We start from the raw sequence: 71699 nt of genomic DNA, 5'->3' as shown, positions 1-71699 counted from the left end.
CTAATCTCTTGTTTTGGGTATTTTTTCCTGTTGTAAATCATGTTTTGTGAGAAGCCCAAGAGAGCCATACAAGTGGGGGAGGAAACCAATCAGTCAGCCTGTTGTTGCGCGTGTCTCTGAAGCCAGAGTCGCCCGTAGCAGCATTGTTCTTGTCTACCTCATAGTCTGCACCCCCTGGCCCGTCCTGTCAATTCAACACAGACCTGAGTGGGTGCTAATTTGGAGCTGGTATCAGACTTAATCCCTTGTAGACAACCCCCTTTAATCTGGCCCGCCAACCCCTCTCATGAGCCCATCTCAAGCCCCCCCCCCCCCCACACACACACACACACAAACACACCCCAGCCTCCACAATACCACTATAGGAATACTCGGTACTGCCCCTCCCCCACTACAGACACCCCCCACCCCCCTACTCTGGGCCTAATTGGGCCATGCACAAATGAACGTACTAATCCTGGAGCCCAGCAAATAAGAGGGCCAGATGAACACAGTAGTCCCTAGTCATACGCGCATTATAATCATCATTATCATCATCATCATCATCAGCGGTTTGTGCTTCATCAAAGCTTTAGCTGCATTTGGCTCCTGATAGAGTTAATGCATGTTGGTGTGTACTGGGCTGTAAGTGTTAATGCATGTTGGTGTGCTGTACTGGGCTGTAAGAGGTAATGCATGTTGGTGTGCTGTACTGGGCTGTAAGTGTTAATGTATGTTGGTGTGCTTTACTGGGCTGTAATAGGTAATGCATGTTGGTTTGCTGTACTGGGCTTTAAGAGGTAATGCATGTTGGTGTGCTGTACTGGGCTGTAAGTGTAAATGCATGTTGGTGTGCTGTACTGGGCTGTAAGAGGTAATGCATTGCATGTTGATGTGCTGTACTGGGCTGATAGAGGTGCAGTAGTTTACAGATACAATTATATTGCACTGAGCTGAATCTAGTCCGTGTTTTACCAAATCAATCCAGTACATAATTGTAATGATCATATACATTATGGTCACATTCTGAACCTACCCCCCCCCCCCCCCCCAAAAAAAACCCTCATATTGTACCTTTGATTTGTAATAAATGGCATAACCTATACACATAGGTGTAAGTGTTTTAGGTTGTGATGTTCAGGTGCATGGTTATCAGTTATGAAGTCAGTAAATGGGCACAGATATGGGCAGTAAATGCACAGCCATAGGGATGTCATACTCCACTAACACTGTGTGACTGGAGATGCAGAGAGCTGCTAGCTGCTCTCGGTTGTCAGTGTGGTGGTAATTTCGCTGTTCTGTGGCCATGTTCTGTGGTTGTGTGTGGTGTATATGTCTGAGAGAGCTTTTCTTTTTTAAGTCTCTGTAGATCCTTATGCTCATTAACACAGATACAGTTGCGGGACATTGGCCATCAATAAACAAAAATCAGCAGAAGTCTGTCACATCAACTACCATTTGTTGTGCCTGTTCCCATATGTAGATTTGGATTATATCACCAGAGCTCTTGCTTCCTGGTTCACTCCTAGGAGGACCTTCTACTGAGCAGCGCCACTCTGCCTCATCTCCGCATACACTAAGGATTTTCAGGGGAATAACCGACTACTGTGTGGTTAATAATTAACACCATGCACCTCCCCCCCCCCTACTTTACTCACTCACACACACACACACTTGTGTCTGTAGCTAAATCAGTGGAGTGAATTGTAACACCAAGGTCATGGATTTGATTCCCATGGGAAAGCATATGCAGATGATAAAATGCACGCCATCCTTGAAGTGTACATCACTTTGGACAAAGGCATCTGCTAAATGAACACAATGTAGTAACTCCACACTCCTCCACTTCAGAGCACTCAATGTTCAAACAAGACAAATTTGGCATCACATGTCCAACAGATTTTAAAACATTGCCACAACTGAGAGATATTGCCGCTTTCGAGGCCTTCTGGAATCAAATCTCTTCCTGAAACATGTATGACTTGACACCAGAGTATTATGCAAATTACATTTAACAGAGAAAATACGCCATTGTATTCCTTCTAAAATTTGTTTTTCTACATTTCATATGTATATTTAGTCCATCTAACACTGGCTTTCTCATTTGAGAAATAATATCAGTAGCACTCAAATTTTGTACCATATGTTTGTGAGTATGTCACACGATCAACTAACTTACCATGATAAGAGTTGTACTGAGATTTTAAAATTAAATAACACAGTTGCCCATGGCCACTTAGCAACTCTTTTCAAATAAACTTCTATGCAAACTTAAACATATTATTTTAATTTGACTTTTGGCGCCACCTACTGTTCTTTATGGGTGTGCCATTTTGAAAAAGGCAAATTTGTTATACAAAGTGCTTATAAAAAAGGGGGTTAAAGCCAGACATCCTCCACTTCTAATGTAGAGATTACCATACCTTCATAAGGGCTTTAGTGCTATATTTTTCAAACGTGAAAAGACCAAAAAAGATTAGGGTCACTTCATGCATGTCAAGCCACCTATCAAATCCTCCACTTCATCAAAGCCTCCTAACGTTGACACACATTCCATATTCTTCTATGATCTAGAAAATTACTCTCTCAAGCTTTTCATTAATAGGGACACATTTTCATTGGACAGTGTATTCTATATCACTGATTTAAAATAGTGGTTATGGACATTGTACAAAACACAGTTGCATTAAGATTTACTACAGGAATACATTTAAATGAAAACAAAAAAATGCCACAACACAACTACAACGTTCCCTACAGTCTGGTAGCTCAATAAGATCCTGTGCAATTTTCAACCTTTTCAACCACTTTTATTCAACCAATTCCATGTTAAAATGTACAAATGTGTGAAGCAAGGCACACATGATTGGTAGAAATAAAGGTTTACTCTTATCAGTGCTTGATTCATTTTACCCTCCTGTTCAGAGACATATTTACATCGGTGATCCCTTTAACACGTGGCCCTCTGAGTCATAACTTTAAAGGTTCATTTTCTTGATGAGGAGTAAAAAGAGGGAATTTACTAAAAATTATCAATTGAAAGGTGTACTGTTCTGATTGGAAATTGCACCAGGATGGAAGATTGTCAAATTTACTGTGCAGCCATGGCATTCAACAGAGTGCCCCCTAATTACCTTATAGTCCTGTTTTAAAACTTTATCAAACACCTGCTTTTGATTAACCTTTCCGTTGTCATTATAGTATTTTCTGGACTCACACTCCCAAAATCAGAGTCATTCAAGCAGGAGCCCTAACCAACATGACACAACCTTCTGCCATCATCGAAGAGTGTGTGTGTGTGTGTGTGTGTGTGTGTGTGAAAAGAACCAAGGGTACCCCAGGTTCCACGAGGACCCACAATATGTCCACACTCTTAAAAGTGCACCAAGTCTCTCAGTCCTCTCGGAGGTAGGCGTCTGGGATCTCCTCCTCCTCGTCTCCCTCCGGCAGGACTGCAGAGGGCTCAATCCTCGGACTGTCCTCCGCTTTGGACTCCAGGAGGTCTTTTTCTGCCTCCAGCAAAAGCTTGCGCACCTGCTCCACCTGAGACTGGGCCAAGTCCAGAGAAGTTTGGGCGGTCACAGAGGCCTGGTCTGCTCCTGAAGATGTATATCGTGACAACAGTTTCAGTTTTTTTTACCCATCAAATCATCCATAGGCAACACAAATTAACCAAATGTTTACCAAAAATTAACCAAGTAATGTTAACCAAACGTTTTCTAATGTAGTTTAAAAAAACATTCTTTGACAACCATACATAAAGACATATACATAAAGAGCTCCCTTGCTGATAAAACTTGCTAAAATGCTAACTGGTATCTTTTGGTGTCTGGTGTCGTTACATTCACAAAAGAACATCCAACTCTGAGGCAACTCTGATCTAGTTAAGGCCGTTGCTATTTCAGGATCAGCTCCTGTTCAACGCCCACTAAAGAGCATACTACTGAAGCACCTGCTAAACGACCCACCTGCGTTGTAAGCCGCCTCAGCCGCCATTCCCGACAGGTTTGTGGCGGTCATCCAGCTGGACTCGTAGCGTTTGCAGTCCTCCCTCCGACTGCTCACCTGGAGAGGGGGGAGAGCTGAAATTGAATCCACTAAACAACTGGTCTTCATATTTCACATGTGTTCATTTTGCCTCTTTCCTTCAATGTTTCTCAGATTTTATGCAGAGTGATAAAGTAATTCCATCTTATTGTTTCTGTAAAGATTCTGGAAAGCCTCGTCATCATTATTAGCATTATGATGATGACCATGATGATTATTATCTCCTCTGTTATTTCTGAAAGAATCTCTTGGCAATGCACACTGACTGTAAATAACTTAACTTTGATGGCTGATGTTCAGGCTGCTTATGATGATGGTTATAAAGACAATTATGATAAATATTGTTATTATTTTCTCTGTAATTGTGGTGAAAATCTCACACTGACTTTTGATGACCAATGCTGACAAGATGGCCTACCTCTTCACGCTTCTGCACAATCACCTGCCACACCGCCTCCTCGTCGGCAGAGTTGAGTTTTTTGGCTGAGGCCTCGTAGCGCCTCTGAAGAGCCACTAAAATGCGAACGGCCTAGAAAGCAACACAAGTATTCATCTGGATATATCATATATATGTGGATGAGCAAACCTACAGTTTTAGAGACAGACACCAGAGCCTCATCACATACTGTTGTGGCCAAAATTGTTTCTGCAATATAATAAAGTAATATTTCAGTTTGACTGTTCTCTCCATTGTACGTCACTTTGGACAAAAGAGTCTGCTAAATGACTGAATGTCTTAATTTTAAATTGAACTGATTTTTTGGGTATATTATTACAGACAGAAAATCCCACAGCAGTCCAAGCTTCAAAGGTAAGTGCGTTCGTCCACATATTAGGAAAGATGGAGCAAAAGGATTACTCTTCTGGTGTAAAGATTGACTTTTATAATCAATGAAGTTGCCTATTATAATTACTGAAATCTACAGTGATGTGGTTCTTTACCTTGGCATACTGCGTGAGAGAATCCACAAGCGCTAATGTTGTCTGCGAAAGGTAGGTGTTGGCACTGTCTGTAACCAGAGACGATGCCCTTTTTATCAAGGCTTCGTGAGAAATATCCACCTGCAACAAACATCACTAAGTATATCAAAATGAAAGGCATTAGCTAGACAGGTTTGGTAGCTAGTTATGTCTCCTTCAATCATAACACTTTCTGCGCAGGAGGTCATACCGATAAGACCGGGGCATACCTGAGCAACAGGAACAGCACAAATAGCGCCTGCCACACTCAGAGAAATCCAATTTCTCTTCATACTTGAAGCAAGTTTTGCCAGTCTTTGTCGTGCCAGTGGAACATTCACCAGGACACGAGCGTTGGCACACCGTGCAGATGCGTATCTAGATTACACAGAGTATACAATTAAGTATACTTTTGATAGCCACAGTTGTTAGATATGCCTCTAAAGCTAAAATGGTGTGTTCATGAGCAACAGGAATGTGGAAAAGGAAAGTGGGACATTTCTGAGAGCTCCAAGAAATAGGTTTGAAGTCACTCTGCATGGAAACGTTTGTTGTAAAAGATAAGAAATGTATCTTGCTCTGCGTACAATTCACCTTATTGTGTATTTAGGTTGAAGGCTACTCATTAGCGCAGGGGATTGTGATGATGTTAAACGCTACTGACCAGTTTACTTTTGTGTAACTGACGCTGCCCGTCTTGCTAGCTAGTTTAGGCCTACTTGACATTGCGTAACCGTCAAGACCTTTGCCTGATTGTTGTCATCATACAGGCACTGCATCAATAGATTATAATAACTCGATTATTAAATGTCTCTATGGTAATTGCTTCAAGAAATCAATTTGCATTAACATAATTTTAGATTTCGTTAAGATGACCACACCTCGTAAAAAAAGAACCCTCACAAAACTGGTGGGTCTCTTTATGTCAAGAGTTCAGTGGTGAAGAGGTCACCTGTCTCTGACGCCCAAGACTAATTTTTATGATTAAGAAAATATCAAACAAAGACGGTGTCTTTGACCGGTCATCAATTTTTTAAAGATGCTTCCTAATTTGTGGAACATTTCCGACCACGGTCTTGAATTGAACGTGTGACAAGTCGTAATTACGATTTCTGAACTTGGAAGTAGGATCTTACGACATGCACTTGAAGGCAGCAATAAGGTCTAGTATAGTAGTGTAATAATGACGAAATAACTCTATAGACACTAACAGACACTAACGTCTATTTAGCATGCCACACAAGTAAAACATAGTCTTGATAAAAATGTGTTTGTAAACATATTTTACCTTAAACTAGCAGTTAACAGTTTCCCGTACGTTGCCATGTTGTTTGTGTTCGCTTCTTCTGTGTGGAGGCAACAACAGTGTATACACTATCGCCTCCTGTAGGACTGGAGTGAAAACCATATAGAAAACCATACAGTAGGTGAGTATGCATTAGGGATGGGAAGATTCACCGGTTCGCACCGATGCATCGTCATAAAAGCTCACGATGCGATGGCCCGGATCAAAAATGGGTGCATCGGATACAATGTGGGATGAACCGCGATGCATCGTACCTAAAAAATTTGCATCGGTATAATCCGGTACAATTGTATATTTCTAGATTCCCCCTCTCTAACTGTTTCCTAAACGCGCTCTCATCTCCACTGCTGTCAGTGGCAGATTCTCGTGAAGTGTCGCGGCCAAGTATCGCGCGAGTTGAAGGAGTGTTCGGGAGAGTTACAATGGCTGATGAGGAGTTATACGTCCCTAAAGCTTGCAATAAATCCAAGGTTTGGCAAAACTTTGGCTTTGCAAAGAAAGATGGAAAATTGGATAGGACCCATGCAATATGCAAAATATGTCGTGCTGCCATAAAGTACACAGGCAGCACGACTAATTTAGGTACTCACCTGAAGAGGCGACATGGTGAGATGTCTGCCTCATCCTCCGATTCATCTATGGCTACAGTGGCTGCCTCAACAAGTACACCTGCGCAAAGTATTTCCAACTTTTTTCATGCCCCGCTGGCTTCCAACTCAGCTCGATCAAAGGCAATAACCGAAGCCATTGCCTTCTTTATTTGCAAAGATATTCAGCCTTACAGTGTGGTTGAAAACGAGGGCTTCCAATACCGCTTAAACATTCTGGAGCCGAGGTACCACATCCCGAATAGGAAGCTTTTCACAGATAAAGAAATCCCTCATCTGTACGAAAAAGTGAGGCATGAAATAGCTAAATCGTTGAGCAATGCCAAAAGAGTTGCTATTACAGTTGATGGTTGGACGTCTCGCGCCACTGACGCCTATGTCACCGTAACGGCACATTACATCAATGAAGAGTGGGTTTTACAAAACCACGTCCTTCAAACCAGACCGTTCAACGAGGCTCACACAGGGAATAATCTGGGACTTTTACTGAAGGACGTTTGTTGCACATGGAACATCGCAGACAAGAACCCAGCGTTGGTCACGGACAACGCTAAAAATATGTTACTGGCTGGAGTTCGTGCAGAGATAAACCCCCATGTGCGATGCATCGCGCACACGCTCAATCTGATTCTGGCCTCACAAAAATCCCTGAAGGTGGACAGGGTGTCAGAGCTTCTGGTGAAAGTGAGGAAGATTACAACTTTTTTTCACAGAAGCCCACAAGCAACTGAGGTTCTACGTGAAATGCAGGTCCAGTTACACATGCCAAATCACAAGCTCATCCATGATGTTTCCACAAGATGGAACAGTTCACTTGACATGTTGGAGCGTTTTTGGGAGCAGCAGCCTGCTGTGTTGAACACTCTTCTGTCAAGGAAGATAAAGAGGGGAGAAGGATTAGCCAGCCTGACAGAGGAAGACATGACACTGATCCCAGAGGTCATCAAATTGATGTCCCCTCTGAAAGTGGCAACAACACTTCTCAGTGAGGAAAAACACCTCACTATCTCAATGATCTCCCCAATACAGGCCAAACTTCAGAAGCATTTCCAGCCAGATGAGAGCGATCTGCTGGAAATTTCTGTGATGAAGGAGCGATTCCGACAGGATTTTGATGGTCGCTACACGTATCTCCAAGACCTCCTCTACTATGCTGCAGTGCTCGATCCACGGTTCAAAGACCTGGCTTTTTTGGAAGACGACGGCACCAAGGACATGGTATTCACGAAGCTAACAGCAGAGGTGGTGATGATGGAGGAAGAGGTAAGAATATACTCCATAAACCGTAGCTAAACTCTCTATTTGTTACTTGAATTTACCTGTGTCTTCTTTGAATTGGACAAAGAAATCTGCATAAGTGCAATGCATAAATGCATAAGTGTGTATGTGCATAAGTGTGTTCTGAATGTAACATTTTTTCACTATACCTGACAGTCACAACACAGTTTGCTTCATCCTAAACATGTGGATCAACTGCCTCACACACTAAATTTAACTAATTTGTCCTATTTTCAGGTTTTTCTTAAGGAATATGAGTTGATCCACATGATCAGGATGAAGCAAACTGCGCTGTGCTGTAACTATGTCCCCAGCTGTGCTAAACACTCTTTCAGAGGGTACACTCGTTGCTGGGATGCACAGGTAGCTCTTTGCCAAGGCTGAAAGCAGTGGAAGATCCACTTGTTTCTTCCACCACTGCAACACATCACCACTCAAAGCTAAAGAGTCCCTCTCTCTGTACTTTATGATTTCTGCCCTAGCCCTCTCCCTTGTGGTCTTCATTGGTGCTCTCGCAGTGAGGAAATCCCCAAACATCTGGTTCAAGGCTGTCTTCTTGGGGGGGACATCATCTATGGAATGGAACAGAAAAGCACAGTGAATTATCAGTTGTGTTAAAAAAATATGTAAAAATTATGATTTACAATACTTTCTTACTATATATATAGTATAAGATAGCATTGTATGTCATAATTTTGACATTTTTTTTAACACAACTGATAATCCACAGTGCTCTTTTGTTCCATTCCATATATATTATTTAAATAATACTTTATAACTATATATATATAATAAATGCATCTTAAAACATTATTTTATAACTTTTGGCACAGATCCTATCAGAACAAACCTCTCTCTTCCTCTGGGCTTCTGTCAACCTCTGCCTGGCCCTCAGTCAGTGTGCCACTGTCACCTGCCTGGCCCTCATTGAGTGTGCCACTGTCACTTGCCTGGCCCTCATTGAGTGTGCCACTGTCACTTGCCTGACAAAAATCAGTATAAAGGAGACTAGCTGCTAGATTTCTTTGTCCAATTCAAAGAAGACACAGGTAAATTCAAGTAACAAATAGAGAGTTTAGCTACGGTTTATGGAGTATATTCTTACCTCTTCCTCCATCATCACCACCTCTGCTGTTAGCTTCGTGAATACCATGTCCTTGGTGCCGTCGTCTTCCAAAAAAGCCAGGTCTTTGAACCGTGGATCGAGCACTGCAGCATAGTAGAGGAGGTCTTGGAGATACGTGTAGCGACCATCAAAATCCTGTCGGAATCGCTCCTTCATCACAGAAATTTCCAGCAGATCGCTCTCATCTGGCTGGAAATGCTTCTGAAGTTTGGCCTGTATTGGGGAGATCATTGAGATAGTGGGGTGTTTTTCCTCACTGAGAAGTGTTGTTGCCACTTTCAGAGGGGACATCAATTTGATGACCTCTGGGATCAGTGTCATGTCTTCCTCTGTCAGGCTGGCTAATCCTTCTCCCCTCTTTATCTTCCTTGACAGAAGAGTGTTCAACACAGCAGGCTGCTGCTCCCAAAAACGCTCCAACATGTCAAGTGAACTGTTCCATCTTGTGGAAACATCATGGATGAGCTTGTGATTTGGCATGTGTAACTGGACCTGCATTTCACGTAGAACCTCAGTTGCTTGTGGGCTTCTGTGAAAAAAAGTTGTAATCTTCCTCACTTTCACCAGAAGCTCTGACACCCTGTCCACCTTCAGGGATTTTTGTGAGGCCAGATTGAGCGTGTGCGCGATGCATCGCACATGGGGGTTTATCTCTGCACGAACTCCAGCCAGTAACATATTTTTAGCGTTGTCCGTGACCAACGCTGGGTTCTTGTCTGCGATGTTCCATGTGCAACAAACGTCCTTCAGTAAAAGTCCCAGATTATTCCCTGTGTGAGCCTCGTTGAACGGTCTGGTTTGAAGGACGTGGTTTTGTAAAACCCACTCTTCATTGATGTAATGTGCCGTTACGGTGACATAGGCGTCAGTGGCGCGAGACGTCCAACCATCAACTGTAATAGCAACTCTTTTGGCATTGCTCAACGATTTAGCTATTTCATGCCTCACTTTTTCGTACAGATGAGGGATTTCTTTATCTGTGAAAAGCTTCCTATTCGGGATGTGGTACCTCGGCTCCAGAATGTTTAAGAGGTATTGGAAGCCCTCGTTTTCAACCACACTGTAAGGCTGAATATCTTTGCAAATAAAGAAGGCAATGGCTTCGGTTATTGCCTTTGATCGAGCTGAGTTGGAAGCCAGCGGGGCATGAAAAAAGTTGGAAATACTTTGCGCAGGTGTACTTGTTGAGGCAGCCACTGTAGCCATAGATGAATCGGAGGATGAGGCAGACATCTCACCATGTCGCCTCTTCAGGTGAGTACCTAAATTAGTCGTGCTGCCTGTGTACTTTATGGCAGCACGACATATTTTGCATATTGCATGGGTCCTATCCAATTTTCCATCTTTCTTTGCAAAGCCAAAGTTTTGCCAAACCTTGGATTTATTGCAAGCTTTAGGGACGTATAACTCCTCATCAGCCATTGTAACTCTCCCGAACACTCCTTCAACTCGCGCGATACTTGGCCGCGACACTTCACGAGAATCTGCCACTGACAGCAGTGGAGATGAGAGCGCGTTTAGGAAACAGTTAGAGAGGGGGAATCTAGAAATATACAATTGTACCGGATTATACCGATGCAAATTTTTTAGGTACGATGCATCGCGGTTCATCCCACATTGTATCCGATGCACCCATTTTTGATCCGGGCCATCGCATCGTGAGCTTTTATGACGATGCATCGGTGCGAACCGGTGAATCTTCCCATCCCTAATACACATACACATTACACATACATGTTTTCTTTTGTCAGAAACCTTGTTCCTGATTTGTTGTCTGACAAACAAAAATGTTACATTCAGAACACACTTACACACATACACATAAATGTTTTCTTTTGTCAGAAACCTGGTTACTGATTTGTTATCTGACAAATAAATAAATCATTATGTATCATATTAAATTGCATAGAATTGTATTATTTAGCATCGCATCTTGTTGAATCGCATCTTGTTGAATCGCATCTTGTTGAATCGCATCGTGTCGAATCGTATCGTGTCGAATCGCACTGCATCGCAATAGGGGTGAATCGTATCGTATCGCATTAGTAGCTGCTTTTATGTATCTTGAATGTATCGGATCGTTGGCAGTGCATCGAGATGTGTATCGCATCGTCCTCCTGATGGAGATGCACATCCCTAGTATGCATGCATGATAGATGTACAAATTGGGCCGTGCATAGCATAGTAGGCTAGTGCAGTCGTTCTCAAAGTGTGGTCCGCGGACCACTGGTGGTCCGCCAGTGCCCCGTAATGGTCCGCCACGGCCAAAAGAAAATAGCCCCTTATACATGCGTCAATGTAAAGCTGTTACATTGCGCCTACCACGATAGAAACTCGCGAACGTGTTACAATTGCCTCATGTATAAGGGGTCTAGATGTAAACCGTTAGTTTTTCCGCCGATCGTCTGAGCCTTTCGAGAGAGGTGGTTTACCACGTTCATTCGTCTTAGAAAAGGGCGTGTCAAATCAGGCCGATGTGTCATGGGGGAGGCCGTGCGTGACTGGGGGGAGACGGTGACAGGAGGCTAGAAAGTTCACTCCATCATCTCTTTGAAATTCCTTATTCCATGAGTGGTAGGCTACAATGACTGGCTGTTTTAAAATATAACTAATAGCCTAACGAAGCAAAATAACCCAGGAAGTTTCATCTTCGAGACGTTAAGGCTTCTTCCAATACTGACAGCTGACTCATAGCTTGCAGGTTTGCGGGAGACGCGACATTTGAGGGATGTCACTTAATTTAAACCTTTTTTGCTTCCGTTAGTGTGTGTGTGTGTGTGTGTGTGTGTGTGTGTGTGTGTGTGTGTGTGTGTGCGTGTGTGTGTGATAGAGACAGAGAGGACTCAGTAAAACATCGGAAAACACCGTGTCTCGTAAGCCTTAAACTATCAATCACCCCCACAATGAAATATGCCATTACAGTCGCGACAAACTTCTTGGCATTGTGGTGCGCCCAAAACGCAAGCTATAAACGTAGCCATCCTAATGTAACCAAAATATACCTCTGCTGATATGCCTAACCTTCGTTCTATTTAGAATTTGTCTTAGCACTATGCAGGAATAAAATAGCATCTACAGTGTCAGGATTCAGGCGCTCTCGCCTGGCTTCTATAACGCGCCCTGCTGCACTGAAGGAGCGCTCACTCGCAGCACCTGTTGCTGGAACGCATATAATTCGTTTTGCAAGGTGCTGTAGTCGTGGGAACGACTGGCCTGGTTTCTCCCAAAAGGAAAGTAGATTTTCCTCTGCTGATCCCGCGTCTATATGGAAGTTTGTAGAGAGATTGCCGGGGAGTAAAATGCTCCCTTTCCGTTACGTCTGCTGCTGGCTAGTAATACAGACAGCCGGAAAGGTTAATAAACGGAATGAAATAGCTACACATTACACACGCTATGTTTTAATAAAAGCCACGTTACTCACATACTGGTTACCACTGTTTGTTACAGCACATAAATGTTTGTCGCTACATCCAAACTGCGTCACCGTTGTCCCTCCCTGCGCTCCAGCCGCACCATTTTGCTTGCAATGTGAATCATTTAATTTAAATATGCTTATTGGCATTTGTTGCACCTTAATCATTTTCTACAAACATGATATGCTATGTATGGTGTAGTAGACTGAGACTCTATTCACTACTGCACAAAAACTAGACACGTTTGAAAAACTAGACGTTTGCAATGAAGTAGGTTCACTTTCGCCAATATCTCCGTAAGGGAGATGGGTTATGTGCTCAAATTTCCTGGGATCAAAGAACACGTTAGTATTCATGTGCAAACTAAAAATCACGTCTCAGGATTGCTGCGCATGCAAGTTATTTCGGGTGTCTCAACTGTAACTAATACCACTGTCATATAATTATGAGTCCAGTCCAGTAAAAGACGGAGCAAACACAGTTTTCTACCGTTGTTGAAACACATCCACGCGTAGACTCGTTTTCTTTCCATCCGAGAGTGGTTATTCAAAGAAAATATTAAGAACTATATGCTGATAGAAAGAAGGGAACTTTAAGCCACTACACTGCGATGCGGATCCACGTTGATGTTGTTAGTAAACAAACCAGGTGGGAGCACATCTCCGTAGTCTTTGCGCATGCCCGAGGCAATGTAACCGCTTCACATTTTGCACACATAGGCCTACAGGTAACGACAAGAGCCGTTTCCCTTGAAAATCTTCACACCTACACGCTAATACGATACGATAAACTGATCTGAGAGGCACATGTATAAGGCCCTAATGATTGCGTCATTTCTAACATACAACTCAGAACGAAGATAACACAGCCAGTAGCCCAATCTAATAATCGTTGCCTAATCTATTAACAAGGTCATGGATTGGTGGTTTAAGACAGGGACTATGAAAAGAAAATTAAATGAGAAAGCCTCTGACACAGACAAGGAGAAGGTGCAACGACGAGATGGTTCAGCCTTATTGGGCATTACCCCTCCGCGGAGCTGCTTCAAACAGCGTTGTTTTCTCCCGCTGCGGAGGCAACAAAATGATAACTATATTCTGTGTTGTGTGACGTTGGATAATGACAGCTCTTAATTCCGAAATGATGTCTACTAGGATGCATGTATTAATTCCAGCCTTCTGTTGGAACTGAATTACTGCGGTCGGTAAACGAATCTTTGTGTTTTGTGATACATTGGCCTCTCCGAGTGTGTGATGGGATTGGGAGTATGAGGCTGTGAGCGAACTATAGTTTGCATAACCTAACATAACCAAGTCACGCATGGAGCAGGGTTCTAGATGCTTTGCCTTGCACATTGTCATATCTATAACCAGCCTACCGGTACGTAAAAAAAGGAGAGCCCACCGCGAAATTCAAGTGCCGCTAACAATTGTCTGGCGCCAGGTCTGTGTTTAGGCATGTTTTCCCGGGGTTTTCTATTTAGTTAGATGGTCCGCGAGTTTTTTTTTTATTGGCTAAGTGGTCCTTGGTCTGAAAAAGTTTGAGAAACACTGGGCTAGTGTACTGTCTAGTGCTAGTTGAAAGTTGTCAAGTATTGAAAAGCACAACATCTGGTACCAGTGAATGGACATTGAGATGGTAAAATCTTACAAGTACAAGGGTGTTCACCTGAATAATAAACTGGACTGGACTGACAATACAAATGCACTAGAAAAAAACAGAGCAAACTCTACCCGCTAACTGAAGGACACTCAGGTCTTTTTGACACTGTCAGGGGCACTTTTTGACCCTGTGATGGCATCAGCCATGTTCTATGGTTTGGTCTGCTGGGGCAGAAGGGTCCGTGTATCTTCTGGCCAACCGATTTTCGTTTTAAAACCAGGAAATGGAAAACGGACAACGAGCCGTCTCCCGTCTACCGTCTCGGAGTCGGAAAATGGGAAACGAGGAACGAACCTATTTCCCATTTCCCATTTATTTTCCAAACGGGGAACGGGTCGTTTTCTGTGGTTCGTGTGCGTGGTTATGAATGGAAATTCGGGTAAATAAAAACAGGGGCAATTTTCCATCACTGATTTTGCATTAATATGACCCGGAACTTGATGTCTTTTGTCAGTGTCTGTTAATCATGGCTACCGTTGATGAAGTTGTAAGCAACAAGTGTCCGAGAATAGTAGGCTACACCATCAGCGGACTGGCCCCGAGCTGCAAGACCCCTGTCTCCATCCTCCACAGGCACCAGGATGTGAAGATCATGTGTCCGAGGACAGTGCACCATCAGCTGACTGGCCCCGAGCTTCTAGGCCCTTGTTTTCATCCTCCACAGGCACCGGGATGTCAAAAATATGTGTCCGAGGACAGAGCACCATCCACGGACTCTCTACGAGCTTCCAGGCCCTTGTTTTCAACCTCCACAGGCACCGGGATGTTAGAAATATGTGTCCGCCAAAGATGCACCATCAACTGACTCTCTACGAGCGTCTAGGCCCTTGTCACAGAACCAGTCCCGGGTCATATTAATGCAAAATCAGTGATGGAAAATTGCCCCTGTTTTTATTTACCCGAATTTCCATTCATAACCACGCACACGAACCACAGAAAACGTTCGAAACGTTTTGAAATCGGAAATCGGAAATGGGAAATAGGTTCGTTCCTCGTTTCCCATTTTCCGACTCCGAGACGGGAGACGGGAGACGGCTCGTTATCCGTTTTCCATTTCCTGGTTTTAAAACGAAAATCGGTTGGCCAGAAGATACACGGACCCAGAAGCATCTCTCTACTGCTGACAGGTTGAGACTCAACAGACTGGTGAAGAAGGCCATCTCTGTCCTGGGATGCCCCCCTGACCAGTGGAGGTGGTGTTGGCAGGAAGGACAATGACGGCTAAGCAATCATCTCTGATGGAGAACATGTCCAGCCCCATACATGCCATTCTGACAGCACTGGGCAGATCCTTCAGTGTCAGGCTGCTTCACCGAGACTTTATAACACGGCTTCTAATAGACCAAAGACAAAGACTTACAATTCACTCATGTGGAGTTACACTGCATGGGGTTTAATAACTTTACTGTTTTACTTGACTTATTTATCTTTAATTATATATTGCTGTCTGTTTACTAATTGTTATATCAATGCAATATATGTTTGTTTGTTTTTTTTCTTTCTTGCTATTGTGCTATTCCCTCTTCTGCTGGGACACTGCACATTTCTCTGTTGTAGGATTACTGAAGGATTATTTGCCATCAATGCCATCAATTTACTTTGGTTTTGTACACTGAGACCTGGGCGGTTTCATGTGTGTGCTGTGGGTCTGTCCCCTGCTATGGGTGTGTTTGTGCTGTTGGTCTGTCCCCTGCTATGGGGTGGGTGTGCTGTAGGTCTGTGGGTCTGTCCCCTGCCATGGGGTGGGTATGCTGTGGGTATGCTGTGGGTCTGTCCCCTGCCATGGGGTGGGTGTGCTGTTGGTCCCCTGCCATGGGGTGGGTGTGCTGTAGGTCTGTGGGTCTGTCCCCTGCTATGGGGTGGGTGTGCTGTAGGTCTGTGGGTCTGTCCCCTGCCATGGGTTGGGTGTGCTGTTGGTCCCCTGCCATGGGGTGGGTGTGCTGTTGGTCCCCTGCCATGGGGTGGGTGTGCTGTAGGTCTGTGGGTCTGTCCCCTGCCATGGGGTGGGTGTGCTGTGGGTCTGTCCCTGCTATGGGGTGTTTGTGCTGTGGGTTTGTCCTCTGCTATGGTATGGGTGTGGGTGTGCTGTGGGTCTGTCCCCTGCTATGGTGTGTTTGAGGTGTTATTAATTACACCTGTCAACCAAAGGGAAATGGCAAAAAGGGGCCAATGTTGTCTCCATCCAAAAGGTGACTGTTTTAGTACCCTCCTGACATGCAAAAAGGAGCCTCCAGCAGCTTTTGCACAATTCAATTCAATTCAATTGTATTTACGTTGTCATACTCATAATTCTAGTCAAAAAAGGGTCTGATACTGCTCCGTTGGGCTGTGATTATGGGGCGTGTTTCAACCGAACCAGGAAAAACAATGCCTCTTCGCTCAATTGGATAGACCTACAACCAATCACTCAGTACGTTTACATGATGGCATTAATCCGAGTATGGCTTTAGTCAGAGTATGCTATCCATGGGGGGCAACTGCTATTATGGCAATGTACATGTACATGTACATGAAAAGTACATGGCAGTGAATAATTCGAATCATTGGCCTTGTTCAAATCAAATGTGGAATGTTTACAAGCGGGCACCTGCTACCGTTCATTATACAGTAAATAAGTTGTGAAATGAAACAAAAAACACATCACAGTTAAAGTTGTATTTGATTCACATCGATATGAATGGAAGACATGGCTAACAAGTGGTGGAAAAGTCATATGAAAATATTTGTTCGGTGAATTAGCGCGTTCTGTCCCAAACAGTCGCAGTCAACATCTTTCTAATGTCAACACATTGGTATACCACATAACTATCATCTGAAATATCACGTTATGTCGAAAAAAAACTTTGATCTAAACAGAATCTTCAGTATGGAAAGGGAATAGATTAGAGCAGTATCTTTTATCGCGTTTGACACATATGCCTTGATTGCTGTGTGCAGGTGAAGTTTCCCGGAAAATGGGATAGTATTCTTTCCATGAATTTGCGGCCATCTGAACGTCCTTATACGTGTTTAAGGAGGGGTTGTCAAGGTGCTCATATCTATTCGGGCCTCTTGTGTTATTTTTTTTTATATTCTTTTACCGAATCCCGTAGGAACGACGGCAAAAACATCTTTTCGATCGTCAAATGCCTTGAACGTGTTTCTCTGTTCCTATTTCAAAATTAATGCGATGTCGATGTCTTCTAAAACAGACTCCATGGCATTATCTACATATCTCAGCTCTCCAGCGGCAGCCATGTTTGTTGAAAACGAATTCAACCCAAGCGCTCTTTGGTGACGTGGTTGATTACGCTACTGTTGATCGTCTGTCCATCATCGTATAAAGCCCGCCCTGACAATTTGATTGGTACGAACAGCTCTGGTGCGGGCATAGGTCCGCACCAACGGAGCAATGCCAGACCGAACTTCCCGACCTCAAATGTTGTGGGCGGAGCTACGTTCGGCTGGCACCCAGGCTATATTTAAGCAATATAGTACGAGAGGGAGTGGGATAGGTAAGGGATAATCCCACGGGTGGTGTTTTCGGCCGTAGCCACCGAGTCTATATTGCTTTTATAAAACAATTCTACAGTCAACAAATTAATATTTCAACACGAAGTTATTGATTAAAAATGGTTTATTTCGCCATTGTTTCTCCGCAACAAAAAATAGTTCCATTGTCAACGTCTTGGTTTGGAATTTTGATTTAACGGTTATCATCAATGCGCTAAAGAATGTTTTCATTGCGGAGTGATTTATTATTAGCTGTGAAAAGTCCGAGTTGGTATGTTGACAGATAATCCAACTCATGGAACCTCTCTCGTCAGAAACAGCTAAATTAGGTGATAGAACCCAATTGTTTTATAAAGCGCAATAACAATACAATTGTCTCAAGGCACTTTACAGAGCCTGGACCCCATCAGTGCAAGCAAAATGGCAGCAGCACTTTCTGGCGGTCTCTCTCATGACAGACATGGCACTGGCTAGAAGTCCTATATCTAGGTTAATAAAGCTTGTTGCTAGTTAGCTATTTCATCTCAATAACAACATTTTAATGTATCAAATTAGTGCGGGTAGTTGTTCATGTTATGTGTTTTAAATTTGTTTTAATTAAACAAAGAAATTAATGAATAAATTCAATGTATAACCATAAACTGTGACCACATACTGTTCATACGCACACACAGGAACACATGCAAAGACTGTTTCTATTGTGCATTGCCATTACAATTTTCTAAAGTTATTACACAGATCTGATGCAACGTCATCAGGTCTGCTAGATATAAACAGGACAGACTGGTGACACCAGACACCAGATGACCTGAACCCAGGCGAGGACACCAGATCTACATTGTGCGGCATGTGGTTTACACGATTGCATTTGCACATAGTAATTATGTTTCTGGAATTCTGTCTGTTAACAATATATATTTCATCCACGTTATGATACATTTCGGTTTTCTCTTTATTAGGGCATTAAGGTTTTTCACAGTCACAGCTGTATGGTGTATTTCTGTGCCTGCTGCAATAACCTTATGTAATTTTGACTTAAGAAACCTCAGTCTTTTAAAACATGACATATTACATTTTGTTCAAGTTTTGTGTAATTGTGTAATTGATTAAGGATCAGTCAAAACACTGTTATGTGTATGTGTATTTTATCCTTCTGATTTAATTGATTTCCTCCAGAGATCTGGATTCATAATCAGTTATTCAGAAGCTCGCGGAAGCTGCTGTTTCTGTTCTGCCAGTAGCCACTGTCAAATTCTTGTTTCAGTAGATTATAAAGACCATGCAGAACAGGACAGGAATTACTAACTTCTCTTTTTCTTCTAATGAAGGGCTTCCAGTGAAAGCCTTTCTTTCTATGACTCCCTGTTTCTTTTTTCTGTATGTCAATGTAGTCATGCTGTTCACGCTGAGGGCTAAAGAAATATTCTGTGAAACTCCGCGCTACATCCTGTTCAGTCACTTACTCTTCTCAGACTCTCTACAGCTGTTCTCTAGCATTGTGTACTACATGTTTGCTGTGGCAAGGGTATACATGGTTAATTATGTCTGCGTTTTGATTTATCTCGTCTGTCGAATCATTAACGTCATGTCCCCACTTTACCTAGCTCTTATGTCTCTGGAGCGCTATGTCGCCGTATGTTTTCCCCTTCGACATGCAGCAATAGCTAGCCGAAGGCGGACCAGTGTGGTAGTAATTACTGTATGGATACTGGGCCTAACTGTTTGGACAGCTGAGCTGACTGCCAACATGATTTTTGAGCTTCGCTCTCCAACCATGCAGATGATCTGTTCAAACTACATGCTTTTCCAAATGGAGATCTCCCTCCTCATAAACAGGGCTTTCACAGGCATTATATTTGCGTCAGCTAGTGTTGTTATAATCTATACTTATGTTGCCATTTTGGTGACAGCGAAGTCAACGACCTCTGACAAGACATCTGCGAGTAAGGCCCACAGAACGATACTCTTACACATGGTGCAGCTTGGCCTGTCTCTTGTGTCGACCCTGTACGGCATGATTCGTAGATCACTGTTCATGAGTAACATACCACCAGTGACTGTTGTTCAAGTGCAGTATTTCTTGTTTGTAGGAGTGGTCATCTTCCCCAGGTGTCTCAGTCCTCTGATATATGGCCTGAGAGACAAGACTTTAAGTGCCTCTTTTAAGTACTATTTTCTTTTCTGCGTAAACAGAAAAGTATTGCCATCAACACATTTCATTTAGTATGGGACTTAAAAAACATTTTCGATTGAGAAATCCCTCGTTGGGTTGTACCCTTTGTTTAAGGGCTTAAAGTCTGTTACATGTGCCTGCTTACTTAACTGTGTGTATAACTTATCCTTTTATTAGGAAAGCCTGTTTCCCCATGTTTAAACCCTCACGTAAATGCAAAAGTACATATTTTGCATCATTAGTAATCACTGTTTTTAATGTTATTTTTATTTAGGCTTTCCCTATATTTCATCATACCCTAGAAGTCTTTATCCATAGGACAATATCTTTACTCATTTGTTGGACAATAAAAGGACTCTAAAAAGGTTTTAAGAATTCTGCAATGATTTTCGTTTAAAATGTGTCAATTTTTCTCATATAATTTCTCTTACCTGAAAAGTGCATTGAAATACAAATGGTTCATAATTCACAAGTTGGTTACAAAAATATATAATGCATGTTCCATAGACCCGATGTGCCAGATTTAGTGGAGTAAGCACTGTAATATGAACAATAACAATAAACCCATACAAAACACATTACAGACAGCAGAGAAAAAACATAATGCAGGGGTCAACAATTGCAGTGTGATGACCACTGGTCACCTCCCTCACTTAAGGGTGTCCTGCTACCTCAGGCCAGAGTAGGCCGCAGTCACCTAAACATGAATGGCATGGCATCCTTGCTCAATTAGCGAACTGTGTAAACAGAAGTGACAAACAGTCAGGTTTGAATAATTGATTCGCTTTTTGGTAACGAGACTGAAGAGGGTTGTTTGTTAACCCATGAGGGTTGTTTGTGTTCAACCTTGTCCCCAAAGGTTTTATCTTCAAAACAAGATCCCGGGATTCGTGTTGAGGTTGACTGTGGTACCTTTGTGAATGAGATCATGGAAATATTTTAAGATATTCAGTGGTCAGTTTCTTTCTTTTTCTTACTTTATTTGATTTTGTATTAAATGCAATCAAAGTGTGGTTTTATCTTTTATGGTTTTATGTTTTATATTATGCCATTATGTATTCTTTAATGTATAGCAAATCTAAAATCCATGGCCCTTCATGCAAGGTTTATAACACAAATTAAAATTGTAATGGAATTGTGTGTGTGTGTGTTGTGTGTTTACTATAAAACAGTTTCTGAATAAAAAAGGTGCTCAAATGCACTTCTATATGTTGAGCATAATCTGAATCTAAACCTAATCTAAAAAATGTATGCAATCTTCCCCAAACTCAAACAAAATTCTTTATTGGTCAGTTTGTTTACACACAACGGAATTTGACCTCTGCATTTAACCCATCCGTGAGCAGTGAACACACACGCACACAAACCAGGAGCAATGAGCATTTAGACAGAAATAGCATTGTGCGCACACACACACACATACACCCGGAGCAGTAGCAGCCTGCAGGGTCAAGGGAGCAGTTGGGAGTTAGGTGCCATGCTTAAGGGCAGCTCAAGGGCACTTCAGCCATGGATGCTGAGGGAAAGTACTGTTCAATCACTTTCCGCCCAAGTATTTTCCTGCTGGTCCAAGGAATCTAGGTCTCTATTGCTTGTGGCTTGACTGTTCTCTCCCTTGTACGTCGCTTTGGACAAAAGCGTCTGCTAAATGACTAAATTAAATTTAAATGTAAAAGGAATTAAGCTGGTGACCTTTCGACCTTTTCCTTTTTAAAGGTTGTGCATAGCTATAGATTACAATGCTACACAGCTATGCTATACAGAGTTTACAGTCTCAAAGTCTCAAGTGTGCCGCAATTACCTGCTCACTAATTAAGGAACATAAATGATCATTCTGACTCGTACATGTCTTTGGGAACTACATATTTCAAATTACACACTCAAGGGACAGTCCCAATTCAATTAAAAGGAACTGAAGACTACTTCAGGTACCGCATGGTTGAACTTTAATTATTACAAGCATTAATTATTATTTGTGCTGGTAATTAATTTAGGTGTTTGTGGGCCACCTGTGGCCTACGATAGCATACACTGTATGTAATGTGATACTCAGTTCAGGAAAGCTGAGGATGGTAACTGTATTATCCTGTCACTATTATACTAAATGTGATCACTCAAATCATTGCTTGCAAAAAATAAATTATTCCATTAAAACTGAATTTCAATATGCAACAATCAGTTGAATAAATCTAGAGGCATGCCATGGATCAGTCGTCTGATCAAAGCTGTCCTATCCAAGTACCGTTTAAAAGAGAGTAAACAAAACAAAAAAATCAGTTCACAGGCACCTGCCTCACCTATGAGAGATGTGAAGCGAACCTCATTAGAACCTAGGCAGGATCCCACTACATCCTGTTCGGCCACATGCTCTTGAACGACACGCTGCACCATGGCGTGGGCCTGGTGCTGTATGTGCTGGGCACCTTCTACATCACCCTGATGCGCGCCGCCTGCGCCTTCCTGGTGCTGCTGGCAGCCACAACCTTCACCATTGCGCCGCCTCAACCTGTGCCGCTATCATTGGCGCTGGAGCTGTCTTGTCATGATTTGGGACCTTCTGGCCTCTAGAGGCCGCCAACAAAAAGATGCTTGGCTTGTTGTGTGGGTACATGTGCTTCCGTTTACTTCCTGTCTCTGTTTTCCCGCCTTTGTTTTGTCACCTGCTTGTTGATTGGTGACTTGAAACTGTCTTATTCTTTCCTGTGCCTTTGCCGTATTGTTTTCTGGCTTTTTGAATTCTGGTTTCTAGTTCTCTGATCTAGAAAGTTTCCTTGTTGCTAGTCACCGGCCTTGTGGTTTCCAAGTCGGTGAGTGTGGTTTCCCCAGTCACTGGCTTTAAGTGCTGTGAGTTATGGCATTTATAGAAAATTTCAAAAGTTTCGAGTTAGTCACTCAGTTTGTGAGGACGGCCTGCTCTAGGCAGATTTACACATGTGCCATACTCCATCCATTTCTTGATGAAAGATTTAACAGAATTCGAGGGGATGTTTAGTGCCTCGGACATTTGTTTGTATCCTTCCCCTGACTTATACTTTTTAATAACCTTTTTCTCTGAGTTGCTTGGAGTGATCTTTGGTCTTCATGGTGTAACAGTAGCCAGGAATACTGTTTACTGAATACTGACCAGTGAATGGACCTTCAAGACACAGGTGTCGTTATACTACAATCCTTCCCCCCAGGATTTCGTGGGCCTTTTTTGTGATAGTTGCGGCCTAAGATTACTGATTTCGCAGGGGCTTTTCCATAAAGTTGCGGTGAAAATTGCGGTGTTTTTAGGTGTTTGTTGCAATGAAATTGCGGGAGCAAGTGAAAGTTGCGATAAAAAGTTGCTTATTTCCCTCTTTGTAGTTATAATTGAGTTATTTGTTGAAAAATAAATAATTAATAAACAAACATTTTCTAAAGAACCAAACCATTGAGAAATAGTCCTCTAAATAACCTTACTAACATGCCAAACAAAAGATTACCAGTACTACAAAAATGTAGCATAATAGGCTGTTCTGCCCTCTGCTTATTTAGGTCAGAAAATGTATATTGTTTGTATTGTTGTTATGGAAACGAACACAGGACTTTTACTTTAACATCATACAAATGTTCATCTCGTTCGAATGGCAACAGCTGTTAGATAGTTATCTAGAAACATAGCTAGTTATGCTACGTTATGCTAAACATGTAGGGGGAACAGCTACATAGGATTTACTTATCCACAACGAAGTGCACCTGTTACAAAATGTTATGAATATCTCAGCCTACACATAAAACTGCGTTTAATTTCCATGCCTGGTGTAGCCGTTCTCATTGTTTACAACGGATTAGAACTCTGCTAGTGTCTGTCTGCACTGTGTCTGCAGGGTAGGAGAAAGTTGTGGGAGACGCCAATGATTTGTCAAATATGCGGGAAAGTTGCGGTGATGTGTTAAAATTGCTACGTCACGCTGAATTCGCGGGTAATCGTTGAATTTGCGTGAATTGGCGCGAATGAACCGCGAGATCCTGGAGGGTCTGAAATCACTTGAGACATATTCACTGCACACTGATCCACATTTCACTAATTGTGAGACTTCTAGCACCAATTGGCTAGACCTCTGTTGAATTAGGTCAGAAACTTTAAAGGGGGTGAATACTTATGCAATCACTTATCTTTCATTACATATTTGTATTTAATTTGCATAACTGTGTATAAATCTGTTTTCACTTTGACATTAAAGAGGGCTTTTTTGTGAGCTTTTTTTCTTCCAAAAAGCTAACTTATATTGACCATGACTGATTTATAAAAGCAATATAAGGGTAAAACATTCAAGGGGTTGAATACTTATGCAAGGCACTGAATGTGAATTAGAAGCACAAAACTCCAATGACAGCGACCATTATCTTTTCGCAGCGGTCATTGTCAAGAAATATCGGTCATGTGAACGTTGGGATGGCCCATTCAAATCAACGGTACTTTTTGGAACATTCTGAAGAGCCGTATAATAACATTTTATTATATAAGCAATTTGCCTATCTGCCCAGGTAGGCATAGGCTATGGGCTGCATTTTGAGTGCCGACAGGGAGGAGAAATCCTATTTCAATTAGATTTTACATGCTTCAGTTCTCAGTGCGACACAAAGATGTTGCTTATAATACAGCAACAAAGTAAATAAATTAGATTGCAATAAAATAAAAAGATTAGATAGACACATTGTTCAAATGAATTGCACACGAATACACACGAATACAACATGAAGCATAAGGCACAACTAAAACAAAAAACAAAAAATCATGCTGCTAAATCAACAAAACTTACATAACTTGAAACACGGAGGCTGGTTCCAAAACAGTAGAAAACTAGCGATAGCTAACAAGCAGTAGCCTTAGTGGCGTAGATCTGTACAATCTGTCTTAACATTATTAAATATTACGTTAAATAAACCTACATTGTGTAGACAGACAAGCCAGATATGTTGATGTTGAGCCTTATGCCTTTTAACCGTTTATAACTTAATTAAATATACCCACATTATGCTTTTAGACAAGCCTTGACGTTTAGCCTTATCCTGTAAACTGTTTACAACATTATTAAATATAACGTTAAATAAACCTACATTCTGCGTTAAGACAATACAGATATGTTGATGTTGAGCCTTATGCCTTCTAACCGTTTATGTCTGACCATGCAAATTCATTTTGAGCCTTATGCCGTAAACCGTTTGTGTCTGACCATGGACAATAGGGTGGACTAGGATTGGGTAGAGAACTAGGGCTGTGGTCGAATACTCTTAAAATGCTGTCTTACTACCTTCCCTCTCTTAAACGAGAGAAGGAAAGACTGTTTGAATTCCCTTACCTTTTCGATTCGAGTTTATAAGATACCTTAAAATACGTCACATAACGTACCATCTATGTAGCCTTGTAGCCCATTACCCACAAACCTGTGCGCCACGACCCTCCGGCAACAAAAAAATGTAAACAAAGATGGCGGACCAAACTACGCTGACAGTCGTGTTTTGTACGTAAATGTAAATTTTTCAGCATTTTCTCGCTTAGATTTTTCTAAAGTTACTGTGAAATAGACACTGCACTATCCGATAACACAGTTTTTGTAACCAGCAATAATGGTTGATGTGATTTGCGAGGTGTCAGTCAGCCAGCTTTCTAACATTAGTACATTAGTCTACGTAAGGTAGCTACGTAAGCTAACTACGTCATGCTATCTTAAAAGAACGTTCCGAAACAACGTTTTTTTTTTTTTTAGATATCTTCACCCTTAAAAATATCTTGCGTAAGACCGCTGTCTTGACGAGACACCAAGGTAGTAAGACAGCTATCTTACTTTCAAGAGTATTCGACCACAGCCCAGGATTGGGTTGTTACAGGCACATCTAGAACTGCCCCATGATGCAGATGCATTGAGTTTTCTTCACCACAGCGCCATCTGGATCTGGTGGGGATAATGTGCCCCTAATGAAGAAACGCCACTAAATGAAATAACCATAACTGCGTCCACATTAGATTAAATTAGATTCAACTTTATTGTCATTGCACAGAGTACAAGTACTGAGAAAACGTACACATACACATACAGTACATACGCACACACAGGAACACATGCATAAACAGTTTCTATTGTGCATTGCAATTTACAATATTCAAAAGTGATTACACACATGCTGATGCAACGTCATCCGGTCTGCTAGATATAAACAGGACAGACCGGTGATACCAGACACCAGATGACATGAGCCCAGGCGCGGACATCAGATATACAATGTGCTCATGTGGTTAACACGCACATTTGCACATAGTTATTATGTTTTCATTCTGTCTGTTAACAACGCATATTTCATCCACGTCCCATTTACATTGAATGATTCAGTAATGAAGAGTGATATAAGATGAATTTCTGTTTTCTCTTTATTAGGGCAAAGGTTTCTTACAGCAGGCGACTGAAGTAACGATCCTGGTCCATGGTGTATTTCTGAGCGAAAACCTTCTGTAATTTTGACTTCTGTCAAACCTCTGTCTTTTAAAACATGACATATTACATTTTATGCAAGTTTTGTGTAGTTGTGTAATTTATTAAGGATCAGTCAAACCACTTTTATGTGTATGTGTATTTTATCTTCCTGGTTGCATTGATTTCCACCAGAGATCTGGTTTCATAGGAATCAGTTATTCAAGAGCTTGTGGAAGCTGCTGTTTCTGTTCCGTCAGGAGCCACTGACAAATTCTTGTTCCAATAGATTATTAAGACCATGCAGAACATGACAGGAATTTCTAACTTATCTTTTTCTTTTAATGAAGGGCTTCCAGTGAAAGCCTTTCTTTCTATGACTCCCTGTTTCTTTTTTCTGTATGTCAATGTAGTAATGCTGTTCACGCTGAGGGTTAAAGAAATATTCTGTGAAACTCCGCGCTACATCCTGTTCAGTCACTTACTCTTCTCCAACTCTCTACAGCTGTTCTTTAGCATTGTGTACTACCTGTTTGCTGTGGCAAAGGTATACATGGTGAGTTATGTCTGTGTTTTGACTTACCTCGTCTGTCGAATCATTAACGTCATCTCCCCAATTTTCCTAGCTCTTATGTCCCTGGAGCGCTTTGTCGCTGTATGTTTTCCCCTTCGACATGCAGCGATAGCTAGCCGAAGGCGGACCACTGTGGTAGTAATTACTGTGTGGATACTGGGCCTAACTGTTTGGACAGCTGAGCTGACTGCCAACATGATATTTGAGCTTCGCTCTCCAACCAGGCAGGTGATCTGTTCAAACTACATGCATTTACAAATGGAGATCTCCCTCAACATAAACAGGGCTTTCACAGGCATTATATTTGCGTCAGCTAGTGTTGTTATAATCTATACATATGTTGCCATTTTGGTGACAGCAAAGTCGACGACTTCTGACAAGACATCTGCGAGTAAGGCCCACAGAACGATACTCTTACACATGGTGCAGCTTGGCCTGTCTCTTGTGTCGACCCTGTACAGCATGATTCGTAGATCACTGTTCACAAGCAATGTAACACCAGTGACTGTTGTTCAAGTGCAGTATGTCTTGTTTGTAGGAGTGGTCATCTTCCCCAGGTGTCTCAGTCCTCTGATATATGGCCTGAGAGACAAGACTTTTAGTGCCTCTTTTAAGAACTATTTTCTTTTCTGCGTAAACAGAAAAGTACAGACATCAACACATTTCATTAAGTATGGGACTTAAAAAACATTTTCGATTGAGACATTCCTTTTTGGGTTGTACCCCTTGTTTAAGGGCTTAAAGTCTGTTACATGTGCCTGCTTTCTTAACTGTGTATATAACTTATCCTTTTATAAGGAAAGCCTGTTGCCCCATTTTGAAACCCTCATGTAAATGCAAAAATACATATTTTGCCTCTATTAGTAATCACTGTTTTTAATGTTATTTTTATCTAGGCTTTCCCTCTTCCTTATCCATAGGACAATGTCTGTACTTATTTGTTGGACAATAAAAGGACTCTAAAAAGGTTAATAATGCATGTTCCATAGACCCGATGTGCCAGATTTAGTGGAGTAAGCACTGTAATATGAAAAATAATAATATACCCATACAAAACACATTACAGACAGCAGAGAAAAAACATAATGCAGGGGTCAACAATTGCAGTGTGATGACCACTGGTCACTTCCCTCACTTAAGGGTGTCCTGTTACCTCAGGCCAGAGTAGGCCGCAGTCACCTAAACATGAATGGCATGGCATCCTTGCTCAATTAGCAAGCTGTGTAAACAGAAGTGACAGACAGTCAGGTTTGAATAATTGATTCGCTTTTTAGTAACGAGACTGAAGAGGGTTGTTTGTTAACCCATGAGGGTTGTTCGTGTTCAACCTTGTCCCCAAAGGTTTTATCCTCAGACAAGATACAGAGATTCATGTTGAGGTTGACTGTAATACCTTTGTGAATGAGATCATGGAAATATTTGAAGATATTCAGTGGTCAGTTTCTTTCTTCATCTTACTTTATTTGATTCTTTATTAAATGCAATCAAAGTGTGGTTTTATGTTTTATGGTTTTATGTTTTTTATTATGCCATTGTAAATGTAACGTATTCTTAAATGTATGCAATCTCCCACAAACTCGAACAAAAATTAATTTCACATTTGCTTTATTGGTCAGTTTGTTTACACACACCGGAATTTGACCTCTCCATTCAACCCATCCGTGAGCAGTGAACACACACACACACACACACACACACCAGGAGCAATGAGCATATAGACACAAAAAGCATTGTGCGCACACACACACATACACCCGGAGCAGTAGCGGCCTCAGCTGCAGGGCCAAGGGAGCAGTTAGGGGTTAGGTGCCGTGCTCAAGGGCAACTCAAGGGCACTTCAGCTATGGATGCTGAGGGAAAGTACTGTTCAATCACTTCCCCGCCCAAGTTTTTTCCTGCTGGTCCAAGGAATCTAGGTCTCTATTGCTTGTAGTTTGACTGTTCTCTCCCTTGTACGTTGTATACTAAGTGACTAAATGTAATTTAAATGTAAAAGGAATTAAGCCGGTGACCTTTCGACCTTTGCTTTTTAAAGGTTGTGCATAGCTATAGATTACAATGCTATACAGCTATGCTATACAGAGTTTACAGTCTCTCAAAGTCTCAAGTGTGCCGCAATTACCTGCTCACTAATTAAGGAACATAAATGATCATTCTGACTCGTACATGTCTTTGGGAACAACACATTTCAAATTGCACACTCAAGGGACAGTCCCAATTCAATTAAAAGGAACTAAAGACTACTTCAGGTACCGTATGTTTGAACATTAATAATTATAAGCATTAATTATTATGTGTGCTGGTAAATAATTTAGTTGTTTGTGGGCCACCTGTGGCCTAAGATAGCATACACTGTATGTAATGTGATACCCAACAATCAGATAAATCAATCTAGTGGCATGCCATGGATCAGTCGTCTGAACAAAGCTGTCGTGCCCATGGATCGTTTAAAAGAGAGTAGGCAAAATGGACATCAGTACACACAGGCACCTGCCTCACATATGAGAGGTGTGAAGCGAACCTCATTACAACCTAAGCAGGAAGCTAGTTGATTCTTCTGGTGACTGTTTCTGTGCCAAAATGTCTGTTCTTTTAGGCTATTTTTGTAAATGTGTGAATTGAGGTTTTCCCCCAGATCCGTTTCCCATGTGCTCTTCATCTACATCAACATTGTGAGGAACGCACATCACAGAGGAGAGGATCTTTAAGATGTTCCTCATCCTCTACATCCACATGCTCTTCATCTACATCAACAACGTGATTTTGGCAACTAGGGTTGCCAACTTCCTTAACCCCAAATTAGCGACACTTTCTCCCAGGTGCGTGCGCGCGCCAACAGTTGACCAAAAATATCACAAGGTTTCATTAGCCATACCATAAACCTACTAATTTCAGTGTAATTTTGGCAAACCACAACTGTACTTGCTTGGATGTATTGTTCACAGTAATGGTTAAGACAATTTTAACAAGTTTCTCTCAAATTTCATGTTGTTTCCTTAAAATAGCATTAGACTATAACCATATGCAACAGACACGGAAAAGCTTTATTCCTAAACCAACCATTGTCAAACTAACTTATCCAAGTTCTCAGCAATACATGGGGGGCCATATCATATTGAAGGAAAAAAAGGCAGACATTTATGTAAGTGTTATATTAACATTTTATTATAGCTTTGACATTTGGGCATTTAAAACATGTCATACAACAGGTATAGAACTTTTTGTCCATCTGTCTTCAATGTTTGTTTCTCATACATTCTCAACATACGTAATTCCTCTCTCCGAAGTGGCTGTATATTTTTAAAACAATGGTCTCAATATCCACTGCCAGCTCATCGCTGGCATGTTCGCATGCATTATGTGCGACGTGGGCCGGGCAATTCGCTTTTAGAATGCCATCGTTTGCACTGCTGAGTAGCGTGTAAACAGAGGGATTTTTCCATAATTCACGTTCGCATTAGCGGCTGCATATGCAGTGATGTTTCTTATATCCAGCCTATCCTTAATTTCCCAGGCAGGTCATTAGAGCTTGGATTGTACGCCATCGGACACAGAGAAATACCTCACGCATACTGGAAACATTTTTCTATTTCCCTTATTCGAGGCAACCAACAACAGTGTCCCATAGCAACGTTTGCGTGCGTTTTGGCGCTTTTACAGTAGCTTATTATTGGCCGGTGAGGCTGTATTTGGAATACGGGACTGGAGTTGTCCCTAACGGGACAAATCAAAATCACCCATAATTCGGGATGACCCGGACAAATCGAGACGGTTGGCAACCCTAATGGCGACCCTCCGGAGCAAATCCACGTTCAGCGAGACGGCCCGCTACCTGCTGTTCGGCCACATGCTCTTGAACGACGCGCTGCACCTCGGCGTGGGCCTGGTGCTGTATGTGCTGGGCGCCTTCTACATCACCCATATGCGCGCTGCCTGCGCCTTCCTGGTGCTGCTGTCAGCCACAACCTTCACCATTGCGCCACCTCAACCTCCGCCGCTATCATTGGCGCTGGAGTTGTCTTGTCATGATTTGGGACCCTCTGGCCTCTAGAGGCCGCCAACAAAAAGACGCTTGGCTTGTTGTGTGGGTACATGTGCTTCTGTTTACTTCCTGTCTCTGTTTTCCCGCCTTTGTTTTACCACCTGCTTGTTGATTGGTCACAAGAAACTGTCTTGTTCTTTCCTGAGTCTTTGTCGTATTGTTTTCTGGCTTTCTGAATTCAGAAGTTACGAGCTAGCTTCCTAGCTTGTTCATTAGCTGGCCACTGACTGCCCTGCTAGCTAGCTTGCTGCCTAACGGCTGTTACCGTTTTGGGTAGGTAAACAAACTTGTTTCTTTGTTAACTTTTCTCTCGTTCCAGGGTGTCGAGGCAACTGTACCCAGAGTGTGGGTACAGCAGGGACAAAGGGGACAGACGCCGTCGGTGCATTGTGTGCCTCGGCAGAGAGCTGGGGCACATGAAGGACCAATGCAAAGATTACGCCTTGGTTTTTGGCACTGCAGCCCTACGATTCACAGTTTGGTACAGGGCCTGAGCCTAGGTCCTTTTTGCGGCAACATGGAGCAGCCCCTCCCTTCTTCACTCACACATCTTTCGGAGGAGCAGCCCCTCCCTTCTTCACTCACACATCTTTCGGAGGAGCAGCCCCTCCCTTCTTCACTCACACAACTTTCACTGCCTGAATGATCCTCTCCTCTCCTCTCCTCTCCTCTCCTCTCTGGCCTTACCCCCCACCATGAGCTGTAACCTGGATTAATTTACTCACGTTGACCCGGCAAAAGCATGAGAAAGGGAAGTTACTCTCATTGACTTGCAAGAGCGGGAGAGAGAGATTGCACAGACATTGCACGCACACAAACACACACACACACACACATACACACACACACCCACACGCATGGACGCTCAAATGACGCTCATTGACGCCATATGATGTTCGGTTGACGTAAGTCACACGCTGTGTGCGCTAGGGGTCCGCTCAGTGGTCGTTGTCAGGTCGCCAGTGAGTTGTTCACTACAAAGCAGACGATTAATAACAACCAAACAACGCTAGGGTAACGACTGACTTATGATAGCCAAACACGTACAATGTTAGTAAAACGATCCACGAACATTCTTCAGCGTTTAAAATGAAACCTTGAAGAACACTGGTCTCCATGAGAACTTTTGTGCAGGTTAAAAAAGAAAATTCGGACCAGCGTTCTCCACCGAACACCGAATATTACCGACTATGACCAACGTTCACCAGCGATCACACAGCGCTCTTCTGGCGCTATACCAGTGACCATGGACGATGAACGTAACCTCAAACGTCATAGAACATTGACCAGAACGTTATCGTGTGACGGGGCCTTTAGAGCTGTTCACATTTCAAGCCATCTCAATTGGGGTGCGGATCCTCGGCAACCCTCAGGCGGCAGACTGGTGTCTCAACCCTCAAATTTTCGGGCTCATGTGCTGAGCAGGATAATGGAGGAGAGAGAAGAGAACTGCTGATAGTTGCACCCTATTGGCCCCGCCAGCCATGGGTCGCAGACTTGAACAGGATGTCAGTGCAGCCATCTTGGGAGCAACCTCTCCGAAGAGACCTCCTGTCACAGGCGCACGGAACAATCTGGCATCCTCAACCAGAGTTGTGGCAGCTCAGAGCCTGGCACCTGAACGGGACAGGTTGCTAGCCTCAGGGTTGTTAGACTTGGTGGTCGCTACGTTCCAGAGTGCTAGGGCCGTATCAACCAGCTCTCTATAGCTGAGTGGCGCTTATTTGAACGTTGGTGTGCCTCACGGGAGCATGACCCCACGAGCTGCTCTCTAGGTGTCATTAGAGAATTTCTGCAACAGTTGTTCGATGAGGGCAAGGCTGCTCTGCCTCTCAAAGTGTACTTGGCAGCGATCTCTGCGTGTCACACAGGCATCAACAGAAGAACCCCAGGGAGCCATCTTTTGGCTTTGTGCTTCATGGCTGGTGTGAGGCGTCTTAGGGTGCATTGTAAACCTCTGATGCCCTCATGGGATCTGCTGGTGGTTTTGCGCACACTTACAGGGCCTCCTTTTAGGCCCCTAGAGGAAGTCGGCATTAAGTCAAGGTAATCAGGCATTAAGTCAAGGTAATCAGGTATTTGAGTTTGCCGTTTTCTCAGCCTCTCCTTTCGCATCTGCAGAGGATGAGCATATGAACAAGCTGTGTCCGGTGTGTGCTCTTCAATGTTATTTGAAGCGCACAAGGACCTTTAGACAGTATGATCAACTTTTTGTGTGCTTTGGCACAGAGGCTAAGGGCAGGCCGCTGTCCAAACCCAGCCTCTCTCGCTAGATTGTGTAGGCTATTGGTTTGTCTTATGCAAGTTTGTCCATGGAACCCCCAGAGGGGCTGCGTGCTCACTCCACTCGGGGTGCCTCTTCTTCCTGGGCCCTATTGAAGGGAGTCTCAGTGGAAGACATCTGTCGGACTGCAAGCTGGAGTTCTCCACACACATTCATTCGCTTCTATATGATGGATGTGGCTGAACCTAGTTTTTTTACAAGGGGTCTTAGGGGCAGGGGATCTGTGATCGCCAAGGCCCAAGGAAAATAAATAAATAAATAAAAACGTCCTGAATTGCTCCATCATCAGCTGATATATGGCCCTTCTTTGAAGGCCCAATTCAGTGAGCTGTTGCTCTTGGCCTTCACTGTAATTCACGTTTGATGCGATTCGGGTCCCATGTGTTAGATCACAGAAACACAATGGACAGTTTTTTGTTGTGCAATGCCATTACGACACTCAAAGGTGATTGCACCGACGCGGTCGCAACGTCATCAGATTTGCTCGATATAAACAGGACAGACCGGTGACACCAGACACCAGATGACCGGAGCCCAGGCGCAGACACCAGATCCATACTGCGCGTATGTATTCACACTTGAATATGTGGGAACAGCTCATATTAATCATGTTTCTGACATTCTGCCTGTTAATGATACATATTTCATTCAAGTTTTTAGACTTTAAGATTAATTAATGATGAGTGATATATGATATACTTCTATTTTCTCTTTATTAGGTCAAAGGGTTTTCACGGTAGGCTATTGAAGTAACGCCTCAGGTGTTCATCATCAGTGTCTAATATACACACAAAAAATATTGTCTAATACATCAAAAAGCACTGTTATATTTCTGTGCCTGCAAAAATTATCTTCTGTAATTTGACAGCATTTTCATTATCTGTCTTTTAAAACATGACATACTGCTTTAATGTAGGTTTTGTGTTATTGCATCATTCATTAATGATCTGTCAAAATATTCTATTGTGTTTATCTATTCTATCGCTTTCCGTTAGTGATCTGGTTTCATAGCAATAGGTGTTTGAAGACTGTGGGAGTGTGTGCAGTTTCTTTTCTTTTATAATTAGACACAGGAATGATGCTTCGGGCATTCTCTATTTAGAATATAATACATATGTATTCCATCCAGGTTTTATTTAAATTGAATGATTCATTCCTAATGAGTTATATATGATATATTCCTGTTTTCCCTCAATTAGGCCAAAGGTTTTTCACATGAGTAGGTTACTGAAGTAATTATTCAGGTGCTCCTCAGTGTCATCAGCAGTCACTGGTAATTATTTGTTTCAAGCACATTATGACCATGCAGAACACAACAGGATTAGCTAACTTCACTTTTTCTCTCAATGACGGGTTGTCAGCGAGAGCCTTTTTTCTTATGACTCCCTGTTTCTTTTTCCTGTATGTCAACTTAGTCATGCTGTTCACGCTGAGGTCTAAAGAAATATTCTGTGAAACTCCTCGATACATACTGTTCAGTCACTTACTCGCCTCTGACTCTTTGTTGGTGGCGACTAGCGTTATATTCTACATTTTTTACTCCACCCACTTAGATGAGTCAAGTTTATACGTATTGAGTTATGTCTGCCTTTTGATTTACCTTCTGAGTGGACTCCTTAACGCCATCTCTCCGCTTTACCTAGCTCTTATGTCCCTGGAGCGCTTTATAGCCATATGTTTTCCCCTTCGACATGCAGCGATAGCTGACCGAAGGCGGACCACTGTGGTAGTAAGTGTTCCATGGATACTGTGCTTTATTCTTTGGATAGCTGAGCTGATTGCCAGCCTGATATTTGAGTATCAGACTCCAACCAGGGAGTCGGTCTGTTCAGATTACGTAGTTTCCCAAATGTCGATCTCCTTCAACATAAACATTGCTTTCACAGGCATTGTTTTTGCGTCGGCGAGTGTTATTATAATCTTTACATACATTGCTGTTTTTGTGACGGCGAGGTCAACGACCTCTGACAAGACATCTGCGAGTAAGGCTCACAAAACGATACTCTTACACATGGTGCAGTTTGGCTTGTGTCTCTTATCAATCCTGTTTGGTTTGATTCGTAGGTCACTGGCCACAAGCAAGCTATCGCCAGCAGTTGTTGATATATTAAAGTATGTGTTGTATATAGCACTGAACATCTTCCCCAGGTGTCTCAGTCCTCTGGTTTATGGCCTGAGAGACAAGACTTTCAGTGCCTTTTTTAAGTACTATTTTTTTTTCTGTTTAAACAGAAAAGTAAAGCCATCAACACATGACGTTTAGTATGGAACTTTTAGAAACATTTTTAGATAGGGACATGCCTTGTAGGGGTGTACGCTTTACTCAATGTTGTATTAAGTCTGTGTGTCTGCTTTTACAAATGTACACAAGCTTTCCTGTTATTCTGAAGGCCCTTTGCCCTGTTTTGATTCCTCTCAGTAATTAAAGACACGTATGTAAGAAGACGAAAGAAGATATTTTGCTTCCATTTCTAATCAGTGTTATTAATGTTGTTATTATTATCTGGCCTTTATCTATATTTCATCATTCACATAGAAGTCTTTATCCAAAGTGAATTAGTGACGCTGTCTTAACTTATTTCATGATGCGTTTCAGGGTCCTTAGAGGCTGCAATGATTTTTGTTTAAATGTGTTAATTTATATCATACAATTTCTCTCACTTGCTTTGAAATACAAATTGTCTGTAAAAATGTCCAAATTATATAAAAAATAAAACATGTTTCAAAGACCCGTTTTTTTTGAGTAGGCTATGCCATATAAACAAAGAGATACCCGTAAAAAAACACAATACTGACAGCAGAGGGAAAAAAAGGGGTCAACAATTGCAGTGTGATGACCACTTCCCTCACTTAAGGGTGTCCTGCTACCTCAGGCCAGAGTAGGCCGCAGTCACCTAAACATGAATGGCATGGCATCCTTCCTCAATTAGCGAACTGTGTAAACAGAAGTGACAGACAGTCAGGTTTGACTTGAATAATTGATAAGATTGCTAATGAGGTGGCAGGGGACGGGATTGAGAGAGTTGTTTGTTAGATGTCCCTAAAGGTACTAACCCTCAAAACAACGGCCCAAGATCAATGATGAGGTCATTCCACAGAGATTTTAGTTTTGTTTTATTTGCATTGTGGTACCTTTGTGAATGGGAACATAGGAACAAATAAGGAAATTCAGTGGTCAGTTTCTAACTTTATTTTGATAGTTTTTTAAATGCAATCAAAATGTCTTTTCTAAAATCTCTACAATTGTCTTTTTATATGCTATTTCTGTACAGCAAATCTAAGATGTATGACATTTAATGTGAGGTCTGTAACAGAAATAAAATGCGTCATTGACTAGTGCGTGTTTATATATAGATAAAACCTTAAACTAAACTAAAATTGATGTGCTTCATCCAAGATCTATAACAAAATTAAAGTATGTTCTACAATTGTGTGTGTCTCTTAGAACAAGCTTTTGAATCGTTAATGTACAGCAGTTTACACAGCTCTATGTTTCAATGTGCTAATTAAGGGACATAATTAAGGATCCATTCTGATTTGTATGTCTTTGGGTGCAACAAATTTCAGACACACCATAGGGACGGAATAAATTACATTAAAATAACCTAAATGCTTCCGATAGTGTGGTAAAACTGAGCTTTAATCATTATGTAGTGTGCTGATAACTAGATGTTAACAGGTCCACTATGGCCTATAATGCAGCAAGCGTGTATTCAGTTCAGGAAAGCTGAGATAAGAAGTGTTTTATCCTGTCAGAGGCATTTCTCAAATCTATGTTAACCTGTAAAGGCCAGATTGAGGATATGTGTACATAACACCATACATATAAAAGGGCAACAGTATAAGATGATGCCTTTGGGTTCCTTTTTTTTTTTTTTTTTTTTTTTTACATTTTAAGAAACCAGAGAAACTTACCAAACCAACACCTAACAACGTTGTAAGGTAAAACCTTTCCATTTTTACAGAGCCCAAATGATTTCAATGTACCAATAACATCAAAAATTTGAAGTAGCGCAATATACAGTTTTGTTCCTGTTCTCGAAAGGCGAAAGGTGTGTTTGTGTTATGTAACTGAAATACATGCTGGCAGTGGTGAGGGCTGTGAATGTCCCACACGCAAGGCCCTGAGGCTCTGGGTGTCATTTTAGAATTTCTGTAACAGTTGTTCGATGAGGGCAAGGCTGCTCTGACTCTCAAAGTGTACTTGGCAGCCTTCTCTGCCTGTCACACAGGCATGAACAGAAGAACCCCAGGGAGCCATCTTTTGGCTTTGTGCTTCATGGCTGGTGTGAGGTGTCTTAGGGTGCCCTGAAACCTCTGATGCCCTCATGGGATCTGCTTGTGGTTTTGGGCGCACTTACAGGGCCTCCTTTTGACCCCCTAGAGGAAGTGGGCAAACGATTTTAATGTACCAATAACATAAAAAAAAATTGAAGTAGAGCAATAAACATTTATGTTCCTGTTCTCGAAAGGTGAAAGGTGTGTTTGTGTAAATGTAACTGAAATACATGCTGGCAGTGGTGAGGGCTGTGAATGTCCCACACGCAAGGCCCTGATGGATATCAGACCTAGAGGCGCCACAGATGGTAGAACGCAGACAGGGCCCATTCCTTCATTCATTCATTCATACAGTCAACCATCAATCCATTCATTCATGCATCAATGCATTAATTCATTAATCTGTGTGATAGTCTGTTTGTTTGTTTGTTTGTTTGTTTACTTGCTTACTTACTGATTTAAAACTTCAACATAAACACAGGGCACTGCATATACCGTATGTCCTCCACAGAGTACCACAGACATTGTGTGGGCCGGTTAGCTGAAGGACTCTGGATTTCAAAGCCAACTGTAGTGTAGTTAATACCTTGTGCAAACTAAATTCCCATATTCTATCTCTCATGAAAAGAAAAAGTATGTATATGTCTGTCTGTCCCGAATCATAAACAGCACAATATACTATTACATACTACCAGGCTGTTTAATGCTACACACTTTGATCATCTGTCAGTTGAGTGACAGTTGAGTAACACAAGGGATACCATTAGTCTCCCCAGTCCAGGGGACCCTTCATGTGGGGACATATTTTTAAAGTTTACTTCGCCACCCTATATCACCCGGTATGGTGCCTGACGTCAGAGTGTCATCAGTTTTCTATATAAAAGCTGGCCAGTGCACACACCTGAGTTCATTACGCCCAGGTAAGGCTGAAAGATGCAGTGACCACTAATGTAACTTCTGTGTGCTGCAGAAATGTGTGTGAGATGTAAATGTGGGCACTGAAATACTCCTAATATTTACCGTCATATTTTCATAAATTTTCTGTATTATTACAGATAAAATAAATGAATGAGAAAAAGGAGACATACAGGTTAGGACTGCTTGGATGATTATAATGATGATGATAATTGATGGGGAGTATTATTATAGTTAAAGCAGTTATGTTATTTATGTTAACTCAGTTATGTTAAGCTCAAAATATGCGTTGAACTCTGTTTTTCGGATATTTGGAACATTTCTGTTTGACGAATGCAGCTGAGCAGTGTTGGCACAAAATGTAATGTTTCTCGTGTTTTTTCTACTAGGTGCTAAAATGGCAAACGCATCTGGGCCCATGAGTGTGGCGGAGATGCAGGCTTTCAGGATAGCTATCACAGATGAGAGGATCTTTAAGATGTTCCTCATTCTTTTCACCCACATACTCTTCATCTACATCAACATCTTGATGATGGTGACCCTCCGGAGCAAATCGACGTTCGGCGAGACGGCCCGCTACATCCTGTTCGGCCACATGCTCTTCAACGACACGCTGCACCTCGGCGTGGGCCTGGTGCTGTATGTGCTGGGCGCCTTCTACATCACCCTGATGCGCGCCGCCTGCGCCTTCCTGGTTCTGCTGTCGGCCACAACCTTCACCATCGCGCCGCTCAACCTGGCTGTAATGTCACTGGAGCGCTACGTGGCAGTCTGCTTCCCCCTGCACCACTGCCAGCTGGCCACGCCGGGCCGCACGCGCCTCGCCATCCCGCTGGTCTGGGCCGTTGGCTGCATCAACGTGCTGACCGACGTGTGCGTCCTTTTCCTCGGCGAGCCGGCCTTCTACCTGGCGCCAACTGTCTGCACCATCGAGCAGCTGCTGGTGGCGCCCTGGCAGGGGACGAAGGCTCTGGCCCTCAACACCCTCCTGTTCGTCTCTGTGGCCATCCTGATCCTGTTCACCTATGTGGCCATCCTCGTGGAGGCGCGCTCGGCCTCCTCGGACAAAGCCTCCACACACAAAGCCTTGAAGACGGTGCTCCTGCACGCCTTCCAGCTGGGTCTGTCCCTCATGTCCTTTGTCTACGTCTTTCTGGAGTCTCTGGCGTCCCAGCTGCCGTTTGCCGTCTACGGCCAGCTGCGCTTCCTCAACTTCTTTGTGGTGCTGATTCTCCCGCGCTGCCTCAGCTCGCTGGTGTACGGTTTGAGAGATGAGGCTTTTAAGCCGCTCTTTAAGCAACATTTTTTTTTCTGTGGCAGCTTCACAAAAGTGAGACCTCCATAGGCCTTGCAGGGCTACAGATGGGTCACAAAGATTATGTGTGTGTATGTGTGAGTGTGTGTGCGTGTGAGTGTGCGTGTGTGTGTGTTTGTTTGTGTGTTTGTTTATGTTAGTTTGTGTGTTTGTGTGTCTGTGTTTGTGTGGGTATGTGTGTGTGTGTGTGTGTTTCCTGTCTATCAGTGAATATGTATCTCTATCTGAGGCTAGCACTTTGTTGATGAATGTACCCTGTAAACTGATACACTATGTTCATGTAAAAAAAAAAAACATTCAAATTGTTGCACTGTATGCAAATATTGTACTGGAGTTTAAATAAAAGACGTAAAATCTCTACACATCACTCCCCTATACACACCTTAATATTTTCACACTGTGTACATGAAAAGTACACACTTTGACAATGAAATGTTGAAAATGAAAAGCAATTCCTCATTGCTAAAAACAATTGTTTAAACCATGCAGGAGAGGGCTTAGTCTGGATCCTCTATCATTCCGGACCCGGGGAAAACCCTGGGCAACATCTAACCAATTTTTCCATGAATGTCCACCATCATGCGGTAAAATGACAGTACACACTGTCCAGCATCGCGACAAACAAACATTACCATTCATTAATTACTATTACAGTAACTTTCCATTTATTTACCATTCACTATCTTTGCACTGAGGCTGATCTGAGGCACAAGAAGGTGCAGTTAAGGGAAGCAGGGAATAAATGTCATGATTTGTCATCAGTTCCTCAATACAAATAACTAAGGACATATGCAGAAAAATTGTAATCATGGAATAGATATGAGGGTCACTCCTCGGCCTGTAAACACAGGCACTCATCAGGCCTGACAGACACTGCAGATACAGCATTAGTACAGTATGAATCAGTGACACTGATTTTCAGAGAATTCCAAGCTCATCAGGAAACAATAAAGTATACATGCAAGCTCAGAAATGGCCTACACTGAAGAAAAACTATGAACATACATATTAAAACATAAAAAAATAAAAAATAAACCATGAATATGTATGTGTCAGTGAAAGTCCTTTTACTGTAACATATATTATAAACATATAAATTATTAAATACAAATAAACCAACATTTTGTGTGTGTGTTACTGAGTTTTAATATTAGTATGAGTTTTACCTGTATACATCTGGTTGGAAGTAAATTTGGTCGTCTCAGTTAGTTAGACATAGTTTTAGATAACTGCTGTGATAACCTGATGTGGCTCTCTGGCACCAGATAATTTCGACTTTGTAATTGTTACGACCCACTGCGCCCTCTCTGCAGTTAGTCCATGTATTGGCCACACAGAGGCTGCAGTCTGTGGGACTGCAGTGGGGAAGATGATAAGTGGTGATTAAAGTATGTTACCCATTATTAGCTAGTATGAATATAGTATATTACATAGTGAGTTTCTGTGTAGCTGGGGAAATATGTTGCATCGGGCCCCTTAAACCTCTATTTTGGCTTAGGCATAGTGGGCATTTTGATTAAAGATACAGCGGGTCCTCTTCCATGTCGCAATCACTGGCCGCTCCTGAAAGAATTCTCAGGGGGGGGCAATTTTTTGATAATGTTTAAGGCCACCCATTCAGTTGGTACATTTATCAAGACAATTGTGTCAATTTGTTGTAAGCTGATTAAAGGCCAATTTAGGGTTGTTTTAGACGCAGAGCCGTAAGCACGTAATTTACACAAGGAACTTGTTTTAGACAAGTTTTGATTTAAGGTTTGTTTTAGACGCAGAGCCGTGTTGCAAGGCTTGTGAGCCGTGTTGCGTGTTGCAAAGCAAATTGACGCCAGAACTGTAGATTTATTTTGAGTTAAGTAAGCGTATTTATTGCAGCAGGACAAAGGAAAAAAACTTACCGGAGCATGAAAGTGAAGTGGGCGAAAGGCTTGATGTTATGAATACATGTGTTACACAAAATACAAATGTTGGCAATTCAGTACCAGTGGCGAAAAAGACAGATCACATGACGCAAAAGTTTGTTTATTGACACATCTTTTAATGACTGCGACAGGCTTTAAAACGATGTGTTTATGAGTTACATTATTCAAAGATGAGGTGGTAAACGGCGAGAGAATCTCATCATGTTGTCAATGCTTGTAACTACAATGGTGCTGGCCACAAGGTAACGGCAGGTTAATGTTAACTTTTGTATATGAGCAGACCGGGCTCATTCTATCAAATTGCAGTGCAATTGATTGATTCACGTCAATATGAACTCAATGAAAGATATCACCATGACTCACAAGTGGTGGAAAATTAATATGAAAGTACCTATTTGTTCGTGAATTACCACATTCTCTCCAAACAATCGCGGGTGAGAATGGGATATTCTCTCCATACATTCGCGGTAATTTGAGCGTCCTTATAAGTGTTTAAAGAGTATTTGTAAAGGAGTTCATGTCTTCTGATCTCTTCTGTTATGTTTGTTCCTAATCTATAAGAAAAGGCTTATGAGACGGTCTGCAGGGTATTCATGATTTAAAAAAATGTCTGTAAAAAAGACTGTAGTATGCTATTAACCCGGAAACGTGAGACTCTGTGAAAGGCTGTGGTAGCCGGCCAATCACAGACTTTGCGAGCTGCGTAGGGCCATAGTGTTTTAGTCGCATAGTCAGGAATTTTGGGCGACGCACTTAAGCACGTAAGGGGGGATATTTTACCGCGCAAGGGGGGGTTATGTATCTTACGTGCTTACGTCTCTGCGTCTAAAACGACCCTAAATCGGCCTTAACTCATACAGCAATACATTTTTGTCCACTGATGGCAGCACACAACGATTTACCCTCTAGCTACACAAGAGTGGCTAGTTACAGGTGGAAAGCTATGGAAGAAACTTGCATCCAGGAGCCTTCATAAGCAAAAATGATGTGGCTTAACAATAAAATTATCCCACTTTTTCATTATTCACATGTCTCAAATGTTGTATGATGTAACATAGCTTAACAGGACACATGAATATGTCCAGTAACAACATAAAGAAGGGGGCAACATATAAATCAAAACAAACTATATTTATTGAGTGATCTTGAAAGTATTGGCTTACAAAAGCAAAATAAGTCATCACATAGAAAATAACTCAGTGTTAGTGCAAGAAGCGAACATTCAAACTGTGAAACCTATGAAAAGTGACAGTGGTATACAGAAATACAGTCCGCTTAAGCCACTTCACAGCCTGCTATTCCCGATTTTTAATTGTGTTGCAATTCTTGGATGTAGGATTTCTCCCCCTTTGCAGAAAATCTGTTGAATGGATACATTTGGTCTATGAGGTTCTAATTGTATTGTAGCCAATTATTCATCATTAGCACGCCGACCGAAAGGAGTTTTTGCACTGAGCACTAGCCATCTCGACAGAATATGCCTTGGTCGAAGCTGTATGACGGTCTGAGCCCTCCCGGAAGCCATAGAGAATGCATTGAGAGCCCTGTTTTGTGAAAAAAATGGATTTAACATGGGAGTCAATAAGAGAGGTCTGGGGCGATTTCCATTTTGCCCCAAATCGCACAGAAGGAGCGGGGCCATTTGAAGCACGACTTTTGCCTGGCTGTTACCTGATTGGACAATGACATTAAGAGGCAGATCAGGCGGTCTAGTGGTAGAATCCGACAGAAAAAAACAACTCCTTTTCCCGTAGGTGTCACCGCAATCGCCCATATGGACAGGCCGCTCCTGGTTGCAATGCCATGTTTCTACAGGAGCCCAGAATTGACGCTTTTATCATTTTTATGGCACCTGACGGCCACCATATGTACTCGTACACACTTGAAAAGGAAAGGGTATTCAGCTGGTTACAGATCAGCAACCTCACCACTATATGCAACTAAAAACTACACACTATGCCTTTAAGCTAAGAGCTTCTACTGTTTTCCTCCAGGGTGGTATCAAGACTGTTTGGAGGACCCATCAGGTATAGGTTAAAGCTGTGTCATAGATGTGTGTTAAAGCTGTGACACTATAGATGTGTGTTTAAGCTGTGACACTATATGTGTATTAAAGCTGTGACACTATAGATGTGTGTTAAAGCTGTGACACTGTAGATGTGTGTTAAAGCTGTGACACTATAGATGTGTATTAAAGCTGTGACACTATAGATGTGTATTAAAGCTATGCCACTATAGATGTACTTTAAAGCCGTGACACTATAGATGTGTATTAAAGCTGTGACAATATAGATGTACTTTAAAGCTGTGACACTATAGATGTACATTAAAGCTGTGACACTATAGATGTGTATTAAAGCTATGCCACTATAGATGTACTTTAAAGCTGTGACACTAAAGATGTGTATTAAAGCTGTGACACTATAGATGTGTATTAAAGCTATGCCACTATAGATGTACTTTAAAACTGTGACACTATAGATGTGTATTAAAGCTGTGACACTATAGATTTGTATTAAAGCTATGCCACTATAGATGTACTTTAAAGCTGTGACACACTATAGATGTGTGTTAAAGCTTTGACTCTATCAGTGGCGGTCCGTGCATTTCACGACTGGGCCTTCAGCGATGTCCTACACGATGTTAAACTGAGTGAATCCACCTCCTAATACCATCATTATGACGCCATGGCTCTCGAACCATTATATTTATACAGAAAGGCAGTATAAGTGAGCATTGCATTACCTTAACATAGTCGAGTACAACAGACTTTATTAATATTTCCGGAGCATTTAAAATCAATACACCCGTATTAACAATACATTAAGAGTAGTAAACTCTATGATCGCTTGGATATTACTGTCACAACTTAAAAACAAAAGGCGATTTTCAGGGATTAGTCTACAAAGTTTTATTAAGTCCACCGAAAGTAGCCTATGTGAGCTTAAACAAGTTTGTCCACTAAACATCGCATTGTCCTATGGAGACAGATTTGTCTCAAAATTATTCGTGCGCGCACACACCTTATTCGTACACGCACACACCGTAATCCACACGTATGCTATGTTTTGCAAGTTCAAAGTCAAAATTTGTGACTTGTAAATCGGGATTTGCAAGGGCAAAGACTACATTTGTGACTTGTACATTGGGATTTTCACACAGGTGCAATGTTTTTGCTTGTGTGAAGTGTTGAATCTGCATGTGTGGATCATCCAACACGCGCATGAACCCCTGGTTCCGCTTGGGTAATTTTGAGACATTCTTCTCGCGTTTCCCCCAAGTTTCACAAGTTCACAGGACAAAATCCACACAAGCAAAGGACTCAATCTACGCGCAATATGTGTGACTTGTAAATTGGGGTTTACACAAAGGTGTAATGTTTTATTCAAATGTTTGTAAACTTGCAAATTAAATCATGCAATTTGTAAAAATATATCACGTTTCGAATGTGCCTCTGTCTTGAAATTTCACTTGCGAATCTTCCGTTGCTCGTGTGAAGTGTCGAATCTGCATTTGTGGATCATCCAACACGCGCATGAATCCCTGCTTCCGCTTGCGTCATTTTGAGACATTCTTCTCGCTTTTTCCTCAAGTTTCACAGGTTCACAGGACGAAATCCACACGAGAAAATGAATATCTACGCGCAATAGTCCTAAACCTCCCCAGTAGGTGGCGGTGTTCATAGACATAGAATTACTAGATACATTATCAGCGTTGCTGGCCAACGGAGTCGAACGTCCGCAGAGGTCGGCCATCTTACCCCGGGCAGATCGCTCACCGTAACATTGTGTTGGTAGTGAAAAATGTACTTTTTAAATAACCATAGCTTGCTCAATTTTCAACCGATTTTTAAAACGGGTTGGTGTGTTTTAAACGTCAGAGATGTAGCTATGACACTGTATACATACTTACGGTGCATGAAATGCCCCGTATTGTTATTCCTTCGTTTCTTTATTCTTTGTACCGACTTCTGTGCTTAATTCAGCTCGAACCCCTTAACGTAGAAACTTCATTCAAAATGTGTTGTGTAGGTCTTGTAAAGGAAACTAGGATTATGTATTTCTCATATTTTTAAACGTTATACTTTTTAAAATATTAAAGAAAAATTAATACAATTCCTCCCATTAACTTACATTGGGCTATCATGACGTCGTAATATGTCTTTAAACTGGCTTGCAACTGTGCTTCACTGACAATAATGATCTAAAGTAGGTACAATATTTCCCTATACAAATATACATCAAGAAATGATGCATGTTGAAATCCCCACCCTGTACAGAGATGTATTTATGACACTGCATACTTATAACCATGGGTTTTCATGTGAAAATAACATTGAACAGAACAGATAGGTGTAATAAATACACACATGCACAAGGTGTTTTTATTACCTGAATACAGTAAAAGACAGTTAAAGACACAAAACTCAGGAAATCCATGACAATGTACAAGCACCGCCTCGCCATCGAAAGAGGCAGACACAGGCAGACCTAGCTGACCAGAGAGAAGAAGTTGTGGGGGCCGTGGAGACAAAGGTACACTTCCTGACGGGATACCATAAATATGAAACCATTAGCGATATCGATTTTAATTTCAATTAACATTTATTGGAAGCTGTTTGTTTCATGTCGCTTTGACGGTATTGAACTGTATCACAGACACCGATGCCCTGATGGTACCGTGAGATTGAGCAAAGTAATAAATAACCCTGGATTTATGCTTCTACTTTAACTAACTATGACTAACTAACTATCCTCAGACATGCGAGAATAATGCTAGACATAGACATGTGTTAAAAACAGAACATATACAATATGAACAAAAATAAAAATGCACACGACAAATTCACATTTACAAAGACCACTCGAAGTCCACGCCTCTCCTTCGAGCCTTGTTCTGAGTAAATGTCCAAGATGCACCTGTAAACAATAAGCAAAGACAACTTTCAGTTTTACAGATTTTATATTGCATTGTTTATCAAAGGCACATGCAGTGGTGCCCCTTTCCCTTTAACCAAATCGTACACCAAATAAATTAGTATTGAAAGCCAAGCCAGATTGATATAAGCAAGCAAATCAGGAGTGTAAAAATTGCCTTCCATCGTAGGGCAAAGACCTTAAAATACAGTTCATAAATATATTTTAAGAAAATATCATCCTTAAATATAAATATCAGTGATTCATGAATATAAGCTTAATTTGATCAAAATGTAATTTGCTAGTTTGATGAAACATTCAATGACGGATCAGAGTATAATAGTAAAAAGAGAAACACTTATTTTCCCCCCCAGATGAAATCGTTTTTTGACCCTTTGGCAAGGTGTTCTTTTTACCTCAACAGCCTGCTCCACTCTTGTTAACTGCCTCTGAAAAAGAATGGGAAGCAATTACTGACAGATACTGAGAGATAGTAGTCTAGCAAATACTCATGCATATCCTTCCTATTGACATGTAAAGACCACCAAATGAAAACACATAGTTTGCACTTTCCTAAGATATAAAATACTTTATTGTCTGTGATGCAAGCTTTTTGGAGACACACAGCTTTGAAATTACTTAGTTGCTGCAGCTGGAGGCTAACATTAGCTCACCTTGACATTTGCGCATATTTGCACAAATAACTGCGTATTCTCGACCAAATAACTGGTACGTTATGCTTCTTAAAGACATCAGGGGACCATTACGAAAACACGTAATTTGAGCTTTCCAAAGATATGAGGCAAAGCTTCGCGGAGGAAAACGCCTTTAAAATGACTTAGCTGGTTACTGCAGCTGGTGGCTAACGTTAGCTACCTTTAACTTTCACACTAATTCGCGTTTTCTTCATCGAATAACTCGCACACTTGATCCAAACCATCGTTCATTTACTTACCCAGACAACAAACATTATTATAAAGTTGTGACAAGCTGTCTGTCAAACTTACCTTCGAGCTCTTCCAACATGTGCTGTATCCTCCGTGCATCCAACTGTCTCTTCTTGAGCCCACAATGCAGCGCAGTTGTTCAACGTACAGTAATTTATTGGGTTATCTCAAAGGAGGATTTGAATAGAGTATTTTACTGTGGAATAACAAAATGCTGTGAAATCACTTTATCATTTTTTTCACAGTAACTTACTGTGTCTATATTGATTTCACAGTAAATTCTGCATTACAACATGATATTGTGATTATTACTATTAGTAGTTCTATATGTCTATGAACACCGCCACCTACTGGGGAGGTTTAGGACTATTGCGCGTAGATATTCATTTTCTCGTGTGGATTTCGTCCTGTGAACCTGTGAAACTTGAGGAAAAAGCGAGAAGAATGTCTCAAAATGACGCAAGCGGAAGCAAGGATTCATGCGCGTGTTGGATGATCCACAAATGCAGATTCGACACTTCACACGAGCAACGGAAGATTCGCAAGTGAAATTTCAAGACAGAGGCACATTCGAAACGTGATATATTTTTACAAATTGCATGATTTAATTTGCAAGTTTACAAACATTTGAATAAAACATTACACCTTTGTGTAAACCCCAATTTACAAGTCACACATATTGCGCGTAGATTGAGTCCTTTGCTTGTGTGGATTTTGTCCTGTGAACTCTGAAACGCGAGAAGAATGTCTCAAAATTACCCAAGCGGAACCAGGGGTTCATGCGCGTGTTGGATGATCCACACATGCAGATTCAACACTTCACACAAGCAAAAACATTGCACCTGTGTGAAAATCCCAATGTACAAGTCACAAATGTAGTCTTTGCCCTTGCAAATCCCGATTTACAAGTCACAAATTTTGACTTTGAACCTGCAAAACATAGCATACGTGTGGATTACGGTGTGTGCGTGTACGAATAAAGTGTGTGCGCGCACGAATAATTTTGAGACAAATCTGTCTCCATATTGTCCCACCTGCAAAGCAGTTTCATTAAACTTCCCATCATCACGATATCCAGTTTTTCTTGAAAGTTCCGTCTTGAAAATGGCGTTGTAATTGTATCAAAAACTGGAATTATCAAGTTGGTGTAAACTAGTTTATTTGAGTTGGTTAATGTAATTATATTTAGTCTTACCAATTGAAACAACTAGCATAATAAGCACTGAAACCGATGTACGCCGTTTTCGCATTAGCCAGCTAAACTGAGCACTGAAGCACTGCACCGGTCTGCCTCAGTATCCAATCAAAGGACGTTTACGTGTCACGTTCAACGCGAGGAAAGAAATCTTCCGGGCCTTCTAGAAGGCCCAGTGTCGCCAACTCGAAATCTGATTGGTTGTCACAACTGTCTGTTTCAGTTCATTCAACTTAAATGAACTGAAACAGCCAGTTGTGATAACCAATCAGATGTACACGGGCCTTCAATGTGAATTCTGAAGGCCTCAGGGAAAAATTCTGTTCTCGGGGAAGGTTTCTCGGAGCGTGGCAACACATGATAGCTGAAATATGATTGGATGAAAGCTCTAACATAAATTAACAACGCTGGAAGCTATGAAATGAAGATAATGGACTATGGGGAATAATTGAATACATATTTATGAAAAGAAAATATTAAAATTAAATGTATTTTATTACATTTATTTTCTGATGATGTTTAGGCCAGCAGAGAAGGCCTTGAAGGCCCTGACGGACCACCACTGGACTCTATAGATGTACTTTAAAGCTGTGACACTATAGATGTGTGTTAAAGCTGTGCCACTATAGATGTAGGCTACTTTAAAGCTGTGACACTATTGATGTGTGTTAAAGCTGTGCCACTATCGATGTGTGTTATAGCTGTGCCACTATAGATGTGTGTTAAAGCTGTGCCACTATAGATGTGTGTTAAAGCTGTGACACTATAGATGTAGGCTACTTTAAAGCTGTGACACTATAGATGTGTGTTAAAGCTGTGACACTATAGATGTAGGCTACTTTAAAGCTGTGACACTATAGATGTGTGTTAAAGCTGTGCCACTATAGATGTGTGTTAAAGCTGTGCCACTATAGATGTAGGCTACTTTAAAGCTGTGACACTATAGATGTGTGTTAAAGCTGTGCCACTATAGATGTAGGCTACTTTAAAGCTGTGACACTATAGATGTGTGTTAAAGCTGTGCCACTATAGATGTAGGCTACTTTAAAGCTGTGACACTATAGATGTGTATTAAAGCTGTGCCACTATAGGTGTACGTTAAAGCTGTGACACTATAGATGTGTGTTAAAGCTGTGACACTATAGATGTGTGTTAAAGCTGTGCCACTATAGATGTAGGTTACTTTCAAGCTGTGACACTATAGATGTGTATTAAAGCTGTGACACTATAGATGTGTATTAAAGATGTGCCACTATAGGTGTACGTTAAAGCTGTGACACTATAGATGTGTGTTAAAGCTGTGACACTATAGATGTGTGTTAAAGCTGTGACACTATAGATGTGTGTTAAAGCTGTGCCACTATAGATGTAGGCTACTTTAAAGCTGTGACACTACAGATGTGTATTAAAGCTGTGCCACTATAGGTGTACGTTAAAGCTGTGACACTATAGATGTGTGTTAAAGCTGTGACACTATAGGTGTACGTTAAAGCTGTGTACCCTATAGATCAGACATGGGCAAAGTCCGGCCCAAGTGTTTTAATTTTTTTTTTTATTAAATGACGCGTCGACTATAAAAATCAACGTCGACCATTTTTCACAATCGACATCGTCGACTTTGTCGACTTATCATTGCAGCTCTATGCCGCACAGAGCCTGTGTGGCTGCTCTAACCTGTTAATGTAAATAATAAAAAAGTTCAAGTGAGCAAATTGGTTTGGGCGCAGGCCTCAGATGTTTTCATGATGTTTGATCAGTCACGTTATGACATGTTTTTGTATTGTTCATGTTCGTGCAATTTGTTAAATTGCCTTGCAAATAAATGCTTTGCTACCTGTTAAAGGCCAAATCCTTTCATGTAATGATTTTTACATGTCATTTATATTAGTTCACACAAACACTCCATCCATCTGTTCCTGGTCCGGCCCCTCTGTCAAATTTTAGAACCCATTGTGGCCCGCGAGTCAAAAAGTTTGCCCACCCCTGCTATAGATGTACAATTCTCTGACCCGTTTCATGTCATTTTGTGACAAGATCTGAAACTACTGTAAAATGAACATTTAACATCATTTTTGTAACTGGTGAGACAGCGAGGGGGCATCAGTTTAACTACACCTTTGATACCAAGTGAAAATGATAATGTTTTAACCAGTGGCTAAAAGCCTGATCTCTCAGTCCGCATATTAGACGGATGAGACACCTTTGAAAGATGAGTATGAGTATGAACAGAACATACACATTCATGAACATCACTTCTTGAACTGAGTCAAAGAGATTGGAAGACAGACACAGTCTGAGCTGAATCAGGTGATGAAGTTTTATGGATATCCCCTTACAGTGAAAAAGTCTGTCAGGCCTTACCACATCATGTTCAAATGTGGTGTGCACAACCCACTCTTTACACTCCAGATTAGAGATGGGTAGCACTCCGGCCTGCATGCAGAGTTTTGTGTGTTATTAGAATATAGGTTAGCTGAGACTAGAGATGAGTAGCACTGCGGCCTGCATGCAGATGTTTGTGTGTTATTAGAAGATAGGTTAGCTGAGATTGTGATTGCAGGCTGTAGTCACAACCGATCCCACAAGACTAAAGGTCACAGGTCTGAGGAACAATCCTTTGCCAAAAAAATATAATTTTCACTAACGCACATTGCCTTTGTTATCTCCATGGAAGCAGGCTGTTGGTATAGACTGGCAGTTCATTTGTATTTATGTGAAGAGCAAGACCTCAATCTGTAGAAATGCTCTGACATTTAAGCAACCAGACAGATATCGAGTCCCGCATGTTCAGCTGCATTTAACCCTGTGTTACTCATGTCTGACTGGAATCCATCTATTTCTTTTTCTCTTGATGGAAGTGAGAGTGTAACACACACACACACACACACACACACAAACATACAAAAGATATCTACATGAGAGACAACAGATGATCCTCTACCACTTCTCCACAGCTTTTTTCCCTACATGGCCTACACACACACACACACACACACACACACACACACACACACACTCACACTTAAGGAAAGGTGAGCATTTACTAACATGATGTGTATTTAATGCAATAAATATAAACCTATTAAACAAGTGTTTATGTTACATTTAGCTAAAACTAGTAAATGCTCATTATATTTTGTTCAAAATGATTAAATTACTATTCAATTATACAAGAATATACGGTAGATGCTGCATAGTAAAAACCCCTCTTGTTGAAAAACACAACGTGACAGGTTAGATCAACAATATTGCGTAATATGTGTTGATCAGTCAGAATTTAAAAACATGTGGGATTGTGGATTGTCCTCTGTGGATGGGCTTGTGCTGTTTGAAGCGATATCTACCGCACCAATCCCCTCTGGCGTGATCTGCAAACATCCCCACTGATCTTTCCCATCTGTCCCGTGGTTGAGGTTCCCATCAAGTATCAATTATTCATAGAGGTAGATTTCTCTGATGTATAAGGCACCTGTCATTTCATGTTCTGGAAAACATGTTTGTTCATCAAAGACTGATTAACTGTCCCTTTGCCCTAAAATGAACACCTGAAATAGCAACTTATGCAACAGACCACACAGTCTATCAATCAAAATGATGCAACGGAATAAACATGCAATGGTCATAGCGCTTTCTGTAAAATCTCTATAGGCTACACTAGTGCAGTGCCCATAGGAATTATGCATTCTGTAGCCTAGTGTTAGCTGACGTCGGTGTAGCTGTTGGGTAGTGTAATAGCAAGACATATTTGACCTCCTTATCGCATCCAACGCTATTCTGAACTTTGAGTGAAGGCAGGATAGTTTAGGCAAGTCTGTATTGAATTATCAGAATAATACGGGGCACTTTTTAAATATCATTATTTTGAGATCCGGGGCTAGAATCTCTGAGAATTTATAGTTCGCGAGATATTTGTATTTTACCGTTTGCCGTGCATTGAAATGCATTGGGTTTAGCGACGCGATTTCTTGTAGTGCATTTCAATGCATGGCAAACGGTAAAATACAAATATCTCGCGAGCTATAAATTCAAAAATCTTAATCTTATTGGTTACCAAGGGTCTTACATTAAAGTGTTCTCAGAGATTGCAACATAGTTCGCGAGATATTTGTATTTTACCGTTTGCCGTTCATTGAAATGCATTGGGTTTTGCCGTGCATTGAAATGCATTGGGTTTAGAAATCTAAACCCAATGCATTTCAATGAACGGCAAACGGTAAAATACAATCAAACGGTAAAATACAATGCATTGAGATCAGAGTATTTCTATAGGAAACTCACCTTGTTTCACTGCCGTATGTAGTCTGTGTTTTCTTGTTCCAGTAGGCCTATGTGTAAATAATAAGCCACGTAGAAAATCGATAACAACAACAATCGCCGCCATTTTCTTTATTTTTTGTAACCTACAATAAGTAAAAGCAGGCTTCCAGTCAATGGAAAAATGGCTTCTCCCCACCGGCGATTGTTGTTGTTGTTTACGATTTTCTATCAGTTCTCACCACACAACGACGTCTCATCTTTGCTCCTTGAATGTCGATATGTAATGGTATGGAGTTATTGAAACTTACTACGTGTAAAAAAGACTAGAAATTGAATGTTTGTTTTTCATTGAATGTTTACATAAAGTTGCACTGGGTGCCTTTAAATAAAGCACCCACCAAAACAAGTGGCAGCAAAGATAATGAATGAGGAGAGGAGCGGAAAACACCCTGCATGGTGGATGGATGTAGTTTTATTGAGGTACATCTGCCAATACACCTCCAACACAAACATCAGTGGAAACCAAATGAGGCAAGGCAGGTAGATTTAGTCTAAAAAGTTCATAGTCAAAGAGACTGAAACAGAGGCAAGACTACTTCCCCAGGATATGCCTGGTTGAAGGAATAGTGCTCTGTAGCAAAGCGGATGAGGCACCACAAACACAAACAACCCTTTACCATGACCAAAGCATCTCGAGGGATGTTTTTCTGAATGAATATGATCTCAGCAAAAACAAATATTCCTCCAGGCACCATCAAGCCCTACTTGTTGGGCAGTTATCCTAATTGTTGGCCAGTATTTGCCCCTCTTCTTGGGAGGTATTTGCCAAAGGCTGTTTTATCAGTTACATTTAGGAAGCCCAGCTGAGGCAAAAATACGTCGGACAGTAGATGCTGTCAGCAGGTGGCTGACTGCTTAGTGACAGGAATCTGACAGGAGGTCCCTGAAAAAGGAAAATAAGGCAGGCAGACTTATCCCATCAGAGGGCGAGGCCCAATAGCAACAACAGCAGCCCTGCTACGATGGAGGCCAAGCCATTCACTTTCTCAGCCCTCTACCCTTGAACATACCTCCCACCACGTTGTAGTGTCAATCATCCTCAGCAACACAAGCCGCTCTGATGGATTGGCCAACAGGCTGATGGAGGAGTAAACACAATCTAAACAGCTTTGTCCTAAGTGGGGCCTGCCAAAGTGGTTTTAGGTGAACAAATATTCAAATGCCTCATGTCGTACAGACACAAAATGCAAAAGGCTGGACTTGACACTGACTTCGCTATACTGTAATATAATAACAGAAAAATAATAACATTAATAGTAATTATTGTTATGAAACACGGTTTGAGGCCAAATTATTTTTTCCTGCTGTAAAGATAAGTATTTTGACTACCTCATAGTAAGTTTGGTCTAAATGTCACGGTGCTGAGAGATGGTACACATTCCTCTATACACACACACATACCTTAATATTGATGCTTTCTTTTGCGTATCTTGAGGTATATAAAATGTAATGCACTGTCGCCAGCAAACTTACAGTAAGGCAGAGAGAGCAGGATGTTTTCTTTGTCTAGTCTCCAGACCAGTTGGTGGCGGTAACGCGCCATTTTTGTGTAAGACACTAACAGAAGAAGATTAATACTGGTTGCTCGTAGCGACAACTGGGCGTCATAAACAACCTTCTAATTTCTTTAGTTGGCCTACCAAGTTCGCGTTTTTTAAAACACTTTAGAGTTACTTTAGCCTTTTCAACCTTAGATCACCAGTCGCACGTTTTCAGGTGGGAAGACCATCTTATGGAAGTTCCGATATTCCTGGTATGGTATTCCTTAGATTATCTCATCAGTCGACTTCATCGCAAAGTGTTAGGTGTTAGGCTAATAGCTTACCCTAGCTCATGTAAGGTTAAGCTTGCCAAGCTTGCTTAGTTGTCTTCTCTTCTCTCTTCTCTTCCGTTCAACACTTTTGACCAAATATTTAGCTAATAAACTGGCAAGGAGTAATGCTAGTATATATAGATTATATTAGATACAGATTGATGCTTAAAGTTTACTTTAACTGTTGTACTACGTGGCCAAATCTGCTTCGATATAAGCCTTTCAGCCAGAGCTAAATTACGTGATACCGTTAGCTTTCGGTAGTGGGATATTTTGATTAGGCATTATAGATAGCTACCTAGCTAACGTGCTAAGGGTTCAATCAAAATACTGTTGTAGCGTGCAGAGGTGCGCGCTCTTGTGCTTGTATGATTGAGATTCATGCTCAATATGTCAAAAAGAATGTAATGTGATATTTTTTCCTGTTCAGTGAGAGTTCAGTTTAGCCTATGGCAGAGCTGCATATTATTGGCCAGATCATAGGAGCCAGCGGATTTCCTCAGAGCAGTCTCTTTTGCAAGTGGGGGGTCCATACAGGTAAGTTAATTGTTATCCATCGATCTCTGATGAATGAAGGTACAATTACACAGTTAAAGACAAACTGCTTATAACTGTTAAGCACCCCACCCCCCCCTTTCTCTCTCTCTCTTTCTCTCTCTCTCGCACACACACACACACACACACACACACACACACACTGTAAGGTGGAGCATGGAGACTCTTGTCGGGTCTCAGGGAGGGTCAGACCCAGGTAGATTTCCCACAGACTGGAGAAATGGCACATTGGAGTCACCCGATTGACCTCCATTATACCACCAAGGGCCTTCAGGGTAAGCATAGAGCTCCTCATTCCTCTATTTTATGTAGCAGAATTACAAATGGCGTCACACTTAATATTACAGTGCTTTTGTTAGAACGTCATCATTAGGTAGATATGGTTTTGCACATTTTGATCATGGACACAGTTCTGTAATTGCAAAAAAAAAAATCTGAGTATTCATTGACTGTACATCATGAGGTAATTACACTGTAATGGTGGGAATATGTACCAGCATGTCAGCATGTATTGTTTCAACAAGCTATAGCCTATATACTATAATATTAAATAGCATCAGCAGGTGCTAGTATGTGTCTAAGTACACTCTTACCCTCTCTAGGTTGGCCTAAACTGCATATTCAGGTGTGGCACCAGGACTCATTTGGCCGGTGTGAACTCTACGGTTATGGATACTGCCATATACCATCCAGCCCAGGCCATCACCGCTTGCAGTGTGCGACATGGCGCCCCCTAGGATCCTGGCAGGAACAGCTGGCCCAGATGTTTGTCGGTGGTGGACCACAACTGCGATCGCCGGACCTCATTTATAGTGGTGCAGACCGATACCGTCTTCACACGGTAGCGATGGGTGTCGTAGAGGTGGAACTGGGTATCATTTTGCGTCATTTCGACAGATATGGCATTGAAAGCTGAGAACATGGTCTATGTGGATGCCATGCCGAGGAGACATTCCACCACCACGGAGACGGATAATATTGGTCGTGAAGATTAATTATGATACAACAATGCCTTTGGGCAGCATGTATCATGACTAGCCCTAGAGGGTTTTTATAATATCTGAAACACAAATGCTCAGTTTAAAGAGTCATGGTACTGCAAAGGTGCTTGGCTACTTTCCTTAAGTAACATCCAGGGGCCCCGGGCCCTAAAGAGATATTTTGTAAGCCATTTATGCCTTTTTATCACGACTGATCATGTTTTTATGTAAACTTTGTATAACCTCAGAATTTTTAAGATGTATAACCTGTTAAAAGTATAGAGACACATTTCTACAGCATTGTTTTATTGTGTTTTTAAATGATAAATGTTTATGTAATAAAAGTGTTTAAGAGTCCAACTTGAATGAGAGTGTTTGCTTTAAATTCAGAGGTTTAAAGAAGATTGGACAACTGGTCATAGTACATTTTTTGGGGGAGGGGGTTGAAATACCATCATCTAGTACAGGTAACCCCCCTGGGTAGACAACGCACAAGAGCCCCATATGAAGGTGCTAAAAAAGTCTAAATGCTAACTCTAATTTGGCAAAGAAACGATCATTGGTTTCTCAGTTGACTAGTTTTATATAGCCATCTTCAGATGTATGGTAATTTTAGAATGTTTTCATCTCTGTTTATGTGTTCGGTCAGGTTTTAAACCAATGGTTGAGGACCTGAGAGGAAAAGGGAGGGAAGGAAAAGCAGAACTTTTTTTTCTGAGGAGGAGGGGGTCTGTCAGGTTGAATTTATTGTGGAGGATTTCTGGTTTCTTGGGAGAGCACACAGCCAAGTGTACAATTAGGAGACTCTTTGGAGGCTGGATATTCAATTTGCCAAGTAGTCTCTTGGGATTATTTCTGGACAGATAAGTTTGGACTTTCAACATCCATAAACTTTGGACTTTAAGTGTTAGTAAATGTTACGCTGTAATTTGAAAGCAATTATTTATTGACTGTTTATTAGGTAACAATGGTGTTTAATCTGTGTCTATTGTTTATGCTGTGTGTATATCATTGCTTGTACAATGAGAGGACTCCAAGTAGAGTATAGAAGTTTGTTTTAAAATAATCAGTAATTTCCTTCACTGTGAATAGAGCCTGCAAGGGAAGTGTCCCAAAAGGGAAGCACCAGGAAGTTTTGGCTAGTCTGTTCCTTTTCCTCTGTCTGAAGTGTAAATAATTCAACCCAAAAATAGGTAATGAGAAATTGACCTATTTTTAGCCAGTTGAAAGATAAGAGTTACCTAACTTTTTTTTTAAACTTTTTTTCCTGTTCAATTTGATCTTTCCTCAATGTGTTTATTTACTGATTAAATGTTATAAAGTATGCATTGATAGAAACCTAATTTAGTTTTTCTAAAAATAGGAGAACAGTCATTGCATTACATTTTTGTCCTCCGCTGGCATAAACTGGTGGGACTGTAAACATTTTACACAGTGATTTTTACTGCTAGACTGCTATGTGGAATATGAAAGGCCTCTGAGAAATGGGATTGGAATCTATATTTGAAGATGCTGGAGCTGCAAGTTAAACTGACCCTTTAATCCCAGAACTCTGGATCATCTTGGACCGATTTACTTCCAATACCAAATAACTGTGCTTGTAGACACTGAGGGGGGGAAATGAGGACTCAAAGTCTTGTCCTGGCTGGGCTCTGTGTGCTAGCCTGCGTCTGCCACAGCGGGGCCCTATCCACCTGTCGACCTCTGGACCTGGAGCTGACAAGGAAGAAGCGGATTGAAGCCATCCGGGGCCAGATACTCAGCAAGCTGAGGCTGCCGAAGGAGCCAGCGCTGGAACAGGAGGACGAGGGGGACAAAGTCCCGTCCGCTCTGCTGTCCGTCTACAACAGCACCGTTCAGCTGGGCGAGGAGCACATGCAACACATGAGTGTACCCCGGGCCCTGGACGTGGATGAGGGGGCGTATTACGCCAAAGAGGTGCACAAGTTCAACATGAAACAGAGTGAGTACAGTCGCTTGACGAGGCATTTGCAGATGTAACAAATGTTGGCTCTTGGTGTAGTGGCGCGTGTGTTTGTGTCTCTGTCTGTGTGTGGATCAGTAAGTCTGTGTCTGTACACATGTGTTCATGCTGATTATCTGGGAAGGAAGGAAGCTGGTACACAGCATGTTGCATGGGTGACTCAGTTCCTGTATACAATGCCTCCTATCTCCATCCAAACAATATCCTCCATCCTGTCAAACACATATCTTTACTCTATGAGCTGTGTGTCACAGCCAGCTCCTCATTCATGTCTAATTTCTCTGGAGCAGTTGGCAGTTTGCGGTTTTGACCAAAAATAGAAGTGTGTACAGTAAGTATTAGGTAATAATCTTCACACGTTTTAAAAGACAGATTTAAAATATTCAACCTTTTCTCCTTTGTTTATCGTAACTTTTTCCAGCCCTAAAACCAGTTGACCAGAGCTATGGAAACACCTGAAACAACGAATGAAGATATAGAGCAGGGGTCTCAAACTCAGGCCCGTGGGTAATTTGGGTTTGAGACCCCTGATATAGAGGAAACACAGAGGCACAATTGAGGAGCATTATCTATTCAGTTCAGAATTATATCTGTGTTGAAGATCTAGAGGCATTTTCATTCTTAGACCACCAAAAATGCAGACTTTATCTTTGATAAATAGATCAACTAAATGAAAGATTATGATATTGAACTGTAGACATGGAAGAAATTGAACTAGTCTTAGAATAATTTGTATTTAGAAACAGGGTGTGGTTTAAAGATGTAGATGCTCTATAATTTGAGCCGTGAGCTGTGGTTGGGCATGTATGGGTGTTTCTTCCTTGCTGGCTTAGCTGAATTAACAATTTCTCAAAGGAAAACCAGCAGCAGCGTGTTCCCAATGTCTCCCTTTCCTCCAGATGTCTCTCCCCCACGGGCGATGGTCCCCTTCTCAGGACTTTCTCATTCTTCCTGACCCATTTATTTCTCCTGGCCCCCGAGTCTTTTTAGCCTCCCAACCACAGGGGGACACATAATTGCTAGGTAAGCCCTAATGCTGAATGGGCCTCTAAGAAGTCTGTGGTGGCAAGAAGTGGAGAGATCTGGCTCTCGTCTGTGGCGGTCTCATCAATGTGTAATTACTGCGATACAGGGTCAATTTTGGCCCTGCCGGCAGACATGGTGAGCATTAAGGATGGAGCCATGGGAAATGGGAGGTCTTGCTTTGCAATGGCTGTTCAAAACAAATAAGTTTGATGGAGAAACATTTCCTTTTAGAGTGTGTGTACTTGAGGTGTATTTTACACTGCCTTTTGTATTGTTCTTTTTTTCTGTCTTTAAAACTGTTTCCTCGTGTCCAGGTGAGAACAGCCCGAAACATCAGATGCTGTTTAATCTGGCGGACATGAGGTCCAGTTTGGAGACAGACCCGCTCTCTCAAGCAGAACTTCGCCTTCAGATCAAGAACCCGGTTATGGCCAACGGCACTGAGCAGAGGCTCGAGCTGTACAGAGGTACTGGCCCACAGGCCCGGTACCTGGGCTCGCGATTCGTGTCCAGAGACTCGGCTGACCGCTGGCTTTCTTTTGATGTAACACAAACACTAAGAGAGTGGCTTCAAGGATCAGGTGAGTCACAGTCATCATCATCATCATCATTGTCTTCATCATCTCTATCATTGAAAGCCTCCAAAAAATGCTTTAATCAGTTACAACCATATTGCATATCATCGTTGTTTTATTTAAATCTATAAAATGGAGAAGTCTCCTTTGTCTTAACATTAGAAAAAAAGTCTAAATCAGCGTTCGTTTTTGGTGTGATGAACATTTCCTTGGTATGTTGTCCAGAAGCGGAACAGGGATTCCAGTTAAAGACACACTGTGACTGTGGCGAGAAAATGAAGGACTTTCTCTTCTCGATTTCTGGTATGAAGCACACAAAATTAACCTACTGGAGATGGTGAGAATAAGAGCAGATGTTGCATGTTGATCCGATGTTATTAATGTTAACCAACACAGGCATGGCCCAACTAAGAGGTGACACGGGGACTCTCTCAATGTATATGCAAAAGCCTCACATCTTAGTGATGTCACTTCCTGTGGAGAATCAGGATGACCTGCCTACCCGTAGGAAGCGCCAAACTTCCACTGCTGAAACCTGTTCAGAGTGAGTATCGTTTCACAACCTAAACAAAGGATATAGTATTGATACTTGATCAAGGTCAAAAGTATCTTGTTTTTTGTCTTCTAGAAAGTCGGAGAACTGCTGTGTAAGGAAATTGTACATTGATTTCCGCAAAGATCTTGGTTGGAAATGGATACATGAGCCTTCTGGTTACTATGCCAACTACTGCATAGGTTCTTGTTCCTTTGTGTGGAACACAGAAAATAAATATTCTCAGGTAAAGATCGATAAAGATATTTCACTGATAGATATGGCATTTCACTTCTCATTTCAATCTAGGTTACAACCATGCAGAATGCTGTCTTACATTTAAATAATTACAAAATAATTAAAATCTTTATCTATATTTTACTCTCTTATTCATGAATACAGAGAAAACTACACAGAATAAAAGAGGATAAAAAAAAAATGAGGATTTAATGTGTGTGATTGAATGCTGTGATGTTTTGATGTTTAGGTATTGTCCCTGTACAAGCACCATAACCCAGGGGCATCTGCCCATCCCTGCTGTGTCCCTCATGTGCTGGACCCCCTCCCCATCCTCTACTATGTTGGCAGACAACACAAGGTGCGTAAAGCATTATAGAGTTTCCATGTCTTTTGGGAGAGTAAAAATCATTAACCTCTAATCATTTACAATTGAAACTTAACATTGGCTCTTGAGATCACTCAACATCTACACACAAACGTACCTCTATGACTCGGTTTTAAAATATGTCTATGTTTTACAGGTGGAGCAACTTTCTAATATGATTGTACGGACGTGCAAATGCAGTTAAAGATACTGTCCCTGTCGGCCACTGAAGAAATACATTAACAAAGATGCAGTGATTCTGTGTACATTGTCTTTTTTGAACAAACTACCTACTTTGAGAGATAATGCAGGACTAAGATCTCAGAAACTGTCATACTGACAACCTCCTACTTTTAAGCCACACCACATTTATCATGATGTATGTACACAAGACATCCCGCAACTGGCCAACTATCTGCCATACTCACATTTTCTGCCATTTATTACAAATCTTCCTATATCCCCTTAAGGTTGTAAAACCTTCTATTTAATTTTATATTAGAAAAAACACTTTTGACAGGCAGGCATCTGAAATGACTAGCATGTACGAGTGTCTTCCCTATTGAAGAAGTAGTGCAGCATAATAGTGATGCTAAAAGCTCTGTGAAATAATTAGGTTTAATGTATTACTTCATGAAATTTCTATTGTCATTTATATACTTCATTTGTGTGGGCAGCTTTAATATATTTCATAATAGTGTCAAAATGTCCAGGCTGTAATGAACTGTTTGATGTAATAAATATACATTAGAATTTGCTACTGATGATTCTTTGGCCAAAAATATGGATATTTGAGTGAACAGCGCTTCCTCCAGGTGAAAATATGTATGGCATAAATCAACAGCCCACTGAAAGTTCAACCTTTTTAGACTATACAATACTGAAAAATCAAGTTGTCATTTATGTCTACTTTCATTTGTAAAAAAAAAAACCCCAATGTATCACAGTCAATTACTTCACCTTGTTGCTTATTATTACTCATATCATACCTTAATTGTTTTTGCATGATGGAGAATGCACAATAGAAATGCACACTTGAGTCTGAATGATACAAATAAACAAACACTTTATTAATTTGATGTATATCTCATATTTTTACATCCTTCCTTCAAATTAATAATTCCTGGGCTCAAGTATGCACTTATGTCATTTTGGAAAGGGTTCAGAGAGCAACTGAATTATTTTGTACACATGAGGTTCGCTCAAAACTACTGGGGATAGTGTATTTCTCCGGTTCTAGGCTTGGCTAAACTACTGGGGTTAGTGTATTTTTCTGGTTCTAGGCATGGCTTAAGCAGTAAACTCTGCTTTAAAATGATCTATTTCTCTATCTAAATATCCATCTCAGTATCTAAATCAGCTTGTGACCTTATTGTGCGATCCACGTAAACAAAACTTCGTAAAAGTAAAAAAGCACCAATTTACAGTTTGCATGTAATTTTTCTGTACATCCGAGTGGTAGTAAAATTGTGTTATATGCTCTTTAAAAAATCCTTTCTCACACCGATAATGTTATGCAACATGTCATGCATGTTCCCATAACCATGTTTAAATGATTTTACAAAGCAGAATAGGTCACTTATAACAGAGTTATTTGTTAGTATTTTTTACTATATTTTATTATTTGTACAGTTTTTCACCATTCATGCACCACCTTGTCCCACACTAGCTGCCCATGAGGTTCCGTGGCTCTGGCAGGGAGCAGAGCGAGGTACACAGGCGTCTCGGCCCCCTCCTCTGGGCTTTTTGGGGCTTTGGGTCCGGCCATATCTGTGCGCACCCAGCCAGGGCAACAGGCGTTCAGCAGGATCCCATCACCTGCCCTCGTTTGGCTGATAACACGGGCCTGGATCCGGGACAGAACTGTCACGCCAATCTGCAAAGGAGAACACAGTCACGGACTGATATACTGATCACACAGTCACGGACTGATATACTGATCACACAGTCACGGACTGATATACTGAACACACAGTCACGGACTGATATACTGATCACACAGTCACGGACTGATATACTGATCACACAGTCACGGACTGATATACTGAACACACAGTCACGGCCTGCCGTACTGAATGCATATGGGAATGTTTGTTTCCACAGGGTGTGTACCTAATTAAGTTTTCATGTTTCAGTAAAAGTGAAAAGAATGGCTAAGATACTTCATAAGAACACAAATAAAACACTTATAAACATTACGTTTTGTAGGGTTAGAAAAGCAGTGAAACATTTAACTGCGTAACCCTTTTTCCCACACTGGATTTATAATGTTGTTCAGTGCTCAGAGGTCTTGTCAGATGTTCACCCAGACGGCCATGTGTGGTTAAGCCATACCTTAGTTGTACCATAGGCGGTGTTTGGCCATCCTTTGGCCTCGTGGTCGCCCTTCTGAGCTGCCGCAACAAACTCTCCCATGAGTCCACACAGCTCCTCCTCGGAGATATCTGGATTGCGGAACCTGAAATTTCAATATGGTTACAAACCAAAGTATTAATTCCAGTCAAAATTAATTTGAATTCAAATCAGTATAACCGTTCAACATCTATGGTTATCTAATTGCAACACAAACAGCATTAACAATAAAACATTATAGTTTCATCAACCTGAAAGCTTCTTTGACTGTCTACAAATATGAAGGTGCATACTTTGCCTGTAGCTCTGGGCTACACTTGCCCAGAGCGCTCTTGCTGACGAAGCTGGAGACGTTGACCACTCGCGCCTTAGGCCTCAGCAGGGGTAAGAGAGCCTTGCTTGCCCACAGGGTGCCCCAGAAGTTGGTCCGCATGGTGACCTCAGCCTGCTCTCCGAATGGTTCAGTTGCAGCAGCTTCACAGGGGAAAATATACCAGTCATATTCATGTAACTCACAAATAGCAATGTGTGTTGAGCGCTCATTCATACACTGATGCCCCCAGCAGTCACCTGACCTGCTGAGCCAACTTCCTATATAGTCCATGCAAAATAGCGTTTTACGACAGACTAATTGTAAAATATTTTTTTTCAGCATAGATCACTTCGATGAGGTGTCCAGAACAACATACTTAAAGTCCTAAGAAATCCTAGTTGAGGAAATATGTTTAATTCTCATCAATCTGAGATGTGTGCTAATAAATCATGGTAAAAATACACCTCAAAAATGTAATTGTTTCCTTTACTCCAATTAAAATGAAACTTTTCAAGATGAAAGTACCCATGAAAAGTAAAAAAAATTGTATTACAAGTTTCTTTTGAAATTAATTTGAAAATGCACATGAGCTTATTGAATATGTCCATCGGCAGAAACACCATTCATATGAATGACAAATACATCGGCCCAATCTTCATCCAATCATCCTACTGCCAATGGGAGATGGCAATGTGGCTTTTAGACTGGCCTCTTACCTGAAAACTGCCTGGCTTAGTAGTACCTGCCAGGGGTATGGTGTTTCTGCCTATGCAAGCAGGACTTATTCAATAAGTGTGGCACACATGTGCATAATCAAATTCATTTCAAAAGAAACTTGTAATACAAAAAAGTTACTTCATGTATACTTTTACTATGTAAAGTTTTACTGTGGTTGGAGAAAATGAGGTGTATTTTTTTTATTTGCACACATCTCAGATTGATGAGAATTAAACATATTTCCTCAACTAGGATTTCTTAGGACTTTTAGTATGTTGTTCTGGACACCTCATAGAAATGATCTATGCTGAAAAAAGATATTTTACAATTAATTCTATTTTTTGGCTCCAAAATGGGCTATTTTGCTTGGACTATTAGTATGCATTCTACACATGACAAGCAAGAAACCCCATGAAAACAACAGTCTGGAATAGACATGCCTATCTTATAAATGCCACCAGGTGAAATACTTGGTAGCGAAAGAGAAACCTATAAGAATACACCGAGCCCGGGTTTATGTTAACTATATGTGGGATGTCGTCCATAAGTTAGTCAACTGCATCAGAAGTGAACTGAATGTGCACCTGACCTGATGTGGCCGGTGAGGGTCAACCGAATTTCCCTAACACAAGTTCGCCGTTATGTTACATACGAACGTTACGCAAGTAGTCAAAGTGGAGACACACACAATACCCATAATTCACAATGCCTGCCTAAACCATGTGATATTGAAACGTGTAGTTACTTAATCTAAGGCACACACCTTTGAATGCAATCCCAGCATTGTTGATCAAGACATCCAAACCGCCATAATTCTTCTCCAAGAATTTTCGGAGTTCTTCTGCACTGCTTTGGTCACAGATATCAAGACGGTGAAACAGCACGTTATTGTATCCCTCGGACTTCGCTTGTTTCACAGCCTCCTGCCCGAGTTTCTCGTTACGGGCAGTAAGGATAATGTCGCCAGCATACCCAGCTTTGCATAACCCCTGTACAATTGCAAATCCGATGCCCTTGTTCGCACCGGTGACAACAGCAACTGTTTTCGACATTTTATCCCAAGGGTTCAAAGAGAATCAACGTCAAATGATGATGGTGGAAAGTAAAAATGCAAGCTCAATCGCGGAGCTCCGCCTACCGAGCGCCATACACACACACACACACAGACACGCCTTCAGAAAACAAAAAGTGCACCGTCATACTGACACGGCAGAATTGATTTGTAACACGATTAGGGAGGTGTGTTCGGTGTCAAAGGCTAAAGTCAATATGCAGCGACATCTTGGCTCAAGCTGTCTCTTCTGCTCTTACCTGTCGCTGAGTGTCCTCATCCTCTGAGTCTTCCATAGGGAGGGTTCCTACCCCGTTATCCAAACTATACAACTCATGTTAAGAAAACGGTGATTATTTTTCTTTCACTCCTCTTGAATGTTTAACTCAACACTTCACATATTCACACATAAATAGGTTTTTAAACTCAGATTGTTTTTGGTTTAATCACATAACCCTAATAGTGTTAGGCTACTGGAAATATGAAATCATGTCCAATGTTAAAGGCACCCAGCGCAACTTTATAGGCTTGAGACTCGAAAAAGAAACATTCAATTTCTAGTCTTTTTTACACGTAGTAAGTTTCAATAACTCCATACCATTACATATCGACATTCAAGGAGCAAAGATGAGACGTCGTTGTGTGGTGAGAACTGAGAGAAAATCGTAAAAAACAACAATCGCCGGTGGGGAGAGGCCATTTTTCCATTGACTGGAATCCTGCTTTATTTATTGGTGGCACCAATAAATAAAGATTTGGGGGGAAAATGGCGGCGATTGTTGTTGTTATCGATTTTCTATCACTTCTCACCATACAAGGACGTCTCATCTCTGCTCCTTGAATGACGATATGAAATGGTATGGAGTTATTGAAACTTACTATACGTGTAAAAAAGACTAGAAATTGAATGTTTATTTTTAAGCCTCGAAAGATGCACTGGGTGCCTTTCACAGTGACATATTCACTTTTAACATTCCACCTCTCATGTTTTTGAACATCATTCATTTACATTTACATTTAGTCATTTACCCTTCAAAAGTTGATACTACAAACATTAACAACATTTTACAGGTATTTTTCTTTTCACAAACAGTCAGTCATTTAGGTACACCGGAGGTACTCTCACTCTGTAAGGGTGTCAGCGGCGTAATAACGACTTGACGGTCCCGAGTGCAAACCATCCATCGGAGGCCCCTGTACCGTCGTATCGCCAAGTGAAACTATTGATTTAGCGACTTTGAGAGGCACAGGCAAATGTACTTATGATGTACAATACACATTAAGGTTGCTACAATATGTTGTCATGAAAACACCAATGAACACAGTATTTCATCAAAACTGATCAGATGGGACAACACATGGGAAAACATTAATACAGCTTCTTCAGGGGGTTATCAAACGTTATTGTGAATTACGAACATGGATTTATGGGAACTCCAAACAAACTTCCTCCAACAATATCACGTAGACCTATGTGCAAAGTAACTTATTCTATTAACGACATTGCAGCGAAAAACACATTTCAAGTACCAGTAGGCGTATACAAAAACACAACATGCATGACGTTTAGAATGGCATCCTACGAGACTTGCGTTGAGCAAAATTATCAACAATTTCAGAAATATTCAACCCCCTGGCCCGGATGCTTTCGATGGGCAGGGTAGCTAATCCACTCAGTATCTACTACCCAATACTGCTCTTAAGTAGGTCTTAAACATCTTTTGTTTAGAAAATGATCGCTATGCTGTGGCTACGGTCACAGGTACGGTAAGAAACAATAGCAGAGCCATGCACACCTCGCCAAATGCTGATATAACCGAGTGGTTAACAACAATCTGAGTTTTTGCTATCTGTTGCACTCATGACTGCTGAGAAATTGCTGCTTTAAAAGCAGGGCGTGAACTATAGGAGTTGCGCTGGAAACGTGGGCGCAATATCCTGTCATAGTGTGCAGACAAAAGCGTGCCCCCTTTCGCCACGGGCCCTAGTGCAGCTGCACATCCTGCAGAGCCGTGCACACCTCGCCAAATGCTGATGTATCCGAGTGGTTATCAACAATCTGAGTTTTTGCTATCTGTTGCACTCATGACTGCTGAGAAATCGCTGTTTTAAAAGCAGGGCGTGAACTATAGGAGTTGCGCTGGAAATGTGGGCGCAATGTCCCTGTCATAGTGGTCAGACAAAAGCGGGGCTTTTGCAACGGGCCCTAGTGCAGCTGCACACCCTGCACTCCCTATAGTTACGCCACTGAAGGGCTTTCTTGGACTGGTGTCACAAAGGATTGCAGGTGATAGTAGAAAATTCACCCTAGTTACCTCAGGACTCCGGAGCATATTATATTATAAGTATATTTATTAGACATACAAACAAAAACAATTGCAATCTGGCTCCCCTCCCAGCACAAGGCTGAAAGTGAAGGCAATGATAAACCTATTGCACAAGGTTTATATAGTCAGCAGGGGTAACCAAGTGGTGGATTTCTCACGTCTGAGGCTCCCTGTCTTGCAAGGATGGCAGTTTTGCACAAGGTTGGAAGAAGCACAGTTCGACCCTCCTTATCGCCTCTGGTTTAAACATGCTCTTGTCGGTATGCAGACTAAGTGGCACCTAACAATCTTAGTTACACACACACAGAGAAAAATCATGCTCTTGCTTTCATAAGCACATGATTCATACAAGGAAAATATGAATACAAGGTACTTGATTATTATATTCTTAAGTCTTTAAGAGTGTTTGGAAATAATCTCTATCAGCAGGTGTGACAGGTGTGTTTACTGCACCGGGTGCGGCATCCTCAAATTAGTTGGTGTGTGTTGCTGCTGTGATAGGGTTGGGAGAGAGATGGTAACGGTTTCTTCGCAGAGTGCCCCTAGGCGTCTCTATGTAGGATCTTAAAGTGCCAGCATTGGATACCACTGTGCCCCTCTCAAGGATGTCCTTGACCCACACATGGTCACCTCGTTGCAGTTATGACATATTGCATGCTCTGTGACGACAGTCGTAGTTTCGTTTCTGTCTGTATGTTTGTTCAGTTCTTTTCAGGTTATCCATGTCTGTCCAGCCTGGGTTAAGCTGGGATGAGATGACAGGGACAGGTGTTCTAATTTTCGGACTGTGTCCGTTAGCAGAGGAGTGGCGCGGTAGGCCATGAGGCCAAGGTAAGGATCAATAGATTTCTTAAGGAGACCTTTGATGGTCCTTACGGCCTGCTCTGCCTCACCATGTGAAATTGTGGCCCATTGTCTGAGCGCACAACATCTGGTATGCTGTGAAGTGCGAATATGGATTTGAAGTGCTCCACCACAGCCTCAGATGTGGTATGAGTGAGTTTGACCACTTAAAATAACCTGGAAAAATAGGTTGATGACCAGATAATGTTTGTGATTTTCTGTCTGAAACCAACCTGCCCCCACAGTGGACCATGGTCTTGCTGGGAACTCGGTGGGTTGCAGTGTCTCTTTAAAGCCGGTTCTCTCACGACTGCATACGTCACAGTTTTCCATCAGTCGTGTCAGGTCTTTGCTAAGGCCCAGCCCCAAAACAGATTGTTTGGCCCTCCCTCTGCATTTACTGAGTCCCAGGTGGCCCTCATGAAGTTTGTTCAGCAGGTCTGCTCTAAGTGACGCTGGAATTACTATTCTACAGCCGTAAAGAAGCAAACCCTCATGAACTGTTAGCTCACCTGAGAATGGCAGGTAGGGACGGAATGCTCTTTGTATGGAGAATTTATCAGGCCAGCTCTATCTTTTCAGTGTGTGGAGTAGAGTGTCTTTGTCCTGATGTGTTTCTATGTCTTTAATTCTTTTGCCTGTAGCTGGGAGGCTTGCCATCACAGTTTCCACATACAGGTTGACCTCCTATTCCTGTAAGCCTTCTGCTGTGTTCTCGATTGGCGCTCTGGAGAGCACGTCAGCAGTGGCAATGTCGTTGCCTGGCACATGTGAGATGGTGTGAGAGAACCTAATGAGCCCAATACGTATGTGAGGTGGCAGTTCATCCAGACTCTTTGAGCCTAGAAGGGGAACCAAAGGCTTGTGATCTGTCTCTATGTGGAAGTCCTTCCCAATGAGGAACTCGGCAAATCTCTTACAGGGCCATGTTGGGTCTAAAGCTTCCTGTTGCTCAGGGCTCGCAACGCATATGCCACCGGCTTCCAGTTTGTTTCATTTCGTCGCTCGAAGAGAACGGCACCCATGCTGTATGAAGATGAATCGGCTGAAACGAGTGTGTCAGCATTTGGGTCATACAAGGTACGACCCGGCGGTGTTGTAAGCTTAGCCTTTATCTGTTCAAAGGCTTGCTGCTGCTGCGGACCCAAGGCCCCCATATTGGAATTCCTCAACAGGACCCAAACGGATTTCTGATATTCGGCGTGATACCAGTGTCATTTGACATAGTTATTGCACTGAGTTTATCAGCTGCCTCAGGGTGTTTGCTGTCGAGGTGCCTTTTTAATTTGCATGGCTTCATGCTGTCATTTGCCAGAACCTCGGCACACAAAACCCACTGAGGACATTGCTCAGTCGTGACGGTGAAACCAAGCTGCAAATAGCTCTTATCAGAAGCTTTAGGTTCTTCGCAACTGGCGCATCGGTTGCCTGACTTTTACGAATCAGAAACTTGTCCATAGTTGTGTTTGTTTGCTGATACAGTGTGTGTGAAGTAAATACAGTTCTAATGTCAACGTTGTGGTCTTGTGAGTGTGTTTGTATGTTTGGCTGTGAACGACTTGCACTCAAATAATGGAAGAGGCTGTGAGGGGGCAATGGTTCCTAACACAACGAACTGTACACAATGTAGATAGGGACAACACAAAATAGTATTCAAGTGCTGGTGTTTTATTTGTTGCAAAATGGTGGATGATCAAACATTTTTAATGTAAGTGTTAAGGAAAAAAAAAAGACTGTGGAGCAAATTACTCCTTAGAATAGGCTACGAATAGACCTACTGCAAGTGCAGTAAGGTATTACTAAGAAAGATACTGTTTATAAAGCAATGAATATCTGAATGATAGAGGAAACAAGAAAAATCGAACAAACTCTGCAGAGTGCCGACTCAGAGGTCAAGCGCTTACCATGCCTGTGGTTACTTTTACATTCGGAAGCGTATGTGCAACTTGTGTTCAAATGTAAGACTCCGTTTTGATTGGTGGATCAGGAATGAAACAGTATTTGATTTGTTTGTGTTTGATTTGTTTATTTTTTCTCCGTCTGTAAGCACACTCAGATCTCAAAAGCGTAGTAAAAAAACACAAATTTACAGTTTGCATGTTATTTTCTGTACTTCAAGTATTAGTAAAATACTTTTTTACTCTCTTAAAAAAGCCCTTCTCACACCGCTACAGTTATGGAAAATGTTATGCATGTTCCCATAACCATGTTTAAGTTATTTACAAAGTAAGTAGTGTTTTTTACTTGATTTTATTATTTGTACAGTATTTCACCATTCATGCACCACCTTGTCCCACACTAGCTGCCCATGGGGTTCCGTGGCTCCGGCAGGGAGCAGGGCGAGGTACACAGGCGTCTCGGCCCCCTCCTCTGGACTTTTTGGGGCTTTGTCCCCGGCCATATCTGTGCGCACCCAGCCAGGGCAACAGGCGTTCAGCAGGATCCCATCACCTGCCCTCGTTTGGCTCATAACACGGGCCTGGATCCGGGACAGAACTGTCACGCCAATCTGCAAAGGAGAACACAGTCATGGACCAATATACTGAACACAGTCACGGACCGATATACTGAACACACAGTAACGGACCAATATACTGAACACAGTCACTGACCGATATACTGAACACAGTCACGGACCGATATACTGAACACAGTCACTGACCGATATACTGAACACACAGTCACTGACCGATATACTGAACACAGTATTGGACTGCAGTACTGAATGCATAGGAATGTGTGTTTCATGTTCCAATAAAATGCTTATATACTAATCTGAAAAGGGAAAAGGAAACAAAAACAAATGGTTCGACAGGGTCTGTACCTAATTAAGTTTTCATGTTTCAG

At 41.7% G+C, this 71699-nt stretch overlaps 7 protein-coding genes across 7 annotated transcripts in view; 4 read left to right on the top strand and 3 right to left on the bottom strand.

Annotated features, from left to right (window-relative positions):
* Positions 1 to 2353: 2353 nt before the first annotated feature.
* On the bottom strand, positions 2354 to 6317 carry diablob (diablo, IAP-binding mitochondrial protein b). Its single transcript, XM_080854595.1, has 6 exons — positions 6275 to 6317; positions 5217 to 5364; positions 4969 to 5088; positions 4445 to 4555; positions 3948 to 4044; positions 2354 to 3578 (listed from the first exon to the last, which is right to left on the bottom strand). The coding sequence occupies exons 1-6, from the start codon at positions 6310 to 6312 to the stop codon at positions 3373 to 3375; spliced, it is 720 nt and encodes a 239-aa protein (XP_080710721.1). The 5' UTR covers positions 6313 to 6317; the 3' UTR covers positions 2354 to 3372.
* Positions 6318 to 34756: 28439 nt separating this feature from the next.
* Positions 34757 to 35983, top strand: LOC308371156 (uncharacterized protein; the record flags this gene model as incomplete). The annotated part of the gene is made up of 3 exons (XM_080845985.1): positions 34757 to 34935; positions 35443 to 35614; positions 35975 to 35983. The coding sequence occupies 3 exons, from the start codon at positions 34757 to 34759 to the stop codon at positions 35981 to 35983; spliced, it is 360 nt and encodes a 119-aa protein (XP_080702111.1).
* A 2985-nt stretch (positions 35984 to 38968) lies between these two features.
* Positions 38969 to 39916, top strand: LOC308371151 (odorant receptor 131-2-like; the record flags this gene model as incomplete). The annotated part of the gene is made up of 1 exon (XM_080845954.1): positions 38969 to 39916. One exon carries the CDS (start codon positions 38969 to 38971, stop codon positions 39914 to 39916), a length of 948 nt encoding a protein of 315 aa, XP_080702080.1.
* A 14927-nt stretch (positions 39917 to 54843) lies between these two features.
* On the top strand, positions 54844 to 56760 carry b9d2 (B9 domain containing 2). Its single transcript, XM_080838027.1, has 4 exons — positions 54844 to 54933; positions 55424 to 55530; positions 55698 to 55823; positions 56151 to 56760. The coding sequence occupies exons 2-4, from the start codon at positions 55443 to 55445 to the stop codon at positions 56462 to 56464; spliced, it is 528 nt and encodes a 175-aa protein (XP_080694153.1). The 5' UTR covers positions 54844 to 54933; positions 55424 to 55442; the 3' UTR covers positions 56465 to 56760.
* A 1388-nt stretch (positions 56761 to 58148) lies between these two features.
* On the top strand, positions 58149 to 61454 carry LOC308377911 (transforming growth factor beta-1 proprotein-like; the record flags this gene model as incomplete). Its single annotated transcript, XM_080854686.1, has 7 exons — positions 58149 to 58491; positions 59853 to 60119; positions 60339 to 60416; positions 60510 to 60657; positions 60742 to 60892; positions 61133 to 61243; positions 61407 to 61454. 7 exons carry the CDS (start codon positions 58149 to 58151, stop codon positions 61452 to 61454), a joined length of 1146 nt encoding a protein of 381 aa, XP_080710812.1.
* An 841-nt stretch (positions 61455 to 62295) lies between these two features.
* On the bottom strand, positions 62296 to 65713 carry LOC308375726 (carbonyl reductase [NADPH] 1-like). The gene is made up of 4 exons (XM_080851905.1): positions 65395 to 65713; positions 63895 to 64075; positions 63584 to 63707; positions 62296 to 63125 (listed from the first exon to the last, which is right to left on the bottom strand). Exons 1-4 carry the CDS (start codon positions 65681 to 65683, stop codon positions 62886 to 62888), a joined length of 834 nt encoding a protein of 277 aa, XP_080708031.1. The 5' UTR covers positions 65684 to 65713; the 3' UTR covers positions 62296 to 62885.
* A 5408-nt stretch (positions 65714 to 71121) lies between these two features.
* The window catches only part of LOC308375737 (carbonyl reductase [NADPH] 1-like), a gene marked incomplete at both ends in the record, with an annotated part of 2773 nt that continues 2195 nt past the window's right edge, over positions 71122 to 71699 (bottom strand). Inside the window, one exon of the mRNA XM_080851916.1 lies at positions 71122 to 71361. Coding sequence (XP_080708042.1) covers positions 71122 to 71361 — 240 coding nt within the window. The remainder of the gene's footprint in view (positions 71362 to 71699) is intronic.

The sequence above is a fragment of the Sprattus sprattus genome, assembly GCF_963457725.1.
Source record: "Sprattus sprattus genome assembly, chromosome: 1".
In the NCBI taxonomy this organism is placed as follows: Eukaryota; Metazoa; Chordata; class Actinopteri; order Clupeiformes; family Clupeidae; genus Sprattus; species Sprattus sprattus.
This window is presented reverse-complemented; position numbering and strand designations above follow the sequence as displayed.

Coding starts and splice junctions, on each gene's coding strand:
- b9d2 (XM_080838027.1), top strand. CDS start 55,443: ATGGCAGAGCTGCATATTATTGGCCAGATCATAGGAGCCAGCGGATTT. Junction 55,531..55,697: donor CAAGTGGGGGGTCCATACAG/GTAAGTTAATTG, acceptor ACACACTGTAAG/GTGGAGCATGGAGACTCTTG. Junction 55,824..56,150: donor TACCACCAAGGGCCTTCAGG/GTAAGCATAGAG, acceptor TACCCTCTCTAG/GTTGGCCTAAACTGCATATT.
- LOC308375726 (XM_080851905.1), bottom strand. CDS start 65,683: ATGTCGAAAACAGTTGCTGTTGTCACCGGTGCGAACAAGGGCATCGGA. Junction 64,076..65,394: donor TGCTGGGATTGCATTCAAAG/GTGTGTGCCTTA, acceptor TCCCCTGTGAAG/CTGCTGCAACTGAACCATTC. Junction 63,708..63,894: donor AGCCCAGAGCTACAGGCAAA/GTATGCACCTTC, acceptor TTGAAATTTCAG/GTTCCGCAATCCAGATATCT.
- diablob (XM_080854595.1), bottom strand. CDS start 6,312: ATGGCAACGTACGGGAAACTGTTAACTGCTAGTTTAAG. Junction 5,365..6,274: donor CTGTTAACTGCTAGTTTAAG/GTAAAATATGTT, acceptor TGTGTAATCTAG/ATACGCATCTGCACGGTGTG. Junction 4,045..4,444: donor TTGTGCAGAAGCGTGAAGAG/GTAGGCCATCTT, acceptor CCCCCTCTCCAG/GTGAGCAGTCGGAGGGAGGA.